Genomic DNA, 53,465 nt, shown 5'->3' on the forward strand with positions numbered 1-53,465 from the left:
ATATAAAATTATTATTATTGTATATATATATGATGTATCATTAATGTAGTAAAGATTGATAATTCCATTAAAAAAAGTAAGAATAGAATACAGTTTCTCTGTGAAGAACAGGTAACCCATTGAATCCTACTCAGGAGAGAACGGTAAGCATAGAAGGTTAACGTTACTGTAGTATAGATCGATTTTTTACCGTCATACTCAGGTATGGTATATTAATGGTCTCAGGAGAGAATTGACAATCACAGAACAAAGCTTCACAAACTATATTATTATATAAAAGCAGAGATGAGAAGTTATTGAGTACCGTTGAGTATAACATGAAATGGGCTTGCTGTGACAGAGAAAAACAAACTGTATGATATATTGGTAATGGAGAACAAATGTACAAAATACTTGTTGTAAAAAACATAAACAGAAATATATTAATAACGAGTTAATTGTAGACAAGTAAATTATCTCAGAGAGACGGTAGCATGCTTTAATTAGGAATACATTAACTAAGACCACAACTTTATAATTTGTTCTCAACGCGGTAGAGCTTTAGATGATATTGATCTCAGAGAGGAATTGGAAATGATTTTGTTACATTGGAATAAACAGGGTATACACTGGTAGTTTCTGGGTAGAGCTGGAGAAGATACTGTTGATAAGCTGTAGAACTGGAGATGATACTGTTGATAAAGTTGTAGAACTGGAGACGATGCAGTTGATAAAGTTGTAGAACTGGAGAATTGTTCATTGTTTACATTATTTTTATTGAAAATGTATTTTGATATAATTATTATATCTTGATATAAATTTTTATAATATTTTTTTTTATAAAAGGCAGTTTTCGTCGAAATGTATTCGTCAAAGGTCAATATGTTGATTCTTTCAGAATAGGTATTTTATATAGATAATCTAAATAATTTACCAGTATTAGATACGTGAAATTAATATGTTAGTTGTGTCCAAATAGGCTTTTATTATATACAGTTTTTAAATTACGATGTAACATTTTTAATGTACTCAGAATTTCTTTTTGAATATATTGTTTCATAGAAAATCATACAAAAATTCATATAGTTTTACTTTATTGTTTAACTTTATGCTTTAATATTAAAACCTTTTCTATTCATGAGTTGTGTCTTGTTGTGTCTTATTAACATGGTGTAGTATATGAAGTCTTATGGATCAATGATAGACTAACGATATTATTCAGTTTAATAGATTATTCTTCTTCCTATAATTTAACTATTCTATTTTCGATATAATTTGTTATGTTTTTTTTTCATTATATATAGTCTATACGCCCTCCTTCTATATATACAGTCTATACGTCCTCCCTTCTACAGCTTATATAAAGTGTTAGTGAAATTAAATTTTTCGTCATTCAATGGCTCAAGCATACATCGATCAAATCGATCTGTTCCTCGACTGAACATATCTCAGGAAGTCATCGTCAAAAAAGTGAAAGGTGAGATCAAAATTTGTTTAAAAGAAGGGAGAAAGGCTGTCTGTTTATCTGGAGACCTTTTCCAAGATATTTTAAATATTCGTTCGTTAAAGGTTGGGATGTCCTTTGAACTCACTACAGACAGTATTTGTGCTGCAGTACCTACACATCAGTCTATGAGCAAGTGTAGCGATCGTTTAGATAGTTTTAAACACTGGCCGCGACAAGTCTGACACCACATCTTCTTGTCCGTAACGGATTCTTTTATTCTGAAAGAGCTGACAAGGTGACCTGTTTTTCTTGTGGAGTTACAGTAAAGCATTGAGATTATTTCGACCTTGTTGAAGCTGAGCATAGAAAATGGTAAAAAAAATTGTCATTATTTACAGATAATTTTATCAAGTACATCATCAACAGAATGTTATTATTTGTTAAACAGTAAAAGTGCAACTGTTGAAGTGAGTCGATACTTGATTATCTTATGCTATATGAAAACTATGGAATGCAAAATCTTAGGGAAAAGAATACAAGTCGACTTACAGGAACGTATAAAAGAAAAGGCGTACAGGAAATTAGTGAAAACTTTTGCCTAGCTTATGCTTACATGACAAACTTGAAAATTTCTGAACACTTTGTGTGTGGTGGATGTGAAGAAGGTCAAGATAATCAGCTTGGACATAGCTGTGTTTTGTTAACAGCAGAAGATAAGACTGAGTTATATTTTAAGGAAGCACTGCAAAGTGTTGAGCATAGGGAAGCTGAACGGTTGTGGCTGTAATTAATAGCACAGTCAAATATACCTCTCATAATGTTAAACAATATCATAGAAAACGAGATATTCCATAAAGAAGACTATATCAAAGGGACGTTTGATTGTAAAATCAAAAGATATGTTAATAAGATAGACAACACACGGCTTAAGTTGATTACAGAATGGTAATACTTTTACACAAACAGGAAACTTATTTTCATATCCCAAATATGTGTTTTACAAAGCCGGAATAAAGTGTGTTATTTAATTTACGATTTCGTCAGTGAAATAGGTATGAAAATAACGATATATACTCTATAGTAAGACATTTTATAATCATTTTGAGTGATATTATTTTGCTTAACTTGTAGATAGTCAACGTTATAATCGGCATATGACAAATTACACAGACCGTTTGATAACATTTTCTCAGTTGAACACTAAACTGCGTCAGATTCCTTATCATTTAGCTGGTGATGGATTTTTTTTTATGAAAGCATCAATGATTATATTACCTGTTTCAAGTGTGGAAAAAGTTTAAAATATTGGATGCATAAAAACTTCTTTGTGCAGTGTCCTGACGATCATATGGTATGACCTCACCATCCAGATTCTATGAAAAATAGGACAGAGAGTGAATACTAAAACCGTGCTTGTTATAGATATGACTTCTTTATATAGTATATACAATCGTCTTAATTTCGTATATGCGCAACACATATACGTTATTGTTAAAAAGCATCAGTGTGTTATAAAGGATGCCTTTTAACAAATAGACGACATAATAGTGATTTGTGATTTTTTTTGATTTCACTTAAAAAGCAAAAAGAACCACTTATACTTTCATCAACGGAAGAGCTGCTCAAGTTATTAACAGAACTTGTTTTAATGTTGTGCAGGATAATATACCCACGATGGACAGTGATAAAAAACTACTGTCTAAATATAAGATCGGTATTCGTTTAGTTTTAGCCAAAGGAATAAATCGTCAACAAAGAAGGAAAAGATTTTTAATACTCATCGCTGTATCGGATGTATTTATAAGAAATTACTTACAATGGCACGAGAATTAGTACTGATCCCTAAACTTAAATATGAGGAAATACTTAAAAAATCGGACAAAGATCAATCAAAAAGTAGTAATTGATGCATTAGTCCGTCAAAATGACAACAAAAAAGAAAATGTGGGAGAGAACGCAGATAAAGGACAGACAGGAGGACAGTTATATATAGAAACCACACCTACAAACTTTATACATAACACATATAAGAAGCAAACGAAGCGTATGTGGTTGTCATTCAAGACATAAGTTACGCCTCCTAACCATAAAAGCGCATGTGGTTGTCATTCAAGACATAAGTTACGCCTCCTAACCATAAAACCGCATGTGTGTTCATCTTTATCCTACAACAGGCAGAATTACTCACCATGGCAGACGGATTTCTTACTAGTCTTCTAAAGAAATATAGTGAAGATGACGAAGAAGCAAGATAAACGTTAAAAGATCTAAAAACGAAATTAGATAGCTTGAATGTGTCTCCTAAAAAGAAGCCAAAACTTGTGGAAGAATTGCAAAAGAAAATACAAAACCAGAGAAAACATTTGACTGTGAAGTGTGTAATAGACGTTTTCATAGGAAGCACAGAATGCAAAGACATCTAAAAACTCATTTTATCCGAATACCGTGTAAGTTGTGTGATAAAACGTTTACAAGAGAGGATAATCTGAAAAAAACCTGTGTTACGCTATCATAAAGCAGGAAAACAAAGCATACCATGTAACAAAAAGGTGGAAGTTCCAGGTTTATCTCGGGTACAATCACCACAATCACACGAATCCTCGATTCCTAGTCCGCCTTGTGTACAGTCTCCAACAATACGTGATTCCTCAGATCTCAACCGTTCTACAATACAACCTTCAATACCTCGAGACTCACCTCCAATTCCAGGTTTGTCGTACGTACAGTCTCCATTACCGTTATCTCCGGCACATGAGCTCTATATTTCTACCGTATCATCTCCCAATCAGCAAGGTGGGAATATTGAAAGACAAGAAGAAGAGAACGAAATACCAAGAATAAGCCATCGTTATTCAGATGAAAGCAGTTTACATGGAACAGCAAATATCAGAAACATATATCCAAACGACAGTGACGATCATGACCTGTTGCTGTTTTTAGTAACGTTAAGGAAGAGGTACAGGGACATATAAAGCAAAGATGTAGTGAATTACAAGGAATCAAATGGTATTTGTGTATTCAAGTGGAATTGGAGAAAGAAGATAAAGAAAGAAACAAACACCAAGAATATCCACACTTTAGAAGTAAAACCTACATATATCTACCAAACGAAAACTTTTCAGAACATGATTTATATGCTGCTTTCCAGAAAATGTTCGCTGCTTTTGAAGAATACCTAAGGGACGGTTCAAGCTGGAGTTTAAAGAAGATTATCAAGTTGTAAATAAGTACTGTTAATTACTCCCCTTTGAAAGGATCTTCATACATACCTGCACCGTCTACATTCCATCGACAGAATCTGTTAAACATCATCAACACAGACGAAAAGTGTTTCTTGTGGTCAGTGCTTGCTATGCTTCATCCAGTAAATGACATGCCAGAACATGTAGTACATTATACAGCATACCAACATGAATTGAACATATGTGGTATTCAATATCCTGTCTCCATATCACAAATCACCATAAACAACATTGCTGTAAATGTATTTGGATATGAGCAAAAAGATATATTTCCAATGTATATCACCAAGCTTCGTGGAACTCCACATCATGTCAATTTATTATTGTTAAAAGAAGGTAAGAAAATGCATTATGTATTGATAAAAGATTTAAACAAGTTTCTAGCAAGAACCAAATCAAATAAGAAAAAAACTCATTTTTGTCACTTTTGTTTGCAAGGGTTTACACGTGAAGATTTGTTGCAAAATCATATACGGTAATGTTCTAAGAACGATTCACAACACGTAGAACTACCAACGAAAACACTCTAGAGTTCCGGGACTTTGATAAGCAACTAAAAGTTCCATTTGTTATTAATGCAGATTTTGAAACTTATGCACAAAAAACAGATACGTGTCTACCCGATCCTGATATATCTAACACCACTAAAAATACCAAATTCGAACCATGCGGCTTTGGCTATCAAGTGGTATGCATAAAAATATTCAAAACCACCTGTCATCTGTCGAGGTACTGACGTTAGTAGGAAGTTTCTGGAAAATATCATACAGTTTAGAATCAAATGTACCCTTTACATCTAAAAGGTCCTGGTATTCTTCCCAGGAGAGGCTGGCATTTTCCCTCTACTATTCAGGTGTATATACACACTATCATTAGCGGTGAATTTATTCACAGTCACCTTCAATTTTGTAGATAATGTCGCAACCAATTTCGTTCCCTTGTTCGTAGTTATCACATTAACCTGACCATACATCACGTTAGACGCCATTATTTTTCAAATTGTTATCCGTTAAAAAATTTTGCTCTAAAATATGCTGTTACACGGCTTTGTGTCAAAATAATATATATATATCAGTTATGACGTTAGTGTATTTTGTGATTGGCGGTTTTATCCAATGAGAATAGTTGTAAGTATCGTCGTGGCATTCAAAAAAATATGACTTTGCAAATGTTAATCACTTTAGATTTATTCTGAGATTGTTAATCAGTCCCAGTAATTTCATTCAATACTGTCAAATAGGGCATAATGTATTCATTGGAAAGTGATTAATAGGTTGAAACTGTCACAGTTAAGACGTCTGATATATTGTTGTAACCATAAACTACATCAATTGAAAAAAATATGATATTTCAAATGTTAATCACTCTAAATTTATTCTGAGATTATTAATCAGTCCCAGTAATTTTATTTAATATTGTCAAAAATGGCGTTTTGTAGCAAAGAAAAAAAGATGTATAGCTTGAGACTGTGACAGTTAAGACGCCAGTGGCAATGTCAAGTGAGTTAAACATTTTTTTATAGTATCGTAAAACACACACTGTTATATCGCAGCATATTTTAATTATTGCTTTATATAAAATATTTGTTTTCTTTTATAAATAAATATTTAGATTTAAACTTATTAATCAAAACTTTTAAAAACTACAAATCAGAAACCTATTTCACAAAACATAAAATATGAAAAAAAAGGTTTCTATGTTTGTCTTTTTTTCTCATATACACATATTTTCTACAATATCATCAATTGATGAGTGTGGAATATTACATAGATAGAAATTAAACTGTGGATACCGTTTTCTTTATTTTAATAATAATTCGAACGCTTTGTGATACAGTCAAACCCCACTTAATTTGAACTCAGATATAGACCTTAACCGGTTTTATAAGAAAGAAAACAAAACCCCCATTCCAACACTTTTCTTGTATTTATTCCCCTGTTCATTTTTACATTCCTCGAGCGTTTCATTATATTCCAAAGAATGTGGTAAGACGGGACGAGTAGTGTCCCCATGAATGTAGAACAGTCCTTGACACGCTTTAGTTATATTTCCGTACGACTTTCAAACGCTAATAAGCTATAGTTTTGATGAGAATTAAAAAAAAATAACTTATCGTTTAATTTTTGTTTTTGTTATAGTTTTCAAATTTTTTACTACATTATTTACACTTAACGTATATCTTACAAATTTAAATTGTAATAAATAACAACGACAAAAAAAAAAAAATTCCGCGCTCTTTCATTTCATCCTTTGTCAAGGCAGTGATTGCAACTCTTGTAATTTTGTTAGCCGTAGGCCTACATGCAAAACCATTGCAGTCTTTGCTAGATGAATGTAATCTAAACTTTACTGAAGATGAGATTATTTGCACGTTAGTATCAACGAAGTCTATTGTTATCTTCAACATATTGTGTTATTGTTAAGCTAAAATCACCATTTATAAATGTCACGTCTAATTGTGTTATCAAGCAATAATTTCTAAATTCTTTCCTTATGGTGAATCTTTTTGTTCATTTTCCCAAAGAAATTCCATGTGAGTTTCCATGATTTAATGCAATATGTTGAAGTGACACATTATATTTATTTTAATGTGTGTGTGTGTGTGTGCGTGCGTGCGTGCGTGCGTGCGTGCGTGTGTGTGTGTGTGTGTGTGTGAAGGTATGTGTGACTTATGACATTATTTGTACACAGATGGTATCACGAGTCGTATTGACTATTTTGACACCATAAAGATTTCTGGCTTATTGTATCATCAACACAATCCTTTGTCAGCAACAAGCTCTTTGGTCAGTGATGGGTACATCTTGTACTCACCACACTTTCCCCTTAGCTCCTCTTCCACCTTATTGTCCGTATTGTAAACGTCCACAAATGCAAATAAAAAAAATTCTTTCAGTTCTTTGTTCACTTCTTTTTTCTCTTTGACTTTCTCCATTACGACTTGTTTATATATTTTTTCCTTAATTTCAACTGGTAGGTTTTCCATTATTACAAGAAAAAATAAGCTGAACATTTTTTTTATTTATACTCAACGACTTTAATTGGAGCAGGATGGCTAAAAATATGTATTCAAATCTAGCTAGATGAGTGAAAGGTCGTGTTCTTAATTTATGACAATGTCCGCTTCATCTGACATTGACGAATTGACACTGTGAAATGACGAAAATTTTAATTTCACTAACACTTTATATCAGCTGTAGAAGGGAGGACGTATAGACTATATAGAAGGAGGGCGTATAGACTATGTATAGAAGGAGGACGGAAGGGAGTTCCCTCCCTTTGACTGTCCTCCTGTCCTTCAGGACATTACCCGTAAAAGGTATCTACTTCTGAGAAAGAGAAACAACTCTTCCTTTCTTCTTCATTGTCACTGAGATAACGGGATTTATAGGAAAGAATATCATTAGGTACCATTATATGAAGATTTAGTCAATGCAATTACTTCTTCAGAAATCGGCACACACATGAATAAGGAGGATATCTTAATGAAGGTTTATTGGTAGGGAAAACGGTTAATTGTCCAGTTATTGGAATCTGGTCTATATCTTGCTGATTGGGTTGTTGCTGTGATGATACCTGTACATTAGAAGAGGGACTTGACTGACTCTAACAGTATATAACCGCACCTCGTTATCTTGGAGTCGGACCTTGGGAAAACTTCGAATTAATGATTAGAGAAACTGAATTAATAGAGAACGTCAATGATTGAAGAAACACAATGATTGAAGAAACTCAGTGATGAGGTAAACAAGATAATTATGTTGTCTCTGATTGTATATCTAAGTATTGTATACTGATGAGCAAATAACCTAAATCTTGAATAAAACTTGACACTTGAGATAATGGACCACGATTCCGTGCCTTCACAAAAGAGTTACATTTTGAAGGCAAATCTGTTCAAATTGAATATACTCTAATATATGACCAAGCCGTGTACATATTCAAAGTAGTTAGCCAGTCGGAACACAAATCTTGTATAAGTTGAAGACTACACAGGATAGGTCTAGTCATTGTTATCTACAATTTGTGTATTTTTAATAATTTTAAGACAGCTTTTGTGACAATAATTGTATTAAAATTTCGGTAGGTCTACATTCCTACATCAGGTTTAAACTCTAATTTAACACGGTTTTGCACACGGAGTGTAAGCTGATATGAACTACAAACTATATACATCAACTGTTAAAATTTCTGGACAAAATATTAATGACAATGTTTGAGTTAAAATATCAGTGTCAGCAGTACAGCATGACACATTCATTTATTACGACTGACAAGGATTTTAAAACTTACCTTGGTGTTGTTAATGATGCACTGCACCAATACACTGAAACCAGAGGACCTAAGACACTGAAACCAGAGGACCTAAGATACTGAAACCAGGGGACCTAAGATACTGAAACCAGGGGATCTAAGACACAGAAACCAGAGGACCTAAGATACTGAAACCAGGGGACCTAAGATACTTACCCCAGGGGATCTAAGATACTCACCCCAGGGGGTCTAAGATACTCACCCCAGGGGACCTAAACCAGAGCTGAAACCAGAGGACCTAAGATACTGAAACCAAGGGACCTAAGTTACTCACCCCAGGGGATCTAAGACACAGAAACCAGAGGACCTAAGACACTGAAACCAGACGACCTAAGACACTGAAACCAGAGGGCTTAAGAACTGAAACCAGAGGACCTAAGACACTAAAACCAGAGGGCTTAAGAACTAAAACCAGAGGACCTAAGACACTGAAACCATAGGACCTAAGATACTGAAACCAGAGAACCAAAGACACTAAAACCAGAGGGCTTAAGAACTAAAACCAGAGGACCTAAGACACTGAAACCAGATGACCTAAGATACTGAAACAATAGGACCTAAGACACTGAAACCAGATGACCTAAGATACTGAAACAATAGGACCTAAGATACTGAAACCAGAGAACCAAAGACACTAAAACCAGAGGACCTAAGATAATCACCCCAGGGGATCTAAGATACTGAAACCAGAGGACCTAAGACACTGAATTCAGAGGACCTAAGACACTGAAACCAGAGGACCTAAGATACTGAAACCAGAGGACCTAAGACACTGAAACCAGAGGACCTAAGATACTGAAACCAGGGGACCTAAGTTACTCACCCCAGGGGATCTAAGACAGAGAAACCAGAGGACCTAAGACACTGAAACCAGACGACCTAAGACACTGAAACTAGAGGACCTAAGACACTGAAACCAGAGGACCTAAGATACTGAAACCAGAGGACCTAAGATAATCACCCCAGGGGATCTAAGATACTGAAACCAGAGGACCTAAGACACTGAAACAATAGGACCTAAGATACTGAAACCAGAGAACCAAAGACACTAAAACCAGAGGACCTAAGACACTGAAACCAGAGGACCGAAGACACTGAATTCAGAGGACCTAAGACACTGAAACCAGAGGACCTAAGATACTGAAACCAGAGGACCTAAGACACTGAAACCAGAGGACCTAAGATACTGAAACCAGAGGAGCTAAGACACTGAAACCAGAGGACCTAAGATACTGAAACCAGAGGACCTAAGATACTGAAACCAGAGGACCTAAGACACTGAAACCAGAGGACCTAAGATACTGAAACCAGAAGAACTAAGATACTGAAACCAGAGGACCGAAGATACTGAAACCAGAGGACCTAAGACACTGAAACTAGAGGACCTAAGACACTGAAACCAGAGGACCTAAGACACTGAAACCAGAGGACCTAAGATACTGAAACCAGAGGACCTAAGACACTGAAACCAGAGGACCTAAGATACTGAAACCAGAGGACCTAAGACACTGAAACCAGAGGACCTAAGATACTGAAACCAGAGGACCTAAGATACTCACCCCAGGGGATCTAAGATACTTACCCCAGGGGACCTAAGATACTGAAACCAGAGGATCTACGATACTGACACCAGAGGACCTAAGAAACTGAAACCAGAGGACGTAAGACCTAAGATACTGACACCAGAGGACCCACTGGGGACTGAAACCAGAGGACCTGAAACCAGAGACCTAACTGAAACCAGAGGACCTAAGACACTGAAACCAGAGGACCTAAGATACTGAAACCAGAGGACCTAAGACACTGAAACCAGAGGACCTAAGATACTGAAACCAGAGGACCTAAGACACTGAAACCAGAGGACCCTGAAACCAGAGGACCTAAGACACTGAAACCAGAGGACCTAAGATACTGAAACCAGAGGACCTAAGACACTGAAACCAGAGGACCTAAGATACTGAAACCAGAGGACCTAAGATACTGAAACCCTAAGAGAGGACTGAAACCAGAGGAGACACTGAAACCAGAGGACCTAAGATACTGAAACCAGAGGACCTAAGACACCTGAAGACACAGAAACCAGAGGACCTAAGACACTGAAACCAGACGACCTAAGACACTGAAACCAGAGGGCTTAAGATACTGAAACCAGAGGACCTAAGATACTGAAACCAGAGGACCTAAGACACTGAAACCAGAGGAACTGAAACCAGAGGACCTAAGACCTACCAGAGGACCTAAGACACTGAAACCAGAGGACCTAAGACACTGAAACCAGAGGACCTAAGATACTGAAACCAGAGGACCTAAGATACTGAAACCAGAGGACCTAAGACACTGAAACCAGAGGACCTAAGATACTGAAACCAGAAGAACTAAGATACTGAAACCAGAGGACCTAAGATACTGAAACCAGAGGACCTAAGACACTGAAACCAGAGGACCTAAGACAATGAAACTATAGGGCGTAAGATACTGAAACCAGAGGAGCTAAGACACTGAAACCAGAGGACCTAAAACCAGAGGACCTACTGAAACCAGAGGACCTAACTGACTAGACTGAAACCAGAGGACCTAAGACACTGAAACCATAGGACCTAAGATACTGAAACCAGAGGACCTAAGACACTGAAACCAGAGGACCTATAATACTGAAACCAGAGGACCTAAGATGCTGAAACCAGAGGACCTAAGACACTGAAACCAGAGGACCTAAGATACTGAAACCAGAAGAACTAAGATACTGAAACCAGAGGACCTAAGATACTGAAACCAGAAGAACTAAGATACTGAAACCAGAGGACCGAAGATACTGAAACCAGAGGAGCTAAGACACTGAAACCAGAGGACCTAAGATACTGAAACCAAAAACCAGATACTGACACCAGAGGACCTAAGACACTGAAACCAGAGGACCTAAGATACTGAAACCAGATGAACCTAAGATACTGAAACCAGAGGACCTAAGATACTGAAACCAGAGGACCTAAGACACTGAAACTAGAGGACCTAAGACAATGAAACCAGATGACCTAAGATAAGACACTGAAACCAGAGGACCTAAGATACTGAAACCAGAAGAACTAAGATACTGAAACCAGAGGACCGAAGATACTGACACCAGAGGACCTAAGACAATGAAACCATAGGGCGTAAGACACTGAAACCAGAGGAGCTAAGACAATGAAACCAGAAGAACTAAGATACTGAAACCAGAGGACACAGAAACCAGAGGACCTAAGACACTGAAACCAAAGGACCTAAGACAATGAAACCATAGGGCGTAAGATACTGAAACCAGAGGACCTAAGATACTGAAACCAGAGGACCTAAGATACTGAAACCAGAGGACCTAAGACACTGAAACCAGAGGACCTAAGATACTGAAACCAGAGGACCTAAGAAACTGAAACCAGAGGACCTAAGACACTGAAACCAGATGACCTAAGATACTGAAACCAGAGGACCTACGATACTGAAACCAGAGGATCTACGATACTGACACCAGAGGACCTAAGAAACTGAAACCAGCGGACGTAAGACACTGAAACCAGATGACCTAAGATACTGAAACCAGAGGACCTAAGATACTGAAACCAGAGGACCTAAGAAACTGAAACCAGAGGACCTAAGACACTGAAACCAGCGGACGTAAGACACTGAAACCAGATGACCTAAGATACTGAAACCAGAGGACCTACGATACTGAAACCAGAGGACCTAAGATACTGAAACCAGAGGACCTAAGATACTGAAACCAGAGGACCAAAGACACTGAAACCGAAGGACCTTAGACAGTGAAACCAGAGGACCTAAGACACTGAAACCAGAGGACCTAAGATACTGAAACCAGGGGACCTAAGATACTGAAACCAGAGGACCGAAGATACTGATACCAGACGACCTAAGACACTGAAACCAGACGACCTAACACACTGACACCAAAGGGCCTAAACCACAGAAACCAGAGGATCTAAGATATACACGGGCCCTTCATATCTGATATTCTTTTACAAACAACTCATTCAAACGTGTATTTTGATAAACTTAAGATAAAAAACAAAATTGACAATAGTTCATGTTGCAATTTTTCACATGCAAAGTGTGAGTACACGTCACCAAACAAACAAAAACACCCGACTGGAAGCGTTGAAATTGCTTATGGCCGATATGAACACTTTTTGCACTGCTGTATTCAATTCTAAAATATCATTGAAATATGTTATTCACTTGTGACTTTTGTACAATGTCTGACTGACAGGTATTTACACTTGTAAGTCGAGCCCAGGTTCACAAATTGGGATGGCTGGATAAGAGATTCCAGTTTTTGTTTTCAAGTATGTGTATGTATGAGATAGTGGGGTAGAGGGTGTATGTTTGTACTTCAGTTGAAATGTCATTATCTTTAAACAATGAGCTTATGAAACAAATTGTCGCAAAGAACATAGGAAGTAAAACTGATATAAATTCACTCTTTCTGAAAACTGCATTTTGTAACAGCATGCAGTAAAGAACCGGTACAATTACTACATACATAAACGTCACAGCTGACGAACCATTATTGTGAACGTCCTATTAAATAACCCCTGTATGTGATACACATATGTAATGTATGCGTGCACTGTTTACAGGTAGTATATAATCACACAGCGAAGTGAGTCGGGGTTGCTTTGTGTTACGAGTGCAGGCGAAACGTTACAGAAGCAGAATTGTGAGCGCTCCCTCTGTCTGATCATCAATATATCACCACCATGTCGACTCTGAAATCCTACGCTAAAGGTAACTCTTACAGACCACTTTAAACTGATAAAAATTTACAGGTTTTTATTTCAATTACATTTTCTTAAATCTCGAAACAGCATTTCATAACAAATTTCAATATGTATATGTGTTTGAATGATAGTTGATATGATGCTATTTTAATATATATATATACAAAACATTACTGTTAGTAGATGTACAAGCAAGTTTATACCGGATTTGTAGCTTTATCAGCTGTCGATTTAAACACACCACAGCTATTGTACATACTCAGTGTTTTTGTTTACTTGGCTCATAGCTATCATTACGTGAACCATGCCCTACATAACGCAGTCACTGGGTAAAAAACTAATCAATGTACAGATTCCGAAATAAAGATTTTCCCCACTGTCTGGTAACAGCATTATTGTCGAAAACGTAATACACTTCTATTCAGACCAGGATAGTTCAACATTCACTCAGATTATAACTGATTCCCAGGCCCCTGTGAAACAAACCAGGGTAGCTAAATATTCACCTAGAATATAACTAATCCCCAGGCCCCTGTTGTACAAACCAGGGTAGCTCAACATTCACTCAGATTAAAACTAATCCCCAGGCCCCTGTGATATAAAACAGGGTAGCTCAACATTCACTCAGATTAAAACTAATCCCCAGGCCCCTGTGATACAAAACAGGGTAGCTAAATATTCACCTAGATTATAACTGATTCCCAGGCCCCTGTGAAACAAACCAGGGTAGCTAAATATTCACCTAGAATATAACTAGTTCCCTGGCCCCTGTTGTACAAACCAGGGTAGCTCAACATTCACTCAGATTAAAACTAATCCCCAGGCCCCTGTGATATAAAACAGGGTAGCTCAACATTCACTCAGATTAAAACTAATCCCCAGGCCCCTGTGATACAAAACAGGGTAGCTAAATATTCACCTAGATTATAACTGATTTCCAGGCCCCTGTGAAACAAACCAGGGTAGCTAAATATTCACCTAGAATATAACTAGTTCCCTGGCCCCTGTTGTACAAACCAGGGTAGCTCAACATTCACTCAGATTAAAACTAATCCCCAGGCCCATGTGATACAAAACAGGGTAGCTAAATATTCATCTAGATTATAACTGATTCCCAGGCCCCTTTGAAACAAACCAGGGTAGCTAAATATTCACCTAGAATATAACTAGTTCCCTGGCCCCTGTTGTACAAACCAGGGTAGCTCAACATTCACTCAGATTAAAACTAATCCCCAGGCCCATGTGATACAAAACAGGGTAGCTAAATATTCACCTAGATTATAACTGATTCCCAGGCCCCTGTGAAACAACCCAGGGTAGCTAAATATTCACCTAGATTATAACTGATTCCCAGGCCCCTGTGATACAAACCAGGGTAGCTCAATATTCACCTAGATTATAACTAATTCCCTGGCCCCTGTGATACAAACCAGGGTAGCTCAATATACTGTCACTAATCCCAGGTCCCTGTAATACAACCCCGGATATGTCAATGTCCACATATACTGTCACTAATCCCAGGTCCCTGTAATACAACCCCGGATATGTCAATGTCCACATATACTGTCACTAATCCCAGGTCCCTGTAATACAACCCCGGATATGTCAATGTCCACATATACTGTCACTAATCCCAGGTCCCTGTAATACAACCCCGGATATGTCAATGTCCACATATACTGTCACTAATCCCCAGGTCCCTGTAATACAACCCCGGATATGTCAATGTCCACATATACTGTCACAAACCCCAGGTCCCTGTAATACAACCCCGGATATGTCAATGTCCACATATATTGTCACTAATCCCCAGGTCCCTGTAATACCACCCCGGATATGTCAATGTCCACATATACTGTCACTAATCCCAGGTCCCTGTAATACAACCCCGGATATGTCAATGTCCACATATACTGTCACTAATCCCAGGTCCCTGTAATACAACCCCGGATATGTCAATGTCCACATATACTGTCACTAATCCCCAGGTCCCTGTAATACAACCCCGGATATGTCAATGTCCACATATACTGTCACTAATCCCCAGGTCCCTGTAATACAACCCCGGATATGTCAATGTCCACATATACTGTCACTAATCCCAGGTCCCTGTAATACAACCCCGGATATGTCAATGTCCACATATATTGTCACTAATCTCCAGGTCCCTGTAATACAGTCCCGGATATGTCAATGTCCACATATATTGTCACTAATCCCCAGGTCCCTGTAATACAGTCCCGGATATGTCAATACTCAAAACTCACACTTCTATTATTATGTTTACGCAACTTACATGTAGTTTCTATTATAATTTGCAAAGTAAAGATACCAGAACGGTCTACTTTCACAATAGTGGTGTTGGATATCCGATATCTTTATCATATAAACTGAAGTGTGAAATATCTCAGTGAATTGAAATGGGACGATCATCCTGTTTAGATGAAAAAACGCACGAACGTCAAATTTAATGGTGTACATCTATATTTTGTAAACTGCATATAGTTAAACCTAAACATTGCACTGGGTTCGACATTTCGGCGTAGATTCATCATTGTACAACTTTTATCATTACGTTGTCGGTTCCCACTGTTTTTTAACTTTGTTTTTTTTTTAAATTATTATTTTGACTTAGAAATATAAAATTCAAATGATTTAATGGATATCAGTTAAATATTCTTCCGTTTTGTTCCATTACAAACGTAAAGTTTTCAGTTCTGATTTTTCTAGTAAATCATGAAATATACAGTTGATTTAAGAATATATATGGAACAGAAGAATACCCTACAACTAAATTTTAAGACGTAGTTTTTCCTTTGATAAAGCATGCTTTTATAGAAAAAAACTTACAGACTTATTTTTAGGATAGTCATATTTAATAGACAGGCTTGGTTTCGATGTTTGAGGGTGCCTTCGGAAATGAAGGACAAAAGGCATTACTGTGTTGTTAATTTAGTCCTGCCATTCGTTATAATATCGTGGGCGCAAATGTTTGTCAGGTATATAGTTAAAACTAACAGAAGGTAATGTGACAGCGTTTTTATGTCAATAAATCCCATTCTGTTTGTATAGGTACCGAGATGCCGGCTTTGACGCCCGGAAAACTACGGCTATACAGCATGAGATTCTGTCCTTTTGCTCAACGAACAAGACTTGTACTGGCACACAAAAACATTGAGTAAGTAACATATCTGTTATAAAACCTTTCCTCAAATTTATAAGTCAACTACATCAATATTCATTTATGTCTACCTGTTCTCTTGTCGTTGTTGTTTTTGTTGCTGCTGCTGCTGTCGTAGTAGTAGTAGTTGTTGTTGTTGTTGTAGTTGTCGTCGTCGTTGTTGTTGTCGTCGTTGTTGTCGTCGTTGTTGTCGTCGTCGTCGTTGTTGTCGTCGTCGTTGTTGTTGTTGTCGTCGTCGTCGTCGTTGTTGTTGTTGTTGTCACCGTCCTGACTGTTGTTGTCAAGCCCGTTGAATAAGTAAAAATAAATATATCGGACAGAAAACATGACATTTTGGTAGGTCCATGTTCAGCATCAAATTAATGTTGTATTGCTTCATCCATTATCTTTATGTACAAAAATTGTTTGTTGGTTGCTTCTAGATTTGAAACGGTAAACGTTGACCTGAAGGAGAAACCTGAATGGTTCCTTGAGAGAAATCCGCTAGGATTGGTACCCGTTCTGGAGCAGGACGATAAAATTATATACGAATCTGCTGTCACGTGTGATTACCTTGACGATGTTTACCCAGAAAACAAACTGACCCCGTCTGACCCCTACAGCAAAGCTCGAGACAGGATCCTCATGGAAATGTTCAGCAAGGTAATTTTGATGTATGTCAAGTAAATCGGTACGATGCTCTGCTGAATATCTCGTCTACTATGTCTGCATTAAAATACTCTGCGCGATATTATCTTAATTTATGACTTACAATGAATTATGTTATAAAAGGCATTATTCACTGTACCGTAATACGAAATATAGAAGTTACTTAGCATCACTGACGAGTCCTAGAAGGACGAAACAGCTGTATGATGTAGCATCACTTACGAGTCCTAGAAGGACGGAACAGTTGTATGATCTAGAATCACTGACGAGTCCTAGAAGGAGGACGAAACAGCTGTATGATGTAGCATCACTGACGAGTCCTAGAAGGACGAAACAACTGTATGATCTAGAATCACTGACGAGTCCAAGAAGGACGAAACAGCTGTATGATCTAGCATCACTGACGAGTTCTAGAAGGAGGACGAAACAGCTGTATGATGTAGCATCACTGACGAGTCCTAGAAGGACGAAACAACTGTATGATCTAGAATCACTGACGAGTCCAAGAAGGACGAAACAGCTGTATGATCTAGCATCACTGACGAGTCCTAGAAGGAGGACGAAACAGCTGTATGATCTAGCATTACTGATGAGTCCTTGAAGGAGGACGAAACAGCTGTATGATCTAGCATCACTTGCGAGTCCTAGAAGGAGGACGAAACAGCTGTATGATCTAGAATCACTGACGAGTCCTAGATGGACAAAACAGCTGTATGATCTACAGTAATAGGCATTACTTTCAATAGACACTGCCTTTTGTTCGTCTATTAAACAGAGAAATGAATTGCAGGTATTTGTTTATTTCACTAGCAAGTGTTATTGTCGGGTCAAATTTTTGTATGTTATTCATTATAAACGGATAATTGAAGTTTGAAGTCAAATGTTTTCATCACGTTTAACACAGGATTTGCCAACCCATCGCAACATATTGAAAGATATAAAAAAAAGTTTGTTATCACTTTTAATCACGTTTATATGTATCATATAGGAATATGTGAGTAAAAATGGTTACGTTCTTAAACAATGATCAACACGGTAATATAACGTATTTTACTACTGTCATTCTCGTTCCATATTGTATGGTGGAAATTCAAGTGTAATTAATAGGAAAATATCAACCTGTCGTTATGTTACATGCATTAACCTCACATCATGATAAATTTGATCAAAATCAACAATAAATCAGCCATGAAACAGGTAATCAATAATAAGTTATCTTTTCAGTATTGATCTACATTTTGGTCAGTTAAGTCACTCTTTGCTTACGATGCATAAAATAACAAAATGTCCATCTGTACACATATACATGTCCTTACATGGTCACTCTCTCTACTCCATTCTCATTAAATTGTAAACTGATTACCGTCATATAAACAAGGGTTTGATTTTCTGGTGGAGTTGATATTTTACACTTCCCCAGCCGTTATATATTGAGTATATGGTAAGTTGTAACATGTATATGGTAGTAATTGATTTAAACTGTAGGATCAATAGCATTTTCGTGACAATTTTTTTTCTCAAGTTCCATAACTATAAGTAATTGATTTAAATGACATTTTATCATTATTTTGAACTGGCCTTGTTTTCCTGATTGGATGGTTTTGCAATGAAATGGTGCCCATGATACCTTTACATTATTAAATGGTGTCTATTTTAGAGCGATGATCAATAACTGTACATGTGTTTGTGTTGTATATCATATCAATGATGCTCTGCTATAACAACGATATAACATTATACACCAGCTGGTGACACACTACTACGGGACGTTTAGGAGCAAAGGCAAAGACCCCGAAGCTTTGGAGAGTATGTGGAAAAATATGTTACCGTTTGAAAAAGCCATCGCAGAAAGGGGTACCTATTTTGGAGGTAAGTTTTTTCCCTTCCCCTTTTGTCAGAACTTTATTTCAATATATCGACATATCATAATATTCAAACGTATTGCTGCTAGAAAGTTTATTCATCTTGAATGTAATCGTTATCATTTATAAGTCATTTTTATTACATTTAAAGACAACCTTTGTTCTGGTTTTCAGGCGACAAGCCGTCGATGTTGGACTTCTTTGTGTGGCCGTGGTTCGAACGAATGGCCGTCATGGTAGCAATGATGTCCGAGGTGAACCCTTTCCCTGCTGAAAAATTCCCCAAACTTACAGCATGGGTAGAAGTGATGAAAACACTACCCGCTGTCAAGGAAACCATGTTCGACACCACTACACATTTAATTTTCCTACAAAGCAATGCAGCAGGGAAGCCCAACTACGACATTGGTCTGACAATGTGATGTGTGATACCGAACAAGCTTGTGTCCTATCACACATGGAATGTGCATTGAATAATAATTGGCAATTAAACTATCAAAAGATACAAACGTTAAACGCAAAAATGAAAAGTCAATCGAGTTAACACAATGAGGTAATATGAACTTTATTTATTTACAATAATTGCGAGTCAAGCTGTAATCGCCCCTCAACAAACAAGTTATTCCAAATTGTATTAATCACTCTTGTTAGCCTGAATGTAAGCGCGCGAAGGGGCTTGCTGTTAGGATACAGTAGTATTCTGGTTAACCCAACGTGGTCGGGCAGGTATTACAGATGATTGCTATTTTAAATGACACTGTTATAACTACAATAAATTATTGTTAATGTTTATAATTACGAGCCTGTTATTGTTATACATTCTTCAGATAAAGTCAATACCAACTCCATTGTTTGTTTGATCCAGACTGTGCGGTCTTTCTCATTACCGTACCAAAGCTTGAGGAAATCCATGTGGTAATACAGAGTTCTACGTTTGTTTGATACCAGGACGGTATCGTTTTGAAATGATAGCAAATAAGAAACATTTTCCTCGTTTCCCGGTCTGCTAAGAATCGCCTTCAAGATGTGACGGGAAATTGCTGATTTATTCAATTTCATTTACAAAAGGCAAGATGTCATAATAGAATCTGTAACAACCTACAATTCACTTTTGTCTGTTGATAAAACCATCAAATTTTCCAACCTGAAAACGTAGCTTTTCCGTGTTGACTATCACTGACCACGCCTCCATGATACATCCCACTTACTCTTATGAGCACGTGATCTCCCTCGACCAATGGAAGTACAACAATCGCAGTAGACTGATGTATGTCGGTGATGTCCTCGGAGTCGGTATCAGAACTTCCCATTACTTCACCATTTACTACAAGAGACGTTACGATAACAGTATGGATTCTAGACAAAAGTTTCCATGTAATAACATATGTCCCGGATACCGGTACCGTGTAGATTCCTTCACGTGGATTGTAGCCATTTCCTTGGTCAAGTGTTTCTTCGTCATATACAATTATCTCTCCTGAAGACAGGGTCTTGGAAGCCGACATTTTTGTGTGGAAAGCAACAACTTCTGACGGGGCAACGCCTGAACAACGAAAACTTATTGGCTAAGAGAGAATCAACTACAATCTACGTTTAGTGTTTACATCTGTTAGGTGTTCTATACAGCATATATACCACATAGATACCACATATATACCACATACATACCACATAGATACCACATAGATACCACATACATACCACATAGATACCACATATATACCACATACATACCACATACATACCACAAAGATACCACATACATACCACATACATACAACATAGACACCACATAGATACCAAATACATACCACATACATACCACAAAGATACCACATACATACCACATACATACAACATAGACACCACATAGATACCAAATACATACCACATACATACCACATATATACCACATACATACCACATACATACCACATACATACCACATACATACCACATAGATACCACATAGATACCACATACATACCACATAGATACCGCATACATACCACATACATACCACATACATACCACATAGATACCACATACATACCACATAGATACCACATACATACCACATACATACCACATAGATACCACATACATACCACATACATACCACATAGATACCACATACATACCACATACATACCACATAGAAACCACATACATACCACATAGATACCACATACATACCAAATACATACTACATACATACCACATACATACCAAATACATACCACATACATACCACATACATACTACATACATACCACATACATACCAAATACATACCACATACATACCACATACATACCACATAGATACAACATACCAATAAAATATCACCTATAACGGAATAGTGACGTTAAAATCTGACTTAACACCATTACACATATCAAAATAATAGCACGCTGCCTTAAATGACATTGTCCTTATTGTCCACAAAACGCTATTCTCAGTAACGACTAGGTGAAAAATAATTTCTATACTATGTACAGAACTTTGTCTCATTGTAATGAAATATAGGTTATATGTCTAAATCAGTAGCAGCAAGTGAGAGAGAGAAAAGAAAAGAAAAAGAAAAAAGAAACGGCTTGCGAAAAATGGGTTTTAGCTTTAACACAATTCTTCACATTTTATATCATGGCCATTAGTGGTATACACACTGACACGGGTAAGTCTTATACTCCGTCTGAATAAGGAGAGACGCCATTGAGCGAAGATTGCCCTTAACGAACAGAACATTTTTGAAATATAATTACAAGGACTCCAGCTATACTCGGTATTAAGAGTTTACATACGTTTGTTTCTCCTCAGAGTAGGGTCGCTGGGTCTCCTACTTTTAACAGAGAGATCTACCATTTTTTTTGTTCATCATGTCCGAAATTGGTTCCAGTGACTTCTTCAGTTGTATCGCCTTCCTTTATGTTTATTCGTTTGCCATTTTCTTGTAGTCCGATAATTGGTGTCTTTCCATTATCTACGTTGGTTTTTATTCCTGTATCATCGACACCAGATAGATAGCCATTTAAAATGTTTCTTCCTTGTTCACCTATTTCTTTTTCCTCTCGCTGCTGTAACCATTCTGAGTTTTCATTTGCAGTGCCCTGATTGTTTTCAAGTTCACGTATTCTAGCATCTATGTATTGTTTCATATGTGACATTTGCGTGTTTTTCTTCTCCAATTCCGTGTCAAGCCTTGCCTCAAGCTCGCTTATTCTAGCATCCTTTGCCATCAGTAGGTTCTCCAACCTGGTGACTTTCTGGTCTAAAGAGGTCACGAATTCAGTCCAATGTTTTGAGGCATCATTAGCACACACTGCTGATCCATGCAGTATATAAGATATGATACACAATTTAATGACAAGACGACCAGCCATTTCTATCGTGTCCGTTTCAACCCTACTTTGTAAGATATTGTTTGAAGGCCTTTACGATCTAAGTGTCGTGGAATTCAGGGTAGTTACGATGGAAGGGTTATAGCTCCTTACTTGGTGTAACAGGACGATACATCGGCCGGGATTACTTATGTACGTGACGGGGGCATGAGAGACAGATATAAGGAGATAATACACACATACACGTACCCTTAAACAACCGTATAATTTTAACTCATTATCAACGGAGCGAAAGAAATGCAGATTCGAAAACGTGCGATCTCTTGGAAAGAAATATAATAAATAAATAGATAAAATAAAAAGGATAATGAAATAAGGTGTCCTGAAACGACACATGTCTTCTGTTTCAGCAACACTTACCATAGGCGAGTACATGTATAGGGAAGCCAAACTAAAATTTTGTTTTGAGGAACAAAAGCACGTGTCTTCTCTATATTTGTTGCTTTGTAGTAGGTCCGGTGAGAAAGAATGAAAATTAAGAAATTTAACAGTTCTGAAAGAAAACTTATGGAATAATAAGCTCTTTTTACCTTTGACCTTGAGGTCAAGGTCGAAATGATCTAATGACAAAGCACTGCACTTCGGTATTTTGATGATAAAGGTGCACAGCAACTTTCATTGAGATGTCTTAAACACTTTAAAGAAATTACTGGAAAATCGTATGTATTTGACCCTTGAGTTTGCGGTCAAGGTAGTGCATTTCATATCGGTTCTAGATTATGCAATTATACAGCTGGTTTCGTCACGATATCTAATGGGTTGAGAAGATAGGACACAGACAAGTTATAGTGATTGGACGTCTAGTCGAGTATACACGAGTCTATTGACATTCAATAACCGGCTTGTATCATGGTCCAACAATCAACCGCCAAGAACCAATCACATTTGTCCTGTGTTCCTGAGTACATTTCCCGTCAAAAGCAATCATTGTATGGGTTCAGATTGTGTTATTAAAATTATTATTATATCATTATTACATTCTTAACGGCCCGTCAACACATAAAAGGTAATTAGGGCCATAAAACGGTAAAACACAAAGCGATCCAAAAGGAAATAACATTAAACAAACCAAAAGGTAAAAGACAAACGTTAAAAATCTTACGGGTATGTTAAAGGGACTAAATGGTTAGATTTGGGTTTTTTTTCTCTGTGCATTTGATTTCGGGCAAGAGTTGTAAACAGTTGAAATTAGACTATTTACAAAATTATAGCACTTTTAATGAAAAGCTGGCAAAGATCACCAGCTTCAATCTATCCTAGGCAACGTTCGATGTTGTGTCTGCCGCCATTCGATGTTTTGATCGGGAAAAGCCGAGTACATCACGTGACCTTCCGTAACCTCGTTTTAACCAGCTGAAAATGGAGTCCGAGGTAGATGTAAACATTTGTCATGTGGAGTCAGAATGTATGTTTACTTTTAAAGTGTACGACTTGTATAACCTCTAGGACCATCCATTACTCTTTATTATTGTTTTACTGATAACAGAAATAAATAAAAATGCAGAATATGCTCATATTATATACAAGCTAGGTGCAACATGGAACCCCTACACTGTGTTTGTGGTGATTATGGACTATGGCTATAGGAACTAGGAACTTTGTATATGTAATAAAGGAACCAATTAAAGAATCTGTATTTCGTTTGGACTCATTCGACATCACAGTAAAAAACTCATGGCTGAAAACCCGGGAAAAAGAACCATGAAAATGATGGAAAAGGCACGCCAGGCATTTGAGGACACAGTCGGCAAGTATAAACATAGACTGTCAAATTTACACAGAAATTTAGATTGTCTTATAACTGATATTGAGTATGAAAATATGAACTTGGATGAATTAAAATCCTTGGCATCAGACATTACCCAATCATATGAATCCTATGAACAAGTTTCAACCAAATTCAGTAAATATTTGGAAGAAAGTAGAACGGAACAAGGTCAGGAAGAATTATTATCTCATATGACGGCTGTGGAAACATTAAAATCCCATTGTGACACGGTTTTGGACCAAATTCAATCATTTATTGACAGAATAAACCCAGTTCAAACTGTATCTGACAGTGTGGTCGATACACAGGGGTTTGTAGTTGAGTAAAAATCCCGGCATAGTGTAAGTGAACATAAAAACGGCGTTTCGGATATTAAGTCGAAAACAAGTAAAACCTCAGTGCGTTCTAGCATAACTAACATCTCCAGGGTCAGTTCAGTATATATGAAACAACGAGCGAAATTGGAAGCGGCCAAAGTGAGGCTAAAATTTGCTGAGAAAGAGGCCGAATTGCAAAAATCCCTTCAGCTGTTAAAATCACAAAGAGAACTGGACGAGGCAGCAGCCCAGCTTAAGGCTATGGATGACGTTATTGACACTGGTAGCCCTATCAGACATTGTTCACAAGCACCGTCGGATGATGAGGAGTTACACAGGAAGTCTAGGACAGTTGAATTTGTGCAAAGTCAAGCCGAAAATTTGAACACCGGTTATGAAACATCCGAACCCTATTCACATAAAGTGCCGTTAAACGTTGAGGCTCGAGAATTCACCCCAGGTCAGTGTGTAAATGGACTGAATGATTTGACCAAATTTATGCTAAAGAATGACTTGCTTATGGGTAGACTCACTCAGTTTACTGATAAACCCGAGGAGTATCGTGTCTGGAAAATGTCATTCCTAAATGCTGTAAAGGAACTTGATATAAGCCCTCAAGAACAATTAGACTTATTATCGTAATGGTTGGGGCTAGAATCTCGAAAACAGGCTGTAAGTCTACGTGCTGCAAACATACACGAACCATCCCAAGCCTTGTGTAAAATCTGGACTAGGCTCAGTGAGAAGTACGGCGCGCCCGAGCATATTGAGTTATCTTTGAGGGAAAGGCTAAAGAAATTCCAGAAATTAACGAACCGAGATGGTCAGAAATTATTTGATCTTTCGAACATATTGGCGGAAATTCAGGCAGTAAAGGAAAGCAGCGTTCAGCTCGATGATGGCGTACTACGATTCGTCCAGCGGTATAAACCCGATTGTTTGCAAGTTACCCGTGTTCATACAGAACAAATGGACTGACTATGCGTGCAGATATAAAACCGAGCACAATGTTACATATCCGAAATTCAGTGTTTTCGAGAGGTTCATACAGGAAGTGAGCTCGCGAATGAACAACCCGAGTTTCAATTACACCGATGGTACTGCGGTACCTAGCGTCAGCAAAGAACAACGTCGTACTGCGTCAACCGGAAGTAGGAATGCATACGTCTTTTCAAAGAAAACGGAAGTCAATAATGTGCCTACAGCATTTTTGTGCCCACTTCATGACAGTGCGAGAGAAGTGAAGCATTTGTTAACAGATTGCTACCATTTGGCCAAGGACTGTATAGAAAAAGTAATCTGTGCTGTGTGTTAAGGTTCATCGCATTGCACCATGTTTCATGATGACAAATATCAGCCCCGTCAGTCTCACGGCGAGGAAAGGACAAGTATCAGGGGAGACAATCGTAAGATAAATTCCAAGTGTATCCAGTTGTGCGATGAAACCGGTCCCTTCGTGGGGAAATCGTGTGCAAAAACGGTGTTAGTAAATATCTACAAGGACGGACAACCTAATAATGGTTTGCGTGCTTATGCCATTACAGATGAGCAGAGCAATCGGACATTGGCCAAAAGTGAGTTCTTCGATTATTTTGGAGATCATTCTACGGAAACCAGATACGTACTTTCATCATGTGCCGGTGAAATTCAGGTAACCGGGAGGCAAGGCAGCGGATACGTAATGAAATCATTGGACAAGGAATGCTCATTAAAATTACCGTTGATTACAGAATGCAATCATATTCCGAATGTGAAACAGGAAATACCTACACCGGAAGTTGCACGACACTATAGTCACATGCAGGACATTGCTCATTTTATCCCAGAGTATGAAACCGATACGTCCATATTGCTACTCGTTGGCAGAGATCTCATTTCGGCGCATCATGTGTTGGACCAGCGAACTGGACATGAACGTGAACCATATGCACAGAAATTAAAATTCGGTTGGGTAGTTGTAGGTGAATCGTGCCTAGGTCTCGTTCACAAACCTGCGGTCATAACTGTGAGCAAAACGGTCGTTTTACCGGATGGCAGACCTACTCTCATGGATCCGTGTCCGAATTACTTCAAGGCTCAGTTTGAAAAATCCGATGATAAGTTGCCAATTGGAACGGTCATATTTCAGAGAACAAAATTCGATGATATTCCTGGTTACTCGCAACAGGATAAGGAATTCATGCGTGTCATGGAAGAGGAGTTTATTTAGGACGAGTACGGTAATTGGAGTGCATCGTTACCGCTAAAAAAGAACGACCTACTTTGTCAAACAATATGGATCAGGCAAGGCATCGCGCAGAAAATCTACGGAAGTCGTTACTGAAAAATCCTACTAAGCGCGAACAGTTTTGTGCGTTTATGCAAAAATTTTTTGACAAGGAGCATGCAGAGGTAGCTCCCGAGTTACAAGACGGCGAGGAAGCATGGTATCTACCGATATTCGGGGTTTATCATTCCCAAAAACCCAACAAAATCCGAGTCGTGTTCGATTCGGCTGCAAAGTTTAATGGACATTCGCATAACGACATTCTCATGACAGGTCCGGATCTCATAAACAATTTGGTTGGTGTGTTAATGAAATTTAAGAAGGAACGAATTGCGATTATGGCCGATGTTGAACAGATGTTCTTCAACTTCTATGTACACAAGCGTGACAGAAACTTTCTACGTTTCATATGGTTTCAAGATAATGATCCCACACAACCGCTAAGGGAATTTCGTATGTGCGTGCATGTGTTTGGCAACTCGTCTTCTCTGTGTATCGCCACACTTGGATTAAGGAAATCTGCTTGAGATCATATCGATTCTTCCGCGTGCGACGAGGTGTGTTGTTTCGTCAAAGAGAGCTTCTACGTTGACGATGGATTGACCTCTGTATCTGACGAAGGTCACGCAGTGCAGTTGTTGAGAGACACTCAAGCTCGATTACAGCAAAACGGAAACATTCACTTGCACAAGTTCTCTTCGAACAGTGTTGATGTCTTAAGGCAGTCTCCAATAGAGTATACCAGCGAAATTTGCGATATGGACTTCGATGATATTGTTCATAGGAGTCTCGGACTACGTTGGAAAGTCGGTTGTGATACGTTCACGTTTAGTGTTTCTGATGAGGCGAAACCGTTCACCAAACGAGGCGTACTTTCTACAATACATAGTGTATTCGACCCCCTCGGCTTTGTGGCACCAGTTATTCTCGGAGGCAGACTATTAATGCGAAATGTGTTATCGTCAAAGGATCTCGACTGGGATGACCCTTTACCTCCGGACTTGAACTCTGATTGGAAGAAATGGAGGTCTTCGCTTAAAGATCTGGAACAGTTAGAAATTTCGAGATGTTACTCCAATTCGTCATTGAAAAAGGCAATTCGTCGTATTCTCAGACGCGGCAAAGGATGCTATAGGTGCAGTAGCATACATGAAAATTTATGACGTACAGGAAAATGCTTCTGTTGGATACGTTCTTGGCAAATCGAAGGTAGCGCCTTCCCACGGACATACCATTCCAAGACTAGAACTGTGCGCGGCTGTTCTAGCTACTGAACTCGGTCTATTCATATCCGAACACGTCGATGTTGTGTTTGACGCCACCTACTACTATACCGACAGTCAGGTAGTACTAGGGTATATATTTAACGACACGCGCCGTTTCTTCGTGTATGTTGCTAATCGGATTGACAAGATTCTGAAGTTATCTTCCAAACAGCAGTGGAGTTTTCGTGTCTAGTGAATGTAACCCTGCCGATAGTGCGACGAGGCCAATGCGTGCGAAAGACGTTGGAAAGCCAGTGTGGTTGAACGGACCCGTTGACATCATGAGTGATTTGCAAAGTTCGTATACAGACCAAGTATTTCCGTTGATCGGTAACGACGACAGTGAAATAACGTTCGTCAAGGAAACAAATGTCATGAAAACTCACGTTCGGAAGGACGTCGCTCTCGATTCTGACCGTTTCGCGAGATTTTCGTCATGGACTAGGTTGGTTAGTGCAATAACCTTACTGAAACAAGTCGCGCATCGTCATCACAACGGAACAGACAATCCAGACGTGTTGCGTTTTGTTAACGATTCAAAGAACCTCATACTGAAGGTTGTTCAACAAGAGTTTTATTCGATGGAAATCGACTGTTTACAGAAAGGACTGCCGTTAAACAGAAACAATTCTTTGTTGAAATTGTCGCCGTTTCTAGTCGACGAGGGGCTCCTGAGGATTGGTGGTAGGATTCAGAATAGTGACATTGACTTACCTGGAAAGGATCCGATCATTGTCCCAGCAAAACATCACGTGGCTACTCTAATCGTGAGACATCACGAGAAATCGGAACACCAAGGCCGACATATTACGGAGGGTAAAATACGTTCTTCTGGTTATTGGCTAGTGGGAGGAAAGCGATTAATTTCCTCTATTTTACATCACTGGGTCGTGTGCAGGAAACTCCGAGGAAATTTTGTGGAACTAAAATGTGTACTTTACCGAAGGCTCGTTTGACACTATGTCCGCCTTTCACTTACATTGAATTGGATGCGTTTGGGCCATGGAATGTGCGCGCGAGAAAAACTAGGGGAGGACAAGCTAACGCAAAACGTTGGGCTATAATATTCTGTTGCATGGTATCGAGAGGGATACATATTGAGGTCGTAGAGGAGATGAGCACATCTTCCTTCATTAACGCACTGCGGAGATTCATCGCGCTCAGAGGACGGTAAAGCACATTAGGTCGGACAAAGGATCTAACTTCGTAGGAGCCGTTAAGGAACTTAACTTGAATGTTATTGACGTCGAGGACAAAGCCGTGAAAGACTTTCTTTGAGAGGAAAGCATCACATGGACTTTTAATCCTCCATATGCCTCCCATATGGCCGGATCTTGGGAACGGCTTATTGGTACCGTTAGAAGGATTCTGGACAGCATGTTGCGTAATACTGACACTTTACATCTCACGCATGAAGTGCTTACGACTTTTCTAGCCGAAGCGTGTGCTATAGTGAACCAGCGACCACTGGTACCCGTATCTGACGACCCTGAAAACCCAGTGGTATTGTCGCCAAGTACACTTATTAAACAAAAGACTGACGTTCCAAATGTAGATCTAACCTTGGTAGACTTCTCAGTGAAAGACATGTTTCGATCCTAATGGCGATGTGTTCAGGTATTGGCCCAGAAATTTTGGAACGCGTGGAGAAGAGACTATCTACAATCGCTACAAACGCGACAAAAGTGGAATCACGAACGTTCAAACTTGAAACAAGGTGACATTGTTTTGCTGAAGGATCATGACTCTCATCGTAATAACTGGCCAATGGGAATTGTTGAATGTGTTTTCCCTAGTCACGAAGGTCTTGTTCGTAAAGTCAGAGTTAAGACAATTCGTAATGGACGATCGGTTTCGTATATCCGTCCTATTACTCAGTTAGTATTATTGATGGCAGAGTGAATTATTGTGTTGAACATTGACAGCGATAAGTGAATTTTGTTGCTTAGAGACTTTAGTTGATTGTTATTCAGATAAGTTGTGATATTACATATTTTCATCGGGTTATAAATAATATGAATGTTTACAGGGTTTAAATGTAGTAGTGATTTAGCAATCAGGCGAGGAATGTAGTGAAACGCTAGTTTTATATTGTCTGTCCGCTCTAGTGTCAGGTCAGGGTTCAGAGTTCATTCTTTGTACGTCGTGGAAAAATGCATCATAGGATATGTTTACGTGAAAGTCCAAAGGAAACAGACGTGCAAATTTGGCAAGGCTTATGTGACCCATGAGGTTGGGGCGCAAGCTAGGTGCAACATGGAACCCCTACACTGTGTTTGGGGTGATTATGGACTATGGCTATAGGAACTAGGAACTTTGTATATGTAATAAAGGAACCAATTAAAGGTATTTAGAATCTGTATTTCGTTTGAACTCATTCGACATCAAATCTCGGACTTATTATTGTTAGATAGTCTTATCAGTCCTGTTTCGACACAAGACGTGAAAACGAAAGATAAAAAAAAATAGATTTAATACCAGATTATAGAGCTCGTGTTTCTGCTCATAAAGCTAAGCAACACGCAAATTGAAAATATTAAGACAATTCTCGTTCTAAGTTTTACACAAAAATTGATAGATCTAGCGTGTTTCTTTGACAACTATCATTATATATTTTCCGCTTTGTCATAGCAGTACAGTAAGGACCATTTCAATCGTTTTATCACAAAATTATTATTATTATTTGCTAAAATCACTGGGTATGTCTTTGTTTGCAATTGCCATTTCTAGCCTTATAATATTGATAATCCAATATTTTTTATCATTGATGTATTATTTCATAGGACAGAACTAAAAAAAAATAATTATATGTCAGATGTAGGTTTTGAGTTGTCAGTCATGTTCACTAACATGGTTTTTGTATTTCAGTCAACATCAACAGCATCATCACATTCATCATCCTTAAGTCAACATGATAGGGACAGTCCAACCTATGGAAGAGGTAGAGGTGGCAAGAGAAGAGGAAGAGGTGGCCATAGCAGAGGATGTGGAGTCCGAGAGACTCGGGGAAGAGGTCAAGAGACATCAGCAAGTAGACCTCGAGGCAGAGGGCGAGGAAGGGGAAGGACTAGAGGGACACGAGCAGACAGTGCTGTTGATGCCCTTCAACAAAGGAGGCAGACGTTAAGGGTTTGTATGGATTTTACATTAGGAGTACAATTCCTTTTTCAAACCAATTACAATATATATAAACAGCAATGCAGGTTTTATGCCCCTAACATGAAGTTGCAACCTGGGCAAGTGCTGACACTTGCCATTTATTGCGTCTTCATTGGAAGAATGTATGGAATTAAAATGTGTATACATATGTAGTATGAAAAGATGTAGGTCAAGTTATCTGGTATGCTTTGTTTCTGTAATTCTTTTTTTCTCGAGTTTTCATTTTTCTACAATATCTTCATTTTCTGAAAGCTTGATATTGGGACAGGGCACTACTGAAATATGAAATGTGACATTTTTGATGAGATACAGGACTAGTTAATGTATTGTTTATAGTTGACCTATGTTTTATTGTTGTATTTGGCACTTGCAGAAAAAAATTCAGGAAACTCAATAAATGCTCATTTTCTCTGCACTGGATAGGGGCATAGCATGGAAAGTTGATATGTAGTTGTATATTGTTTATATAAGTGTAGCAAATAACCACGTGTCACACCAACCTATACTGTATCTGATGTACAATGGGTATTACTGTATTTATTGGACATAGTTTAATAGTAATTTGCTAATAATACATTTGATTTTATATATATATATAGAACAGAGTTAATGAAATGGAGGCTGCAGATGCCATGTCACTACTTTTGCGGGTAGTTGAACGCTTCTCGTCAATGGTCTTTGATCTTGTGGAAGATGCTGGAGCAGCTGGAAGTGGAGGATATCACCCACCACCCGGAGCAAATTCACCTCCTTGGTGCTCCTTTGGAAACTGCCGGGAAATGCCAACAGCGCCTGAACGCTTGTGTTGCAGGAAGGATCCAGCAAACTGCATAACCAATCTGCCGGTAAGACCTAGTTTTATGTGATATAAATTCATCCCTTTATACTTCTTTCCAATAATTAGATTAATCCTTTGGTTTGGTTTGCGTTTTACCTTTTTCAATGCAATTTGACTTCTTTGATCAGTTGATGACCTAAATAAATCTTAACATGCAGTATGCCTGGTCAAGTTACATTTTCTCCTCAGGACTTTCAAGTGTTGGTGTTGGATGAAGCGGTTTTGGCACTAGCAAGATTATACCGCCAGGATACGTTTGCCTTGCCAGAAGAGGAAGACTGGAACAAGGCAAATCGACATGCTGCATACAGACAATACATTTTTTGGCAGCTTGGTCGCCTAGGAACAGGTGATCGCCGCGTTATACCAAGTTGTGCCGTTTGGAAGATCCGAGAAAGGTATCCGGACCAATTTGGACAATACACTGGTTTTAAGGCTTCACGCTTGGCATAGTTCTGGGCGTTTCGTTTTAAAAATAATGTTGTGATTGTTTTGACATAACATACTTTGTGTGTACACAATGACAACAAATAAATCTTTTCATTTTATTGGATCGTTTTGTTTTATTTACTGTATTTATATACAGTGTAACCTGTCTAAACCGGCCCCTGTGTAATCCGGATCACTTTCTATTTCGGCCTTATTGTTTGGTACTGGCATTTCAAAATCTTAGCAATAGTTACCTCTATAAACCGGACACCTGTATAAACCGACCAAACGTTTGTTCCTGATAGCATTTGGTTTAGAAAGGTTATAATGTATATATAAATTTTAAAAACTCTTTGCAAACTAATTTCATCAGTACATTTGTGGAATAATGATGATTATTGGTATGGATAACACATGAAGTACAATTTTGGTTTACAAATGCATTTCTTTACACAGACAACATTGAGAGAGAGTCCAATTGGACATGCACATAAACAAAATATCTATGAAGTGTTCATCCACAAGACACACAAGCTAAGTACAATACTATAACCTTTTCATTATCTGGACACAAAAGTAATTGTGAAGATCAGTTACTAGACTGCAATGGGGTGTGCTGATATCAATGGGTTAGGCTGATGACCATGGATTGTTGACATTACTGGGTTAGGCTGATGATCATGAAGTGTTGACATCAATGAGTTAGGCTGATGACCATGGAGTGTTGACATCAATGAGTTATGCTGATGACCATGGAGTGTTGACATCAACTGGTTAGCGAGTGTTGACGTCATCTTTATGTTTATTGAAGATAATTTTACTGTTGGACATCGTAAATGAATATTATAAGGACCAGTATCTTATAACACTAAGGTTGAGGTAATATTAGGAATAAACATATGTACCATTACACAAAGACATCAATGTATGGACACATCAGGCTAGAAAATCAGGAGACAAAGTCTTGTATTTTTTTTTCCGTTCATTTTAAACGGGACCTTTTCTTTTCTACCAGCTGGGTGGTGGGGGAACATCAGCAAGAACCGCCGATATCCTTCTGGGATCTTTTGGGTCCAGGGGTTTTGGTTTTGACATTCCAGTTCGATCTGCAATTCTCTTCTGGACAATCAGATTGATGAGCCCCTGGATATGTGGGTACGTCTTTCCCACTTTGTATGGTACAACTGACCAACGGGCACGTTTTTTGTTGTATATCCTGTGGTACCTGTAAGAAATGCCAAAAATGAAAAAACATATTTTCCTACTGAAAATCAATGTTAATTTCAATCACTCAAGCAAACAAATTTCAGTAAAAATTTGCCAATCATATCGTAAAAATTACAGTGGTCATCTGGTAGCATGCAAAGGAAGCATTGTAAGATTTCTTGGTTTGATTGTTATGAATAATTTTAAAATATTTACCGGATGGAACCATCTTGGTTCTTCTGGATTTCTCTGTCAAGATGGGCATTGTAATCCAATGCTGCCAGGAAATTTCTTGCCCGATATACTGGAGGTGTATACGCAAATCTCTTACTGGCATACATAAGAATCAGTTGATGGAAATTTTCCAGTTCGGCTGTACTTCTGGAAAGAATATAAAGATAAAGTAACAACACTAAATGTAAATCCATCCACATGTATGAAATAAATATTTTTGACAGATGAACAATAGAGCATTTGTTATAATGTATCTCTCAATCACAGAGATTTCACCTAAAAGGTAGCTCTCATAGATCATGTCACCAATCATACGCAAAATACTGACAGTAATAATAATCATAACGATACAAACCTGAAATTCAGGTAATATGGTATCTTGTTCAGAAATGGTTTGTACAGGACCAATTTCCGCAAGGTCACATGTGCATCAGTCCCTTTCTCCAAGTACCTTTGGTCACCTTCACCTGTAGTTAGAGGACCATGTGCACAATCTGTCACCCCTGAGTCTGTGTAGGGCACTGTCCAAGAATGCTCATCCACTACGTGATGAAGTATTCCACACCAGCTTCCCTGTTATAACAGACTTCATTATTATACTCGGCGTCAATGAAAACGCAACACCTTTAAATTACTGTCAAAATTTACCAGTTATAGTTTTGAATACAATATTTAATAAAATACCTAAAAGTTGATTATGTCCATAACAAAATTCACTCAATGCAATCAGCACTACATCATGGGAATACTTTGATTTCGGTGACTAATGTCCATACCCCCAAAATCAAAATTACCACGTTCAATATCTAATGTGGCCACCATTTGCAGCGACACAAGCGCGGCATCTTCGAGGCATAGACCGAATAAGGCGTTGAATTTTGATTTGAGGAATGTTCCCCCACTCTTCCTGAAGAGCGATTTCAAGCTGCCGACGCGTCTGGGGCTGTTGTGGTCGCTCTCTCACAGCCCTACCCAATTGGTCCCAAAGATGCTCGATCGGACTAAGATCCGGGGAAAACGCGGGCCACGGAAGGGTTGCGATGTTCTGATGTTGACGGTAGTCTGTAGTGATACGAGCGGTATATGGTCGTGCATTGTCCTGTTGTAATAACGCTACGTTTGGGTGTCCAGCAAAGAATGGAACAACAGCAGGAGTTAAGACCTCGTTGATGTAGCGCTGTGCTGTTAGATTGCCGTCAATAATTACTAGAGGGGTACGGTATGCAAAAGAGATACCTCCCCACACCATCACACTGCCGCCGCCCCACCTATCCGTTTCCGTTACACAGCAGTCCAAAAACTTTTCACCTCGACGTCGCCACACTCGAATTCTATCGTCATTTCCTCTGAGGCGGAATCTCGATTCGTCGGTGAACAGGACGCCAGCCCACCGACGTTGGGTCCATCCTCGGCGCTGTCTTGTCCAATTTAGATGATTTTGACGGCGAATTTGAGTCAATTCGTTTCCTCTAAATGGACGGCGCGACGCCAATCCGGTTGTGCGAAGGCGACGGCGCACAGTAATAGCTGACAAACGTCTGCCATGACTTCCTATCGTCTGTCTAGCCGTTCTTGTCGCGGTTTGAAAACGATCTCGCAGGTGACTTAGTCGAATGTAACGGTCCTGGTTTGGCGTCGTCACTCTGTCGCCCCGGACGAGGTCGATCTCTCACGGATCCGGTTTGTCGCACTCGTTCTGCCAGTCGATTGATTGTGGAAGCAGAACAACCCATTCTCCTGGCAACTTCCATCTGAGAAAGCCCTCCTGCCAGCATACCCCGAGCTTCGTGTCTTTCATTGTCTGTCAGTCGAGGCATTTGTAGCAAATAATGATGACAATTTAAAAGATTGATGACGGAAAAAGTCTGTAACTACAGTGTTCACTAGTAGTGACTGAGCAAGGATATAACGCACTTTAGAGCGCCGACGTGCAAACTCATACTTTTACGACAATGCCCTGTGGTACGACAAGGAGTTGATATTACTCGACCATTATTTCGTTAGTTTTGTAGTGCATTGTGTTGTGGCTAAATACAGCAGAATAAGAATCTAATCCTTGTTGTGAAGAATATGTTATGTCCAAAATTTTAGTGTTGCGTTTTCATTGGCGCCGAGTATATTACACTATATAATAATGCAACAGTATGTTTTATTTGAAATAAACACATCCTGATAGGATAAAGAATTTTTTATACAACTAAGCAGACCAATACTTCACCTCTTTACATTTTGATACACCATAACATACTAATATGTATATCAGGTATCCCTATTCTCCCAATGACAGTAGCTATATAATAATTGACATATGAAAATATCTGGACGCCGTGTTCTATTTCACTGATAATAACTGCTTTTGATTCTTGAAAAAGACGCTCTAGAGTGTCATCCCAGCAAAATGAAGTTCCAGGTTTGAGCAGTTGTCTGAATGCTTGCATCCTTTCAGTCATGCTGAATGCATATGACACTTGATTTACAAGGCCGAACCAAGATATCATATCAGTTATGTTCTTAGGTGAAGGGAAGTCCAGAATTGCTTCAAGATAACGGCTGCATGGTCGCACACTGTCACGAGTAATTTCAAAGCCAGCAAACAGAACAGTATCTTTTGCAAACACAAATTTGTCTGGATTCAGAATGATATCATTTTTTCCACAGGTTTCTAGCCAATTGCACGATTGAAAGAAACTTTGCTTGATACTGTCCGACCAAGGAAGAGCATCATCTATACACTTTGTTTTGATCAGAAATGACAGACAGTTCTGGAGGCGACGTTTAAATGTGGATTGGCTAAAGATTTTGCAGCTTCAGCTTCATACGTACCTCCATCATAGGTAAGTAGGCCGATACTATTTTCAGATAACTTTATTATCCAAAATGATGGAGGTCTGAAACATACAAAAAGTAACATTGTAAATAAAATCAACTATCTGTTGGTAAGACATAAGTAATAGACTAACAAATAAATACATAATCCTCTAATATATGTATATCATATAATACATGTAGAGTATGTATTCACATAACTCAACCTTATTAGAAAGACACAAACACAAAGAACAATTTCAGGGGCTAGACTTGTTGTGTCTGACAATTTAAAAATTGTGTGAAAATGACATACATTCCCTCATAATCTAAGCCTAAAAATATCATAATGACTGTAATTTTTAGTGTCTATGATCAATTTATTTTGATACAAATAAAAGACAACATATATCAAATCATGAATGTATCTTGGTATGGACTAATTGACCTGTATTATTACGTCATAATTAAACAATTACCTCAATGTGGTGTCACGACTGGGTCCCGCTGGTTGGTCGGCTCTCGCGATCGTAGTTTCATAACTGTATAACGAGATGACACACTTTGAACATGTATTTTAAAAAACCCGCAAAATTTACGTTCGCTTTTAGCTTAATTGCTGTAATAAAAACCCTACATTCAGAATTCCCCATTGGGTGCCCTATTTCTCTTTCACATTCACTGATTCAGACCCATGGAGGCCAATATTGACAGATTTCGGTTGTGTACAGGCCTTCAGTATCTTTCATTAATTGCATATCGACATCCATTACTTATACATTAAGTAATTAAAATGCTCCACTTTGGCTTATCGGCTATTTAATTTATGAAACTTCAAAGTGAATTGACTGTCTGAACTAACCTGTCAAGTAGCACCTTGGCAAACTGTGCATCTGATTTGCTCCCCTGGCTTTCTTTCAGCTTTTGCCATCTGTCTGTCATGTCCTCCAAGTAAATTCTCGTCCAAGCAAAGTTCAATTCACGCATTCTTTTCCTTTCTTTCCCTGTGCTTTCAGTTAAGCGAGTCTTAGGACCCCTTCGCTTCGGTCTAGAGTCCGCCATCTTTGTTATGATTTCTGAATTTTCCCGCATCGCGCATGCGCAAAGACATTGTTTACACTTTCCGAACAATAATGATATGAATTAGTATTGGGTCATTCCTATTTATTTTTATTTTTTTTTGTTTTTTGTTTTTCAAAAAATGGTTTTGCAAACTTTTGAATTTCATAATTAACAGAAAGTGCATAACTTTCAACATACTTTTAAATGTTATAACATGTTTTACCGGTTATGAAATGAAAATCTAACCATTTAGTCCCTTTAACACAAGATATTGAAATGGTACGTCATAGTCTATTATATAGACCAACATATTTCAGGTAATGTAGAATTTTACAAATCTCAACAGTTTCAAAAGGGATTTTAGACATGTAATGTTACGATAAAAACGTTCTCGAGTAGACAGAAGGTCACTGCAGTCCAATAAAAAAATGTTGAACGGTGAATGGTTCATCACATCCTATGCACCAAGGATGATCTTCGCCTTTTAACATATATGAATGTGTAAGGGCAAGGACAACTTCGTCTCGGTAGTTGTCTCTATAGCCTGGAGACCATTCACCGATAACAGGTTTAACGGAGTGCAATTTGTTATTGGTAAAGGTATTCCAATCCTCCTGCCACTGAGCTTTTAAAATTTGTTTAATGAATGGTTTAAAATCGGTAAGATGAAGTTTAAAAACAAGTGGTAGCAATAAAGATGTCTTTGCGGCACGATCTGCTTTTTCATCGCCTGGTATTCCCATTTGCACAGGAACCCAGCAAAAAGCAATACGAAAGTTAAAAGCAAGTTCATTATATAGCATTAAGGTATTTCTAATGAAAATATTTTCGATATATCTATTGCTAAGAGTTTGTATAACAGAAAGAGAGTCTGAATGGATAACAACTCTCATAACTTTATTTCTTTGAATATATTCAAGGGCGAGGTAGATAGCTCGCGCTTCTGCCGAGATTATTGAGGCGTTGTTCGGCAGCCGGCATCCATAGGTTTCATCTTGTGTAACCATGGCCGCAGCAACTTTATCATTATCTTTTGGAGCATCAGTAAATAAATATAGAAATGTTTTCTATTTTATCTGCAATTTCCAGAAGGATGAACGAAACGTGTACCTGTTTGTGTCTGATTAAACCATCTCATGAAGTGAAAAGTCAAGTTCAGGTGAATTCATGAGCCAGGGTGGAATCTCTATCTTCCCAAATGACTGAATTTGGTTAACAAAAGTATCAACAGCATGTGTCCTAGAGCAACAGTCGAACAAAGCATTTCATACATTATGGGGCTGCTGCACCTCCCTGTCTAGATTAGGAGTTTCTTTGATCACTTTGGATTTCCCCCATTCCTCTCCTAGACTTAAGAATTTTAGCATCACTGAGGAGTCCTAGAAGGACGAAACAGCTGTATGATGCAGTTTAATTCATTGCTTTGGCACTACTGTAAATCAATCTGAATTATGAAAATGTGCTATTAACTTGTGTGACTTTTATACAATGTGATAATGTATCCTTTTTATGCTACTTATTTAGGTTAATGCGTGTAATTACACATTTCAAAGATTTATATATAATCATAATGAATTCTTTACTGACAACCGAAGAAAAATACATGAACATGAACACAAAGTCAGGAAAATGATTTACTTCGTTAATTTTTGTTTCAGAATTTTCCCGCTTCATTAATTGAAAAAACTTTGTTATTATCTTTAAGAACTATATCAAGGTAGTAGCTGAATGAAATTCACATTTCACATATGAAAGACAGTGATGCGTCGATTTCATATATATATCACTGGTGTGTTTATTTCACATATGTATGACAGTAGTGTGACCATTTCACTTGTGTATGACAGTGGTGTGTCAATTTCACATATGTACGATAGTGGTGTGTCGATTTCACATATGTACGATAGTGGTGTGTCAATTTCACATATGGACGTTAGTAGTGTGACAATTTCCCATATGTATGTCAGTGGTGTGTCAATTTCACATGTGTATGACAGTAGTGTGTCAATTTCACATGTGTATGACAGTATTGTGACAATTTCACATATGTAAGACAGTGGTGTAATGACTTTTTGTTATCGGTTGTAATTTTACCTGAACTAGATTTGACTATCCTTGTCTAAGCGATCTTTTACACATTGCTATCTGTAACACGTAACCACTTAACCCTCGTCCATCTCATTATTCAACAACAGATAATGTTAACAAGATATGTATAATAACATGTACGCACAGATACGTTGTCTAGAAAATGTACCCTTTTTCAATACAGTCAAATTTCACCATATTGATTGCGTGTACATAAAAACACGCAAAATGTTTTTATCAAAAGACTAAAATCAAGTCTGTCAAGCAATACAGATTCTGAAATTGATGATAATCAAGACTTGCTTGGCCTCTACAGTTTCTAGAATAAACTAAATTCAATAGTTATTGACCCAAACTGTAATATATTTTATATGTGATGATAATGCGATGAAAACATGTTAATAAATACTATTGCGGCATCATCATTTCAAGAAGCTTATCAAGATTGTTTTTGGTCTATTATGTAAAAGCTTGGCTTTAATGTTGTACTGCTTTAATTCTAGAAACTTTTCCGATATCCAGTTCAGGATAAGATTTAAAATTAACAATTAGATAAACATACTGCAAATATGTTGGCAAAAGCGATATCATCTTTCAGCATGTGATTAACCTTAACAAATTCTTCTTATTAAAGAAATGTGCCCAGATTGAACTTTTCGTAATTATGTCATTTGCTTAATGAGATATCATGAAATATATAGATATACAATAAATATGTAATTCCATGTGTAAAACATATAGATATCCACAAATAACTGTTTGGCCAGTACCACCAAGCCTACACAATAATCACATATATTACTCGGTATACAGTATAATTGAAAGTAATGAGTATTCCCTGATCAATATAGCTCTATCACTTATTCCAGCTTAAGTTGTATATTGTTATCCTATTCTCTGAATATTCTAAATTCCTTCTTTGATTGCCTTGGTCTTCCGTTGAAGATGTAAAAAAAGAATCTGATGTACATATCATTTCTTGACCGTAGTGGACTTTCACTGACTGACCACTGTGTTATGTTACTTTGGTCCAGCTATGAGGAGGAGTAGGAGTAAAGCGCTATGTTCAGACATTTCTCGTTACTATAGGATTAAAATCTTAAATCTTTGGAATATTTCATATAAAATCCTTCTTGATGTAGAAGAAATTTGTTCAAACGATTGCTTCTCGTCATTACCTCTGAATACAATTTTATCTATTGTTGATTTATTGTATTTTTACAACAAATAATGAATTCCAAATAAGAAATATAAAATCCAGAGTCGAAAATACTTTCTACGTTATTATTCTTCTATCTTCTAGCATAACAGACCACAGAGATGTTGCAAAGCCCTTCCATTTCACTTCCAGACATATTGATGATGTCTTGAATTTAAATAACAAGAGACAAATTGACCATCTCCATCGTATATATCCACCAGAATTAAAATAGGTAGGTCGGGTGGCGCCATGGGTAACGCACTCGCCATCCAGGGTTCGATTCCCGGAATGGACGTGAAAAGGTAAGGAGTCACCTGCCCGACCACGTGGGTTTTCTCCGGGTTCTCTAGTTTCCTCCCACACGAGACCCGTCGCGCGCTTCCATGTGGGCCATCAAGAGTGAGTAATATAAGTTGGAAAAACTTGTTTCGCAATTGTTGTAAAATAAATAAAGTTTCATTTATTAGAACTGGAAATCAAGTACATAACAGAACCTTCTACATCAGCTGCTTATCTTGATTTTTTCCTAAAACAAAAAAAAGACATAAACAGCTTTCCACCAAGCTGTATGATATGCTTGATGATTTCAATTTCCCTATTGTGAATTTTCCATTTCTGGATAGCAACAACCTTGCATCCATAGCTAATGGTGTTTACACGTCGTAGTTTATTCGATATACAAGGGCCTGTTTTTGTGCAAGGTATCAAGTTATGTACAAGTGTATCACACGGTTTCAAACGCTGCATATTGATGAAGATTGTGAGGAAGATTTACTGTCACCACAGTGATCTCATTTTAAAATATTCTACTTCTATTTTTTGAGAAGAAGTTGGACGTGCTTGATGGTCGTTAGTTTGCTTGTTGGTTCTGTTGTTGTATACCTTGTTCTTATTGAGAACTTCAATTGTCCAAGATTTACATAGAGGGTGCCGTCAATGAAGCAAAAGATGCTTATTCTTCCTGAACACGTGGCCTTATTCTCCTTATACTTTCTTGGGAGTCTTCGTGTGAACCTTTCTTTTGTTTATAGTTCGTCCTTGTTCTATTAAATTTGGGTAATGATTTTGTTCAAATGTTGATACTACCATGCTGCTTTTCCTACTAGTATTACACGTAATTCATGTTGAAATAACACATAAAGTAGAGTTTCGTAATAATATGTTGATTGATTTATTAAAAACACAATCAAAGATTTACATCCGTTGTGTGAACAGAACATTTAAACATTGTTATCCGTCATTATTCCTCAAAAGTTTCAACATCTGGTTGTGATATTTATGTGATGGCCCTGCCTTGACCAAATACAATTGAAAATTTATTATCGGTATATGTATTTGTGATGTAAGATTACTACGGATTAGACCTATCAGAGGCCAGTGATAAAATAAACAAAACCTGTTCAGGTTATGAATTAGACCTACACACACAGATCATATCAAAAATAATGCACATCTACTTATGTGTTGGTCGAAAGACAAAATCTGTTTCTTTGAAAACTTGTTATCATCTACTATCATTTCTGCTTTAAAATTATACTTACAGATGTTTGCAGATATTGCCAATATTAGGATAACGTTTTTTGGAAATGGGCTGTAAACAATTACCTTTTAAAAGGATATATCATTTATACTAGCTCCATGAAAGACTGTATTGATAAGGATATTTCAAGAATCAATATTATTGTTCTAAGAATGTTGATTGATAAGGTGCCACTTTTAGTTGTCTTGTTGCCAAACACCACATTTGAACATCTTCTTTCCTTCACCATGATTTCTCATTATATGTCTTTTCAAATGTTTATTTCTGTTAAAACCTTTCCCACACTTTTCACATTTGAATTATTTCACTTCAGCATGTATTATATGGTGTCGTTTCAAGGTTCTTTGACAACTGATGGCTTTTCCACAAATATTACATTTAAACGGTTTCTCTCCTGTATGTAACCTAAGGTGTGCTAGCAGTGTGTTTTTCTGACTCAATTCCTTCCCACAAATATCACATCGAAACAATTTAACCTCAGCATGTATTGTCTGGTGTCGTTTAAAGTTAGCGGGCCAACTAAACTCTTTCCCGCAACTTGAATGGTTTTTCTCCAGTGTGTATCCGAAGGTGTGCCAAAAACGTATCTTTAAGACTCAACTTCTTCCCACAAATATCACACTTACACGATTTAACTTCGTCGTGTGTTATCTGGTGTCGCCTAAAGTTACTTCGCCAGCAAAACTCTTTCCCACAAATTTCACATTTCCTGTGTGTGTCCGACGGTGAGCCATTAGATTGCTTTTGTGATTCAACTCCTTTTCACAAATATCACATTTAAAATGCCTTTCACTTTTATGCCTCTTTAAATGGTCATTCAGATTTTCAGCTTGTCTGAAATCCTTCCCACAAACATGACATCTGTATGTTTTCTCTCCTGTGTGGATCTTCATATGCTCTTTGAAATTACCTGCTCGACTGAATTTTTTGCCACAAATGTCACATGTAAATGGTTTTTTCTCCTGTATGTACCAGACGATGAAGCTTAAAATGCCCAGATCGACCGAAATGCCTACCACATATTTCACAACTATATGGTTTTTGTTCTATGTGTATCATTGCGTGTTTCCGTAAGTCTCCTTTCTGGTTAAAATCCTTGCCACAGACATCACACTTGTGATGTTGGACTTCTGTATGGATGGCTACTTGTTCCCGGAGATGTCCTTTGTCCCTAAATTTCTTACCGCATATATCACTACTTCGAGGTGCTTCTCCTGTATTTTCACATCCATCTTCAATAGGGTCGTTTTCCTTGGTCGTGTCTAGTAAATTACGTCTTGACATATTGCCAAGCATGAGGAAATAAGTGTCTTAGTATCCTCAATCTTTCGTGCACTATCTCTTCCTTTCACTGAATTAATATAGTGTTGCCCAGTAAAGATAAATCTCTGTGACTATTGGCTCCTTCATGTTGGTCTGTATCAAACAATCTAGAGTTCATTTATTGGTTTGATTTTCACTATGCACTGCAAACCTCCCAGCCTTTTATATGATAAATCTTTACGTTTTTCTTTTTATACTATACACATTCTTTTATATAGATATGTATTTAGAATTTTTGTACATCTCATGACACATATTCTTCATTCTTGAATATATTCAAAAGTTTAAACATTTCTTGTATTCCCTGGATTATGGAAACCGTTTTATATTATTGCGGTTTGTAACTCATAAACTTGAAATATAATGTCTTCATATCTCTGTCATTGGGTCCTGCAATTCAAGGCTAAGGCTAGGTATATTTGCTGAAACAAAAAGATGTTTTAATCAATGAAGTGCTCATTTTAACGTACCTAGTCAAGGGGTTCGAAATAAAGATAAGAGATAAATTGATACCTTGCGTGATAGTACAGTTCATGCCTTTATAATACAACATCCCCGTATATGTATGACCTGAGGTTGATAAGAGTTGTCTCCCATGAACCGGTATCTTGAATCTTCACTTTATGCAGTCGATTTAGGTAAGGACACATAGGTGGTTTAGGTATACGTGCGACCATAGGCACCCGTATCTGGAACGTAAACAACTCAAGCAAAGATCAGCTAGATCTACTGTTATACATCATACGAACAAAGTGGACTGGATTTTTTGCTCGAGTTTTTTTCATTTAGCATTTGTAACGAACCAGTATGGGCTAACGGATTCACAATTTTGTGTTTTGCATTGTAAGACACACTTACCATAAAGCAAATTTATCAATTTCGTGCTCTGATGTAGCATTATAACACGTGATAATATTCGGAATTCACGCCTGTGATTATATCTTGATTACTTGACTGGAGTCAGGCTTGCCCACAAAAACTCAATTTCTAGCCGGATTAACTTATTCATACTTCCGGTTCTCTTATCTGATATTCTTGTCTGGTATCAAGTCAAACTACTTGAAGAGCAGCAAATTCTGGCGTTATAACATGAGTCTGGTGAACATCATATGATATTTACATCTCTCAGACCGGTTGTCGGTTGGAAGTTGTCCGCATTCGTAAAGAAAAACTTCGAATAGAGCGCGTTCGAAGAGGTACCTAATACATAGGCAGAAGGAACAATTAATTAGCATTTTTCCTGAAATTATAGGTCATGTTTGAAATATATATCTATAGCAGATTTGTTATGAAAAATATATCCTTACATGTATATATGTTTATAAATATATAACAATTAAATCAAAAGTAGAGGAATAAAAAATGTGCAAATAAAAATTATCCTCTGATTTCTGACATGTGATTGCCATAGTTATCAGCTCAAAAATGCTAAATATCCCCCCCCCCCCTTCTAAAAAACAATTACTAATTCCAACATAACACTGCAACTTTATAGAAGAAATTTATTTCTGAACAACATGGTGGTATACAATCAGCAACACTGTCATGGTAACAAACTAATATTCAAGTTCGGCAAAATGAAATTGGGAACGCCTTTACAATATGACCACGTGTAAACACCATTAATATTTCATCACCTGTAAAGATAGTTTTCGGTGTGTAGACCGTGCAAATAGTAATCACCAATCCAACGTAAAATCATTTTTCTAAAAAATATGAAAGCCCACATTGTTCACTTTAACATGACAAGACCAATGTTAGCCGGCTTAACCTGAGGATCAGCGCTCCTAATTTAATGGTTTATGGCGAGACTGGACGTTTTCCTATCGAAGAGCAAACAAAATTAAGAATGGTGATTTTCTGGAAAAAAAAGACAACACAAAATGATAATAAACTGTTTACATGTATGTATACGTTAATGTTTCAGTTACCGGAAAGGGATAACGTGACTTTTAAATCAATCAGTTAGTGTAAAATAAATATTTTATGATACTGATTTAAATCATATTTGGTCCAATCAGAATGTAACAGCAGTGAATAAAAACCGCTTTAAACATTTAGAACAACAATGACGTTAAGACTATTTTATATAAAAATGGTATGATGATATTGAAAACAGTAGCCATGGTCAATTGTACTCTATTTTAAAAGTTAACTTTGAAATTGCAAAGTTTCTTTTGAAAGTTAACCATAAAACAGAAATATTATGTACATTTACCAGTAGAAACAAGTAGATGGACAGGAATTCCGCGAGAAGAGTGTTAAAAGCGATGTCAGATTTATGTTTTCGTATGGGTCAACGATTGATCATCGTTTGAAAGACTACGGCAACAGTGTTAAGAAATAAAAGATCGTACAAAGGTCGATTATAGCGAAAGCTGTGAGAAAACTAAAAACCAAGAAAGTGTGGAGGATATCACTTTTCATGGAAGTACACACTTGGCGCGACTTCAAAATGAGTTTTTTTTGTGAAGGGGGTTACGTGTTTGGAATTAATGGATATGTAGCAAGATCATAATTATTAAATTATTATATTTATTGTCAAATTCTGATGGATATAAGATATATTTATTTGTCGTTCGGTCAATATGCTGAATTAGTTGTTTTTTACTTACTTGTATAGTATCCGTACTGACTGGAAGATGGCGGAACACAGTGCGGACGTGTGAATCGGCCCCGGTGCTGTTTTCGCTGAATTTTGTTGTGTTGTAATCCTGGAACGCCCCAACAACGTTATGAAAGGCAGCAAGTTGATTTTACAACAAGACGGTGACTCGAAAACAGTCCTAGTAGTATCTATACCAGCAAAAACTTGTAATCACCAAATCTGTTTTACCTGATGTTACCAGTGTGCATGAGCTTTACACGTGTCAACGTATCGGAGGTGAACCGACTGTCGATTGTCCTATGTATATGTAGTACATACGTATCGTACCCTACATGTTATTCCATGTTGTTCCAATTATCGTCACTTGCGTCATTATATAATTCCTGTCAAAAAGAATTTATTTAAATGGGAAAGAAGGGTGATAAAGGAAAGCTGATCACTCGACCGTGACCAACACAGGTACATTTAGCCCCTGTACGTCTACGGGACACGCGTTCACGTGCGCACACACAGGACTTAGTAATACCAGTGACATTATAACGAGTGCTCAGCGGGAACTCTACGGGTCTCCCCCCTCAACTATGTCTATGCCTGTTCCTAAACCATTGTATTATCAGCAAACAACGAACCAGCCAGCTACCGCTTCTAGCCTCTTGCTACCACCCTCGCCCCAGGCATTCCCTCCAAATCTGGACTCTGTTCTACGGGACATCTACAATAAACTTTCGAGACTAGACACACTAGACACCATCGTCAGTAGGCTCGATGTTATAGAAGGGAAGTTCACATGCATGGAGAGTAACATATCCAACATCAAACAAGAACTCCGAATCCATAGCGAAAAACTGGAAGGGACCGATTTTGATCACACCATTCTAGAAGAAATAACCAGTAAGGTTGAAAGTGAGAGAGATCGGTTGTGGGAGGAATGTGACTATCAGAGGGAGAAAATCATTGAACTCCAGACGAGGTCTATGAAGGACAACTTGCTGATTGGTGGTATACCCGAGACCAATGAGGCTACGGATGATCCCGAAGCCCTATTGAAGAACTTTATCAAGACTGAGCCGGGTGTAGAAAACGACATCAACTTCCAGGTTGTCCATCGATTAAGAAGACGGTCAGACGGCAAGCCACGTTCTATGATAGCGAAATTCACTTCACGGAAAGACCGCGATATGGTCTTGAATGCTGCCCCCGTTTAGCTAGTCGGTAAGCCCCAATTCACTGTCAACGTGCAATACTCCCCTGAGGTAAATGAAAGAAGGGGAATCCTGTACCCTGTGTTCAAGGAAGTTCGTAGGCGCGGCCAAACGGCTCGTATGAAAGTCAAAAAGTTGTACATCGATGGATATCTGTACAACACACCTACTCACGACCCTCCCCGAAACGATGGCCCACGGGATCGCTTTGGTGATCATTCCAGATCCCAGGACCAACGATGGACCAGTCAGCCACCCAATAGGCACAACTATCATGGTCCACCAGCGCCCCCTAGTGGACATCAGCATGACAGCCAGTCAGTCCCATCTGATGGGCAGGGCCCACGAAACCCTCGCAACAACCGTCTGTAGGGAGACGCTACGAGAGGTCTAACCAATGACCAAGACTGTACAAAGAACTAAAATTTACTTTTTAAATGTAAGTGGTTTAAAATCAAAACTTGATTTACCAGAATTTGTTACACTGATAAAATCTAATGATATTTTGATATTTGTTGAATGTAAGACTGATGACCCTGATGTACTGAAGGTACCATCTGAATATACTTATTATGCAAAAAATCGTCTCAAATGCAAGAAGAAGTCTGGTGGTATTGTCATTATATATAAAAAGTCTGGTGGTATTGTCATTATATATAAAAAGAAGTTGAAACCTTTGTTACATTTTTATAATACAATGGGTAAAGCTGACAAAATCTGCTCTAGGTTTAGAACGCGATTTGATATTAGGGTGTACATATATTCCACCCGAGAACTCTAGATATTCTTCCCTAGATGCATTTAATGAAATTGAAAAGGAAATGATTGAATTACAAAATCCTGATTGTAATATAGCTTTAATTGGTGATTTTAATGCAAAAACCAAACACCTACGGGATTTCATAGAACCTGATGACTCCCTCATGAATATTTGATATTGACAAAAATGATGATGTTTTCAACTATATGTATGATTTTGAAAAAACTAATACAATTTGGTGTTCCTTTAATGAGAACGAGTCAATGTAAATGTAATGTGAACAACTTTGGCAAGAAGTTACTCGAATTGTGTAAACAAAATAATATGTACATTGCAAACGGTAGACTTGGAAGAGACAAATCAATAGGAAAAACTATTTGCAATGACACAAGTGTGATCGATTACTTGCTATTGTCATCTAGTATTTTTAAACATGTATCATTTTTTGATATTGTCGATTTTAATCCTTTATTCTCTGATGTACACTGTAGACTTGAATTTTGTTTCAAAAGTAATGAGAACGTGCAAACTTTAATTGTGGACGGTAATATCAGCATTTCTAATTGCAACGATTATGTTAAATGGAGAGCGGACCAAGAAGAATCTTTCTATAATTATATACATGAAGATACAAGTGGGAAAATTAAACTTCTTGATGAAATGTTAGAATCAATAGCAGTTAAAGAGATTAATTGCATTACAGATAATGATATAAATGATGTTGTAAATAATGTAAGCGAAATTTTTAAAACAACAGCTAGAAATGTATTTGGTATAAAAAAAGTAACAAAATCATTTAAACCTAATACCAACAAACCCTGGTTTACAAAAGATTGTAATAAAAAGAGGAAAGAATTCCATACAGCAAAGCGCAAATATGATAATTGTAAGACCATACCAAATAAAATAGCGCTCAAACATGCGAGTAAATCATACAGAAACTCGTAGAATAAACAATTCTTGAATTATCACGATAAGAAACAAAACGAACTTAGGAGAACTGCGAAGTCTGATCCGAAATCATTCTGGAAAATATTGAATGAAATAGATGGAACTTCTAAAGATCAAAATACTGATAGTAAACCTGACGATTTGTATGAGTATTTCAAAAACCTTAATAAGGGAGATAACTCCGACGAAAGTTTTGATTTCGATGCCGTAAATGACGGCATGTTTGATGAGGTTCTAAACGGTGAAATTACTATAGATGAAATTATACAGTCCGTTAAAAGTCTGGATAATAACAAGGCGAGTGCGGCCGATGGAATGGTCAATGAATATATGAAAAGCACACTTGAATTATTTGTACATGTATATCATAAGTTGTTTAATATTATTTTAAATACCGCACGTATCCCGGATTCTTGGAAAGTTGGCGTTATAAAACCTTTATATAAAAATAAAGGCGACCCGAAAAACCTTGACAACTATAGAGCGATAAGTCTTGTATCATGCCTAGGAAAAGTTTTCACGGCTATATTGAATAATCGTTTGAATAAGCTATCTGATGAAATTAACCTTATTAGTGGTGCGCAAGCTGGCTTCAGAAGGAAACATTCTACCGATGATAACATTTTCATTTTACATTCTCTAATACCTATTTATTTTTCACTGGGGAAAAATTGTATTGTTCGTTCGTAGATTTAAAAAAAAAAGCTTTCGACTCGGTCTGAAGTATCGGATTATGGAAAAAAAGTCCAGAAAAGTACCGGGAAAATTTTGAAAGTCATAATAAATTTGTATATGATAACACTAAATCATGTGTCAAACAAGGAAACAATATGTCAGGTCTGTTCAATTGTAATGTCTGGGTAAAACAAGGGGAAAATTTATCCCCATTTTTATTTGCAATTTATCTAAATGATTTAGAAGATTTTTTTCTAGAAAATGATATCAGATGTCTCCAATCAATTAAAAACTTGGGTAATGACATAGGTATATATATTAGATTGTTTCTTATTTTGTACACAGATGATACTGTTATAATTTCTGAATCAGCAGATGGATTACAATCTGCACTTAACACGTTTCAAAATTATTGTAATGAATGGAAACTCACTGTCAACACTCAAAAAACTAAAATTGTTATATTCTCTAAAAGAAAATATGATACAGGAGGTCAGTTTTTACTCTGTAATGAAGAACTTGAAATCTTGGAATCTTTCTCATATTTAGGTGTTTTATTCAACTATAATGGCTCTTTTGTCAAAGCAAAGGATAAACTTGCACAACAAGCGAAAAAAACTTTATTTGCTGTGTATAGAAAGATTAGAAACATTTCTTTACCAGTTGATCTACATTGAAGATTTTTGATTCCCTTGTACAACCTATACTCCTATATTCAGTAGAAATATGGGGATTTGAAAATACAAATATTATTGAGAAAATTCACTTGCAATTTTGTAAACGTATTTTGAATTTGAGATGCAGTACAGCGAATTATATGGTTTACTGTGAATTAGGTCGATACCCATTAAGTATCGAAATTAAATGTAGAATGGTTATGTTTTGGTATAGTTTGATATCTAGTAATAAGTTATCTAGTAACATTTATAAATTATTGTATTATCTACATGAAAATGGAAACAAGAGTTTCAAATGGATTACTTACGTGAAAAATATATTTTCCAAAACTGGTTTAAACTTTGTATGGAATCTACAGGAAATGTGCACAATAAGTAAAGCTACTTTAAAATCTATATTAAAACAACGACTAAGGGCCAGTTTATTCAGAAATGGTTTAACGATATAGATGTGTCATCTAGAGGACAGATATACTCAATTTTTAAGTCTAAGTTTCAAATAGAAGATTATCTGATGAAATTAAATGAAAGAGACAGGAAGTATATTTTAAAATTACGTACATCAAATTTGCATTTACCCATAGAAACAGGGCGATGGAACGGTACACCTTGTCAGGATAGAATGTGTAATTTGTGCTCTAGAGATATTGGCGATGAGTATCATTATTTATTTATTTGTGAACATGTATTGGTATGTCAAATCCGACATTTATATATTCCAAAATATTACTGTATATATCCTAGTCGTACGAAAATGGAAGGTCTTTTTTCTCCGTGTAACGTTTGCTAATTCATATTCATAGATTTCTAGAAAAACTTGAAAAACTTCTGAAAATATGAAAATTCAACGTTTATATGTATACATGTATCAAAACTGTTATTATTGTGTTCCGCCATGTTTAATATTTGTTGTTTATATGTGACCTCTTGTAACACACTCTGTGTGTCTGAGCGTACAATAAAATCTGAAATCTGTAAATCTCGCGTTACGTTTTGCCTGTCGATGTACACTTGTATACGTATACCGGGTATAGCGCGTGTGTGCTGTACGTGAGTCGTGGTCAACTACAAACTGGACATGTGACACTTGACAGACTTTGACGAAGTTGTTAGATTGGTTGAAAGTTTCTGTCTTGTGGGTTTCTTTTATTGTCCTTAGTATTTCGGTACGTTTGAGTTTTATCTCTCCAAGTGAACGGTTGGATTCTTTTGTCAGGAAGACTGTCTCTGTATTCTTCAGTGTAAGTTTAATACATTTTTTTTTATATTTCCAGTTGTTTCCCTAGTTTACCTCTCTGGTCGAATGAGTAATTGTGTAAGTGAAATATTAGTAAATTATCTAAAAATGTAATTGATCAGTATATTGTCATCAGTGTTTCATGTAGCGTATACGTGCACGGTAATGTTTCTTGTGATATTTCTTAAAACGGTACGTTCTGTGATTAGGTTGTATTTGAATATTGTAAGTAAGAATATGTAATGTATTCATTGTAGCATTTGTACCTGCTATTGTGATGTCAACTCCTTGACTAAATTATGTAATATCATCTGTGCTGTTATATATTATAGTTAAATATTTGTGTAGAGTGATACTATTTTCATTTCTTTGTTAACGTTGTGATTTGTTGGAGTTTGAATTGTCAATAGATGTCATATGGTGGGAGAGTCGGGTTTTATTTCTTTCTATATGTTTCAGAATGTTTCTCTCTCTTGTAATAAAACATCGAACCCAGCTGCTCTGATCATACCGCTACAGATATTTTACTATATTTACAATGTGGAAGTTAAGTTAAACACAATTGTTACAGGTTGTCTATACCATGCTCAAATAAAGACATGAAATCTGTTCAGAGTTCTGACCATAGTTTACTGTCGAACCGAAAGAGCATGAACTCCGTACAAAAATAAAACAATATAACTACAGTATACATAAGCACCAGGCAAATATAACTAAAAACATATTAGTATGGAACATCACTATCATTTCAATAAAATATGATACGCTAATATAATAATTGATTACTAGCGAGTAACTCTATACAGTATAACGATATCTACACGAACTATGTCCAGGTAAATACGGACATAAAGTATATAGAATAGATACAGTACAAGTATAAACAGTATCTGTAGTTATGTGAAATACATCTTATATAGATGAACCGGCTAAATTACCTGTGTGTGACGTAAAGTACGTCTACATTCTGATATTGACACACACACACACACACACACTCTCTCTCTT

At 37.3% G+C, this 53,465-nt stretch overlaps 4 protein-coding genes and 1 pseudogene across 4 annotated transcripts; 2 read left to right on the plus strand and 3 right to left on the minus strand.

Moving 5' to 3' along the window:
• The first annotated feature begins 13,673 nt into the window (after positions 1-13,673).
• LOC132547329 (glutathione S-transferase omega-1-like) lies at positions 13,674-20,226 on the plus strand. The gene is made up of 5 exons (XM_060211096.1): positions 13,674-13,761; positions 16,827-16,932; positions 17,358-17,577; positions 19,329-19,452; positions 19,620-20,226. Exons 1-5 carry the CDS (start codon positions 13,734-13,736, stop codon positions 19,865-19,867), a joined length of 726 nt encoding a protein of 241 aa, XP_060067079.1. The 5' UTR covers positions 13,674-13,733; the 3' UTR covers positions 19,868-20,226.
• A 349-nt stretch (positions 20,227-20,575) lies between these two features.
• Positions 20,576-22,828, minus strand: LOC132547308 (uncharacterized). The gene is made up of 2 exons (XM_060211076.1): positions 22,501-22,828; positions 20,576-20,988 (listed from the first exon to the last, which is right to left on the minus strand). The coding sequence occupies exons 1-2, from the start codon at positions 22,826-22,828 to the stop codon at positions 20,576-20,578; spliced, it is 741 nt and encodes a 246-aa protein (XP_060067059.1).
• A 6,957-nt stretch (positions 22,829-29,785) lies between these two features.
• Positions 29,786-32,912, plus strand: LOC132547309 (uncharacterized). Its single transcript, XM_060211077.1, has 4 exons — positions 29,786-29,965; positions 31,331-31,591; positions 32,221-32,466; positions 32,649-32,912. Exons 1-4 carry the CDS (start codon positions 29,786-29,788, stop codon positions 32,910-32,912), a joined length of 951 nt encoding a protein of 316 aa, XP_060067060.1.
• A 958-nt stretch (positions 32,913-33,870) lies between these two features.
• Positions 33,871-34,724, minus strand: LOC132547333 (uncharacterized; annotated as a pseudogene).
• An 8,819-nt stretch (positions 34,725-43,543) lies between these two features.
• LOC132547310 (zinc finger protein 92-like) lies at positions 43,544-44,308 on the minus strand. The gene is made up of 2 exons (XM_060211078.1): positions 44,041-44,308; positions 43,544-43,782 (listed from the first exon to the last, which is right to left on the minus strand). Exons 1-2 carry the CDS (start codon positions 44,306-44,308, stop codon positions 43,544-43,546), a joined length of 507 nt encoding a protein of 168 aa, XP_060067061.1.
• Positions 44,309-53,465: the final 9,157 nt, after the last annotated feature.

The sequence above is a fragment of the Ylistrum balloti genome, unplaced genomic scaffold (genome assembly GCF_031769215.1).
Source record: "Ylistrum balloti isolate Yb309-2 unplaced genomic scaffold, AGI_CSIRO_Ybal_v1 Utg369946, whole genome shotgun sequence".
Lineage (NCBI taxonomy): Eukaryota > Metazoa > Mollusca > Bivalvia > Pectinida > Pectinidae > Ylistrum > Ylistrum balloti.

What these genes read in the sequence shown, in the direction of transcription:
- LOC132547309 (XM_060211077.1), top strand. Translation starts at nt 29,786, where the DNA reads ATGGCCGGATCTTGGGAACGGCTTATTGGTACCGTTAGAAGGATTCTG. An exon ending in ACGACCCTGAAAACCCAGTG is followed by an intron (nt 29,966 to 31,330) that starts GTATTGTCGCCA and finishes TTTGTATTTCAG; the next exon opens with TCAACATCAACAGCATCATC. An exon ending in AAAGGAGGCAGACGTTAAGG is followed by an intron (nt 31,592 to 32,220) that starts GTTTGTATGGAT and finishes ATATATATATAG; the next exon opens with AACAGAGTTAATGAAATGGA.
- LOC132547308 (XM_060211076.1), bottom strand. Translation starts at nt 22,828, where the DNA reads ATGGCTGGTCGTCTTGTCATTAAATTGTGTATCATATCTTATATACTG. An exon ending in GCGAGAGGAAAAAGAAATAG is followed by an intron (nt 20,989 to 22,500) that starts GTGAACAAGGAA and finishes TTCGTTGTTCAG; the next exon opens with GCGTTGCCCCGTCAGAAGTT.
- LOC132547329 (XM_060211096.1), top strand. Translation starts at nt 13,734, where the DNA reads ATGTCGACTCTGAAATCCTACGCTAAAG. An exon ending in TCTGAAATCCTACGCTAAAG is followed by an intron (nt 13,762 to 16,826) that starts GTAACTCTTACA and finishes CTGTTTGTATAG; the next exon opens with GTACCGAGATGCCGGCTTTG. An exon ending in AAGGGGTACCTATTTTGGAG is followed by an intron (nt 19,453 to 19,619) that starts GTAAGTTTTTTC and finishes TCTGGTTTTCAG; the next exon opens with GCGACAAGCCGTCGATGTTG.
- LOC132547310 (XM_060211078.1), bottom strand. Translation starts at nt 44,308, where the DNA reads ATGTCAAGACGTAATTTACTAGACACGACCAAGGAAAACGACCCTATT. An exon ending in ATATAGTTGTGAAATATGTG is followed by an intron (nt 43,783 to 44,040) that starts GTAGGCATTTCG and finishes ATTTGTGAAAAG; the next exon opens with GAGTTGAATCACAAAAGCAA.